The 61,063-nt window shown below is 53.9% G+C and overlaps 1 protein-coding gene across 1 annotated transcript; it reads right to left on the bottom strand.

The window, feature by feature from the left end:
• Positions 1 to 10,594: 10,594 nt before the first annotated feature.
• WNT3A (Wnt family member 3A) lies at positions 10,595 to 57,615 on the bottom strand. The gene is made up of 4 exons (XM_036848042.1): positions 57,406 to 57,615; positions 38,715 to 38,956; positions 17,020 to 17,285; positions 10,595 to 11,116 (listed from the first exon to the last, which is right to left on the bottom strand). Exons 1-4 carry the CDS (start codon positions 57,474 to 57,476, stop codon positions 10,637 to 10,639), a joined length of 1,059 nt encoding a protein of 352 aa, XP_036703937.1. The 5' UTR covers positions 57,477 to 57,615; the 3' UTR covers positions 10,595 to 10,636.
• Between the last annotated feature and the right edge of the window lie 3,448 nt (positions 57,616 to 61,063).

The following is a 61,063-nucleotide window of genomic DNA, read 5'->3' as shown; positions in this document are numbered from 1 at the left end:
CAAAGGCGGTCAGGTGGGGGCGCTCCTGCCTAGGCAACTGCTACCCTGGCTGGGAACCTTCTGTGCTTTAATTAAAACTCATCTCTCTGCCTGACCCCACTCTGCCATCACATTCTCCATTTAATTGGGGCCCTTCAGAGTGGCCAAGGTTAATTAAAAAGCCCAGCCAAAGGCATCACGGTGTCCCAGCATCTGCTGCCAGGGTCTGCCCGCATGCACCCTGCCTCATACCCCAGAGGGCTGGCCTCGCACCTGCCGCCCCACCTTGGGGTGCAGCTCCATGCTCCCCACTCTGGTCTCTCCAAGAGTGTGAAAATCCCTCAGGGATCCTGAGGCTCTGAAGTGGCTTGCTGTCCCCACCAAGTGAGGGCAGGCTGGCTCTGGGGACACCAGCCTGTTTGTGCCAGGTCCTGACTCCAGGCTGGGGGGGCAGGGTGCTGCTTCTGGCTCCCAGGTCATGGTGGGCCGGCCCTGCCCTTTTCAGCACCCCATCCCTACCTGCAAGCCCAGCTGGGCACCTGCCCTGGGGAGCCCCCTTCTTGGGAGGGTGTCTCAAGCCTTTTCCTGCACAGGCTGCCACCCCTCCTACCTCCTACCACCCCTTGTTAGGACTGTCTGTGAAGGACAGGCCAGAGTCGCCCTGGAAGGCACCTGGCTCCCCAGGTGTGCTCAAGGGGGTGGGTGCCCTGTGAGGGAGGCCAGTGGGCAGGCAGAGGCCTGCCAGATGAGAAGCCAGGGACATCAGGATCTGGGATCTGATCCTTCAAAGGCCTGGCTCTAGAGAGGGAGACACGGATAGGCCGAGGAAGGCAAGTCCCTGACAAAAGCAGGCCTTGTTCTGCCATAGACGGGAATAAAGAAGACCTGAGTGTCTCACCACTGCCCAGAGCCTGAACATCAGGGCAACAGGCAGAGTCCAGGCCCAGAGGCCCAGCAGAGCTAGGCTGAGGGCTGGCGGAGCCTGAGCAGGTGGGCCAGGTGGTGTGAGGAGGCCCAGCATTGCTTCTGGGCCTGGAGAGAAATTATTCCTCATAACTGAACAAGGAAAATATAAAATGAACACCTGACACTGGGACAGACCCAGAGCTGGAGACTGCTGGCCATGCTGGGGTATCAGCTGGGCCGGTGCTGCTGCCTGCCAGCGTGTCAGGCCAGGCTGGGTTCGAGCTGCAGCTGGAGAGCTGCAGGGGGAGCCCTGGAGAGGCCTCTGGTCCTATTCCAGGGCCCAGGTGTGTCCTCATGTCCCTCAACCCAAGGGCCTGCTCAGGGACCCCAGGCCCTGTGGTAGGGGAAATAGGAAGTGGTCGCACCTGCTCCTGAACCTGCTGGCTGAGGAAGCATATCAGAGTGGATGGTGGCCTGTCCCACTTGTCATGTCAGCCTTGGGCTGGGTTGCAGGAGCTGGGCCCTGTGGGTCAGCCCCGACTGGCTCACAGTCGAGGATCAGCCCAGGGGAGGGGCTAAACCTGGGGTCAGGAACAAAGCTCCTCTCTTTTTGTCCACCATAGGGCAGGCCGTGTGACAGGGAGAGGCAGAGAGCGGGTCTGAACCACCTGTGAGTGTGTCCTAGCCTGAGGTATCCCACCTGTGCTGTGTGCAAGTCCACCTGTAGTATGCTCCCTTGTATTGTCCCCACCTGCAGCATCCACACCAGCAGGGTCCCCATTTGTATCCTCCCCACCTGTACTCTCTCCTTCCCACCTGCATCCTCCTCACTTGCAGTGTCCTTCTCACCTGCAGTGTCCGCAGCTGCACTACCCCCACCTGAGTCCCCACCATACCTGTTATCCTCGGCTACTCTGGGGCAAGCTGAGCTGAGCTGTCTGGGGGAGGAGGCCACACTGTCCTCCTATTCTGAGTGCGTGGGTGCTGGGTTGGAGCCCTACCAGCTTCCTCACACCAGCTGTGGGCTGGGGTGTCCATCCTCCCCATCTGAGAGGTTAGAACTCTCCAACCTCCACACCCCCCAGGAGGTGTTGCCAAACAAGCACTGGCAGGGCTGTGGGTCACTGGGAAGTGGCAGGGCAGCTCCCCAGTGGTCCAATGGGTGGGAGGCTTGGAGCTCAGGCGCTTAGGCACGGGTTGGGGACCAGGGAGCTGTTGCTGCACCCGCAGGGGTGTCCAGGAGCCTGGGTGAGGCCACCCATCCCCCATACCGTGGGGGACATCCACGAAAACCAGCCCTCAGGAGACAGGCAAGGGGCAGACCCAGACCCAGCTCTGAGCTGCCAGGCTGACTTCTGACCTCAGACTGACCCTGATCCTGTCCCAAGCAGCACCTGTCCTTCCTGGACACTTGCCCAGCTGGAGCTGCCTGTGCTGGATGCAGCCCCTTCCCGGTGGGCTTCCAGGGCAGGGGTGACCCAGTGTATGGATCCTGCCTGTCCTCAACGTGCCGTTGACTCTGAGAGGCTGGGACAAGGCCTGCCTCTTTCCCAGCCTCAGTTTCCCTGTTTGCAATGTGACCTGAGACCTGGGACACCTTTCCTCACGGCCACCTCCTGGGGACCCTGATATGGGAGCTGGGGTGAGGCTCCATGGTGGGCAGGCACACAAGGACCCCCTGGTATCGCTGCAGAGACAGCTGATACTGACGCCACATGTTGTAAGGGTGGCCCACTGCAGGTGTCCCAACCACTCCCAAATCTCCTCCCAGATAAGGGGCATTCCCCTCAGGCATTCTGATAATCTGGCTTACTCAGACTGGCCTGTGCAAGGGCTGGAGCTGGGGAGGGTGGATCTGTTGGGAGCTGGGTCTAGGGCTGGGGAGATAGCTGAGCCCTAGGAGCTGGTCAGGGCCCCTGCAGAGGCCTGTAGCCCTGGGGCTGGGCCAGCTTGGCATCAGATCCCCCCACCACCAACCCCCACATGCAACACATACACAGCTTCTCCTCTGCCTTGCATGGGCCCCTGAGGTGTGGCTGGCACTGACCTTCCATGTCCCCAGGGGACAGTGATACAGGAACCACAAAGGTTATGGCAGTGAGGTGGTGAGAAGGCTGCAGCAGAGGCCAGGGGAAGCTTGAGACTGGAGGGATGGAGGCAAGGGTGAAGGAAGGTGAGAATGAACTGTAGGTGGGACCAGAAGGTATGATATGAGGTCTCAGTTTTCCTTAAGACTCTATCCTGACTAACGTGCTGAGTGCCCTTGGGCAAGTCATGTCTTGCCCAGGTCAGTTTCTCCATCCATGGATTAGAGGTCCCCCTTTAGCTCAGATTGGAACCAGTTTGTGATGGGTGCAGGCTGAGGCACTCTAACTCCAACTCATGGGCACTGGGGAGCCGTGGAAGTTTCTTGAGAAGAGGAGGGGGCTGGCTTGGGGATGTGCGACCCATGTCCTCTGTTTCTGAGGTTCCTGTTCTCCGGCCCAGACCTGGGAACTAAAAGCACACTCAGGGAAGAAGCACGTGTGATCTATGGGGCTCCTTCCAAAATCCAAACATCAAACAGCCTTCCCCAGGGCTCCCGGCTTTGCCTCTCTGTAGGTTGCAGGCTGACAGGCTGGGCGAGCCAGTTGAGGTGAAATGAACCCCTGTAACCTATAGGCAGCAGAGGGAGCTAAGGAGCCTGGGAGGGCTGTTGAGCCCTGCTGGAGATTCTGCATGGGCCTGCCTGCCTCTCTGCAGTCTGGTTTTTAGGCAAGGGGCAGACAGGTTGGGAAGCCCCCCTTCTCTCCCAAGACCTTCCCATTGCTGTCTTGGAATTCCACCATTCAACCTCTTGCATTAAGGCCTGGGCCTCCCCACATTCCTGTCTTTAGTTCTGCAGATGGCCTCTGGGGTTGGGAGGGGGTGTGTGTGTAGAGGGTCCTGACATCTGCCATAGGGACTTGGAGAAAGTTGAAGGAGATGGAAGCCTGAGAGGCGCTTGGACAGGAGCTGTGATTGGACACAGAGCCCTGGGGAATCTGAGGGCACTGGCGAACCTTTGGAGCTCCCCTTGGAGGGTCCTCTCTTTCACAGAACCCTCCTCCTAGAAGCCCTCCTGGATTAATGGCAATGCCTCAAGTGTTGGCCACCTCCAACCACACAAGTGCTCAGCTGGCAGGATTCTGGCCAGTGCTGGCCCACTGCTGGTGGGTGAACTAGCTGGCTCCTCACTTCAGGCCAGGCTGCAAGCATCAGGGGTTGCTGGAAACAGGCCTGCCTCCTCCTTTAAGAGTGGAGGGAAGGCCCTCCCAGCGCCAGGCCTCCATGGGCAGGAGGGCGTGCCATCCCTACCAGCCCAGCGCCTCCCTCCCAGCCTGCCGTGTTTGGGTGGATGACTCTTGGTCCTTATACCATAAACACCAATTTGCAGGGCCCTGAGAGCCAAATGACTGTTTACTGTGTGCTCCAGAGACTCAAATAAAAAAAGAGAGAGGGAGAGAGAAAGAGAAAGACGTGACTGAGGAGCCAGCCTGGATCTAAACATCAATTAGCACCTTCTGACTAGCTCCTGTCCCAGCTGCCAGGCCAGGCGGTGGCGGCTCCCAGGCTGGGGCCCTCCCCAGGGCTTCCCTAGTGCCCTGGGCACCACACACCCCGCCCCCGGTCCTGGCATCTGTAGGGACGGACTTCTCAGTAGTATAGGATGCCTAAGGGGCCCAGACTGAGGATGTCAGAGCCATAGAAATGGTACCACATGCTCACCTCCTCTTGGGAGCCCTCCCAGATGACCCAGAAGATATCGAAGGGGCCATCACCCAAATCTCTGGGGCCAAGGTGAGGGGGTAAGGGGGGGTGAGGGGTGTGGCAGGTGGGAGTGCCCTCTGTTAGCTACTCCCCGTCCCCCTACTTTATGTGGGAGAGGGAGGGAGAAAATGTGGTAGTTTTGCCTTCATAAACTCATACTGGGGAGAGAGACCTCATCCAGTAGGTCTCAGTTTACCTGTCAGTGCCTATGAACAGAAGGGCTGCCAGCACTCCCACCCCTGCAGGGCCGCTGTCTTGTTCCTCCAAGCCTTGGACATCACCCTGGGAGGTTGTCCCCAGGGACAACTTCAAGCCTCAAGTCCAGCTTCAGTCTGTTCAGTCCAGACTGAAGCTGGACTTGAGGCTGGAGGCTGGAGGGCAGTGTGGGCGGGTAAGGTGTCCTGTTCCTGCTCAGGCCAGGAGGCCAAGGGGCTGCTGGAGAGGAAGCTGCTGACTGCCAGGATGCCTTGTCCTTGGGTGTCCCAACCAGAGGGTTTCACGAAGGGACACAGGTTTCTAACAGGGAAACGAGTCACAGGCAAGAGGGCCAAGCAGCTTGGGGAGGGACAGGGGGCTGGAGTCGGGGTAGGCCCCTGAAGGGGAGAGCTGAGGAATTGGGGCAACCCCAGGCCATCAGGCCAGACCCCAGGATGGGCTGTGTCATGTCCCCCAGACCAGACCCTCAGGACAGGGGCAAAGGCCTGGCCAGCAGGACCTTAAAGCCCATCCAGCCCAGGCTCTGCTGTAGGCAGTGAGGGCCATCACTGTGTGGGACCAGGGAACCTGGCCAGGGGTCCTCAGCCCTCTGTACCAGGCTTGGTGATCCAGAGCTGGCCCTGCACCTGTTGCTCTGGGGGTCCCAGCCCTGGAGGTTCTGGCCCAGCATAGGGGTGGGGGTATGGGGTGGTTCAGAGCATTCTTGAAGTGTGTGGAAACTGAGGTCCTAGGACCCAGAAAGTGGGAGTATGGGGAGGAGGGGGGAGGGGAGGGCCTGTGGGGGCCCCAGGAGGAGGGGGCTGGCCACACACCCTCCAGGACTTCAAAGCTGTGCCCTGGGGGTGTGAGATTTGCAGGGGGCTGGGCCAAGGGGGGCCCTGGTGGGGTGAGGCCCTACTACCTCCGGGCCTTTAATATGGTTATTCCTCTTCTATCTCAACTACCTGTGAACAGGCCCACCAGGCCCATTTCCTCCTTCTTCAGGGCTGGCGGGAGGGGCTGTAAACTCCCTGGAGAGGTGCTTCTGAGGCCCAGGCAGGCTGCCCTGTGTTCTGCCCTCCCTCTGAGTTGAGGGTAAAGGGCAGGGGCTGAGGGGCTGGACCAGGGTTCATGGGGACATGCTGATCTTGGCAGGTGAGGGGGGCCAGCTGGGCTCTAGAGGGGCCTCCGGTTAGAACATTCCACGTCAGCAAAAGGCAGGAGCAGAGAGGCCCTGGGGAGCCCCCTCATCCCACTTCCTCTGGCACTGGAGGGAAACTGAGGCCCCGGGTGGGGCTTGCTCCTGGCCAGCAGAGAGTTGAGAGTTTTGCCTCCTCATTCACACAGGCTCTTGCTAGCTCCCCTCACCCATTTACTGGGGCCTGTCCTGTGGACCTATGGGCCTCTTCTGGTGGGGTTCTGCCTCTCTCTGCCCTGGAGCTGTGGCGATGGGGAGTGGGAGCCTGGTGCCTCACCTGGTAGAGAGCTGAGACCAGGTAGGCAGAACCTACCTCTGCATCAACTCCCAGGGTAGCTCCTTTCTTGTTTCTGGGTATCTGGGCTCTGCTCCCTTAGGAGGCCCGGCTCTGTCCCTGCTTCCTCTCTTGGCATCTCACCCTTGTGACCTTGTGGCTATGCCTCCACCCCCTGCCCAACCTGTCTTCCCTACCCTTTCATCTGAGGAGCCCCTGGCACCTGGTTCCCAGCAGGTACCAATTAGGGCAACTCCTGCCCGTACCCTAACTTAGAGGTGCTGCACCATTTGTACTGTCTGTGCACTGTGGATATGGCCCATAGGCAGCTCGAGTGGGGCACCTGTCACCCCCCACCTCCAGGGCCTAACCCCCGTGTGGAGTGTCTGACCTGGCTCTATTGCCTGGTGGGCTGTGAGGGCTTGGGGGTCCTCCCTGCTGGTGACTCACACCCGTGGGTGAGATTGGCCACCTGCACTCCGGTCTCGGACACTGTCCTGTGCGCTTAATCACTGTCTCCCTCTTTATAGAATGTCTGCCTGCAGTCTGTCTGGACCCAGCCAACCCCTTGGGGCCCCATTTGGGAATTGCTGGTGGTCAGCTACAGTCCCAGAACAGTGGGTAACCTGGCCTGAAATGGGCCTGGTTGGGGGCAGCAGTGAGCCCCGAGCCAACAAGGCCATGGGCTTGGGGCAGGACATTGGTGTGCCAGCCCGGGGAAGCTGATGTGTGATTTGGGGTGTGAAAGCAGGGGATTTGGGGGTCCAGAGCCCTGCGTCTGTCTCTAGTCCCTTAGCCTCACTGGGCCTCTTCTGGCTCTGTCTTCAGTGGCTTGGAGCCTCCAGCAAAGACCACTGTGGCCGGTAAGGTGGTGAGGTTGGTGTTCCCTGGGTCCTGTCTTGAGGGATGAAGCCATGTTTCCTTCTCATCACCATGTTTCCTTCTCTCCTCCCTCCCTCCCTTGATGGGTTCCCACTCCATCCACCAGGAAGCCCCCCATACCCTACCACAGCTCTCTCCCAGCGCAGGGCTCTGTGTGGAGTGGATATTCTTGCCCACGCTGGGTCTGCACAGCCCTGTCCAGGACCCCTGCCCAGCCAGCCATGACTCTCTGTTGGCAGAGGGTGGCCCTTCATTCCCTGCTCTCAAGGACACCATGTGGCCCTGATGTCTAGCCACGGAGTCAGCTGAATTGGGCTTCCCTCCCTCTGCTCTCAGCAGGCACGGGCCTCCCAATTACGAGGCTCCTGTCTGTCCCCAGCCCCCTCCCTTCCAGCATATGGCTCATTCAGGGTGGCTATGCTCGGCCTGACCTTCGAGAGGGTGGGGCTAGGCCTCCCCCCCTCAGCTCCAGCATCATCTCCCCCCAGCCCCCACCTGTCCTAGCCTGTCCCTCCACCCCTGCCTCCTCAGCTTTCTCCCTCCTTGTGGGTCTGGCTGGATATCAGGGCAGGGTTCAGAGGTGGTGGTAGTAGTGGGGAGGGGGGCATGGAAGGACACAGAGAGAAGCAAGGACTCTGCTCCTGGCTTGGAGAGATGAAGGTGTGGCCTTGAGAAAGCCACTCCTTCAGCCTAAGTTTTCAGAGGCCCACCCAGCTCTGCATACCCCAAATACCCTGGATTGAGGATGTATGTAGGCAATAGCCATGGAGGGACAACGTGAGGCTTCTGCCAACAGGATGCCTCGTTTTTCCTCGAGGCTCTCCCTGTCTGCCTTGGAAAGATCCCCATCCCAAGGTTCTGAGCATGATGCCAGGATTTGGCCAACCATACATTGAGAGACTGCTGAGCCCTGCCAAGACTTGCACTCCTGAGCTATGCCCTGTGGTGGAGGGGAGGCCAGGGGTCCTGTGTCAGCTCTGGCCTCTGGCCTGACGATGGACGGAGGCAGGAGGGAGCCCCTGGGAGTTCTTGGCTTCATGCAGCAGCTCTCTGCCACTGAGAGATGTCCCTCATGACCTCCCAACTGGATTCCAGCTGCGTGAGCTGGACTTCTAAAGTGGCCTTTGCAGGAGGTAGAAGGAGGCCAGGCCCAGAGAGAAGCGGCTGCCTGATTTCCAGGCTTCAGGCTGGTGAGCCTCAAATTGAGGGAACATGTCTGGCCTCCCAACCAGACTGGGCTCCTAGAATGCCCCCTGGTGGACTGAGAAGGGGACCCCACACAGGGGCCAAGTCCCCAAGCCCAGGGAGCATGGCCACGTAGCTGGTGCTCAAATGTGAACTGAATGAAGCATGTTGTGGATGTCTGGGGAAGTGGTTTTCAGCTGACTTGGTGGATGTCCTGCTGTACCACTGACTTGTGTGGGGTCTCCCCCCTGGGGCTGCCATGGTCCCCTGCTCACTGCACTGTACATCCCCTGCAACAGGCAGGCCTCCTTTTCCCTTCCTCTGCACTTCCATTGGGGTCTTTTGCCCTGGTCTCTAGTCTACCCCGCCCCAGACTTCAAGACCACTGGCTGTTTCCTCCTTTCTTTGGAGTGGCCATCCTTCTTCCTTCCCCTGGAATTCTGGCTCTAGAGGCCATTGCAGAGGCCCCAGGAGTCTCTGAGCTAAGCATGCCCACCTCACCTCCCATCGTGACCCCTCCCAGAGGGTCACGACCAATCCAGGCCCCATGCCTTGCTGACCCACCACCAAAAATCCAGCACAATCCACAGGTTTGTTTGGTTGTTTCTTCTTTTCGTTTTTGTTTCTTTGTTTTTACTTTCCCCATAGTTTGAAACTCACAAGCTATGACTAAAATAATTTCTTTCATAGAAAGAAAAAGAAAACCACAATAACACATCTGTTTGTCTAGTTCCTATGTATGGTGGATATAGCAGCATCGGAAATAAAATTAAAACCAAAAATGCAAAATTCAAGGCAGAGGAAGGTCGTATCCCTAGCGAGCCATGCAGCTTGTCCTCCCCACCCCCCGCCCCAACTGTCTCTTCCCCCTGCCTGGAGGGTAGGGCCTCGGGGACAGGGGGCTGGGCAACATTTCACAGTGGCAGAGGCTGAGGAGGAGAGGTCTTGGCGTGGCAGCACCTGGCAGGAAGTCCCTGTAGGCATTGGTTGAGAGGTCCATCAGTCTCGCTCATTCCCAGACAGGATGGATGAGTCAGACGTGAGAAGGGCCAAGTCAAGCGGCCAACCAGAGGCTCCAGAACAGTGGCCAGTGGCAGGTAGGTCTGGTGCACCATAGCCACAGCAGCAGGACCTGGGGGTCTGTCCTGGCTACGAGGGGCTGGGAAGGAGACCAGTCCTCTGGGGTCTTTGGGTCCTCTGTCTGTAGCACCAGTGTGGCATCATGCCCCGACTCCAAATCTCCCAAACAACCCAACCCAAAGTGAGCCTCCAAGGCAGGGTATGGAGCTGAGTACGACCTGGACAGCAGTACAGGCCAGTGGCTCCCTTCTTGCCTTCCCCTTACAAGGGGCTGTGAATGAGGGAGGTGGAGAGAGGTGCTGGGCCAAGAGGGAGGCAACAGCAAGACTGGAACAGGAGGTTTTGCTCCTTTTCTGTGGATGCGATGGGGTGCAAGTGGGAATGTGAAGACAGGGAGGAGGGAGAGCCAGGCGTAGGACTTTCTGTCAGCTGCAAAGTAGAAGGCACAGCAGACCAGGCTGAGTGGCACCTTGCTGGGGCCTGGGTGACAGCAGAACGCCACTGGAAAGAGGGCCTGGGTGTCTGATGCCCAGCACCGGGCAGCCAGGACAGAGCCAGGCCTCGTCTTCCAGGCCCTTTCTCAGCCTACTGCCGTCAGGCCCTATCTCCTTCACCCAAGCCCAGGTGGTTCTTGCGGTTCTGCACGGCAAAGGCTCTCCCTGATAGGGTTCCTGGTTGAGAGCGTTGGCAGGTATCAGACTGAGGGAGGAGTGCCGCAGGCCTCCAGGCACCTGAATCATTGTAGGATGGGCCTCAGACCTTAGTGGGAGGGGTAAGGGGACAAGATGCCCCCCACAGGTTCTCCACAGCTCGTTCTGCCAGGAGATACTGCTCTACAGGACGAGGTCAGGTGGAGGGAACCATGTGGTCTTCGGAGGAAGGTAATGGCAGGCTAAATCCCCACCCCTGGAGCCCCGCCCCCAGAGAGGACCCCGCCTCCCTCCAGCAGCCCCATCCCTGGAGTTTCATCCCAGGAAGGGCCCCGCACCTGTCGGGAAGAACTCCATCCCACTCATGAGCCTCACCCCTGCCCTACCACGGAGGACCCCGCCACCCTCCAGGAGCTCCATCCCAGAGCCCCGCCCCATCCATGGAGGAGTCCCCCCGCCGCCGCCGCCAGGAGGACCCCCAGCCCGGTGCAGCGCCCGCTACTTGCAGGTGTGCACGTCATAGACGCGCGCGCACTCCTGGCAGCTCACGTAGCAGCACCAGTGGAAAACGCAGTGGCACTTCTCCCTGCGCCGCTCGGTGCGCGCGTTGTGGCCGCGACCGCAGCACAGCAGGTCGCAGCCGTCTATGCCGTGCGAGCTCACGTTGCAGGTGCGGTCGCGCGTGCCGAAGGATCCCGTCTCGGGGTTGGGCTCACAGAAGTTGGGTGAGGCCTCGTAGTAGACCAGGTCGCGCTCTGTGGGAACCTTGAAGTAGGTGTAGCGTGGCCGCAGGGTCTCCACCCAGCCGCGCGACTCGCGGTGCTTCTCCACCACCATCTCCGAGGCGCTGTCATACTTGTCCTTGAGGAAGTCACCAATGGCACGGAAGTCGGGCTGCGACCACCAGCAGGTCTTCACCTCACAGCTGCCCGAGAGCCCATGGCACTTGCACTTGAGGTGCATGTGGCTGGCGATGGCCTGCAGGAGCGCGTGAGCGGGGGCGTCAGGGCAGGCCCTCAGTCTCCCCACCTCCCCGGAGGATGGCTGTACTCCTTGCCTGTAGTCCCCCTCCGCTCACCTGGCAAACCCAGTCCCCCCACTTGCTCCATAAAGCTCCGGGACTCCCAGGTGGAGCAGGTGCCCTCTCCCAGCACCACCCTTCTGTGTGGTGCTGCAGGTTCTTGTGCCATGTGGCCCCCCTGGTAGACCCAAGATCCCTGGAGGGCAGGGCCTGGGAGGCCCCCTCCTGGGCTGGGTCTACTTCTAGGCCATCTATGTTGAGTGAAGGAAAGAAGGGGCTGTAACATGTGACATGTAAGTGCCGGGGCGCAGGAGGGAAGTCGTTCATTCTGACTGGGGAAACCCAAGACCTCCGTCTAGAGGAGATGTACATGGGCTGGGTGGCAAGGCTGGGGGCTGACCTGAGCACGGATAATGGTAGTGGCTTGAACAGGGTACCTTCAGGGCCCAGGAAGCTGGTTTTGTCGGATTGTAGGGGAGTTGCTGAGGATTGTGTGTGTTTCTCCTGTGGGCATCCCAACGTCAGGTTGTCTTCCCTTCTCTCTTTGGGGGAAGAAGTGGGGCTGGGGGTGAAAGGTCCCGTGGCGTAATCAGAACTAAGGCTAAACTGGCCACTATGATGGGCACTGGCCACATGTGAGGTCCTGAGATGCGGCTGGTGGTCCAAACTGAGAAGTGCTGTTAAGTGCAAACCACATGCTGGGTCACACTAAGTCCCCAGACTTCGTAAAAGAAGAGGATGTAAAATACCTCATTCAAAATTTTAATATTGATTGCATTATTGCAATAACATGTTGGCTATATTGGGTTAAATAAAATTCATTATTAAAACAAATTTCACCTGTTTCCTTTTAAAATGTGGCTACTAGAAATTGATAAATCTAAGGCTTCATGTGGGCTCTGTGTCCAGATGCTGCCTCTGCACTGTCCCCCTCTACCTGCTCTTTCTTCAACCCTTCCCTCTCATACTGGCACATTTTTAGGGGCATCTGTAAATTACATTCCCCCACCGCAGTCCAGTTCTGTCTAATCTCCATTCTCTTCTCTTTTGTGACCAAGCTTTTCCAGAGAGGAGCTGCCACTACCTCTCTCTGCCTCCTCAGTCTCTTGTTTTAGTTTTACTTTTGATCAAAGTTATATATGCACATACTTTGAAGAGTCCAAGAGTTCCTAAGACCTGTTAAGAAAAACAGGAGTTCTGCCCCCACACTCTCATTCACAGCACTTTCCTGACCACTTGAGGCAGCACCTTGTACCTCTACACCTCTAGTAAGATGCTTGTCTTGCTACTTCTCGATTTTTCAGTGTTTGGCATTGTCTATGGACCTCTCACCTTGGAGGTCCCATGGGACCTCACCCCACAACTCTGATGCACACTTTTCCCAACCCCCTTCCTACTCTAAAAACTATAGCATAATTCCAGTTAGATCAAAATTTAGTGCTGACAGTATTAGGGCTGTGGTAAATGTCATATTTAGTTGAGCCACATGCCATGATAGCTTTTCCTTTTCTACAAAACGTTTTGTTGTTGCTGTTTTTAATGTACTTATCACAGGTTCAGTCTCACTAACTCCTTTCGTTGTCTAAATATTCTCTTCAAGACTTTCAAACACACCAGCTGATCTATGGATTTCATCTTCTTGGAGACATCTTTTTCAAAGGCCTTCTGGTAAATTTTGTGAAATGTGCATGTCTGAAAACAAATCTTTTCTACTTAAAGTTGAAAAGATGATTTAGCTGGGTATAAAAGCCTTGGCTTAAAATATTTCCCCCTCTCAGGATTCTGAAAGCATTACACTATTTTATTCTAGCTTTCACTGTTGTTCTTAGAAACTCTGATGACATTTTGATTCCTGATCCTTTGCATGAAACCAAAGCGTGTTCTGGGAAGCTTGGAAGGCTTTTCTGTGTCATAGGCTGTGAATTTCACAGCGAGTTTTGATGTGGGTCTTCCCCTTTCTTGTGCTAATCACTTATGCGGCCTGTTTTGTCTGAACTTCTGCTCTTCAGCCCTGGGAACCTTCTTGTCTTATTTCTTTACCAAATTCCTCATCTTCATGTTCATCACTGTCTTTCTTGGACAGATCCTCCATATTTTCTATCCTTTCCTATTTTCCATCTCCTTGTCTTTTTTTTCTCTACTTTGTGGGAAGGGTGTCTCAACTATCTTCCAACCTTTCTGCTGAGAGTTTTGTTTTTGCTGTCCTATTTTTAATCTCTAAGAGCCTCTTCTCCCCCCTGAATGTTCTTTTAAATTAACATCCTGTTCCAATTTTATGGATTCAGTGTTTTATCTCTCTGGGAATAGTGATGGTTTTTCGAAGTTTTCATCTCTCTTTACAATGTCTCTTTCCCATAAGTTTGGGGTTTTTTTTTTTTTTTTTAAATTTATTTATTTATTTATTTATTTATTTATGGCTGTGTTGGGTCTTCGCTTCTGTGCGAGGGCTTTCTCTAGTTGCGGCGACCAGGGGCCACTCTTCATCGCGGTGCGCGGGCCTCTCACCGTCGCGGCCTCTCTTGTTGCGGAGCACAGGCTCCAGACGCGCAGGCTCAGTAGTTGTGGCTCACGGGCCTAGTTGCTCCGCGGCATGTGGGATCTTCCCAGACTAGGGCTCGAACCCGTGTCCCCTGCATTGGCAGGCAGATTCTCAACCACTGCGCCACCAGGGAAGCCCCAAGTTTGGGGTTTTTTTTTTCTTTATTTTGGTCTTTACCTTTGTGGTTGCTGGAGGCCTTCCTCAGATGTTCAGTGATCCTTGGCTGCCTGCTCATATTTGATAGCGGGGAGCCAAAAATCTTGTTGAAACCTCCTGTACATGGGAGGGATTCATCTATTTGGGCCCTCACTGTTGAGTGATCTGGCCACGTTGCTTTTGGGGGAACCCCCATCTCAATATCTTCAAGTCTCTTCTCTTGGGTTGGTCTGATTCTCAGGGGAGAATCTTCCATTTTCCTGCCTAGAGCGTAATCAAGCTTCACTGTGGCACTAGGAGATTAGGAAGACAAATGTGTATGTAGACAGACTACTTTTACTTGGGCAGCCTCACCCTCAGCAGTCCAGACACCTTCTGCTTTACCCTTTTTAGGGAATAAGCCTCCAGACTTCTGCCATGGTGATGGAGGGGTGCTGTCTGGATGCAAGAGGTTGGATAGAAGAGCTGGTACGTTAAAAAGTGCTTTTAAAATAGACTTTAAAATGAAAGCACAGCTCAGCATACACACTTTTTCCCCAGACCAGCAAATGACCAGTCTTTCTGTTTTCAGCCCCATATCTATCTCTACTTCTCAAGATATCTGATACTAGAAACTCCTTGGTTGAGTCTCAGAGTTCTCTACTGGCTTAAGATTCAGCTTTCTTGAGTGTACTAAGATATTGAGTATTCATCTATCTGCTTTTTGCTTTCAAAATTTTGTTGCCATTGTCACCTTTTCTGTTTTCCATGTTCTCAATAGTTTATTTATGTATCTTAAAATTAATTCATCGTCATTTTAGTGGAGTTCTAGGAGAATGCAGAGGAAAATATTTGTATTTTGTTTGTCATCTTTAACTGGAAACTCCCATTCATTCTTCAGGTCTACAATTTCTATGTGATTCTTTCCCAAATCTTACATTTTAGCTTTGTGAACATAAGTAGGCATATTTTTTCTCATAATCTGTGTCTAATAATTCCAGTATTCGAGCCTTGTTTCTGTTTCTTTTGTTGTTGTTGTTGTTTTGTTTTGTTTTGTTTTGCTGATTATCACTCAGTTAACAGGTTATCTTTGATTATGTGTTGAACATTGTGTTTGAAAAGTTGTTTGTAGAAAAACATTTCAGCCTAGCATAAGGTTATCATCCTCCAAAGAGGATTTATCTGCTTTCTCCAGGTACATGGGGATACCAGCAATTTGGGACCACCTTAATCCATTCAGTCTAGAGATTTTACTAGCCTGTACATGTGCATAAGGGCTTGTCTACTTCTGATTTTCCTTTACTCCTCAGGATCCCAGCCTAAACCGAGGAGTTTTTTCCTAGACATAGCACCTTTGGTGGGCCCCTTTCAGCTCTGTGAGGCTGCTGGAAATGCAGCTCAGCATACGCACTTTTTTCCCAGACCAGCAAATGACCCCTGGACAAAAGCTGCCCCAGACACCAGGTTCAGAATCTTGTCTTCTCCTGGACTTTGGACTGCTAATTCCTCACTATATGGTTAGTTATTTGACACTTAACAATTATTTTATGGAAGTGTAATATACATGCAGAAGTTTATATGTCATAAGCGTGGAATATGACAAAATTTCACAAATTACCAGCCTCAGAACCCCAGCTCCTCAGAAACTCCCACCATGCTCTGTTCCATCTGTTATACTCTCCCCTCTCCAGGGCATATATTCTAAGAGCATCTCCTTGACGACTAATGATATTGATCACCTTTTCACATATTTATTGGACATTTCTAGATTTTCTTCTGTGAAGTGGCTTTCCATTTTTCAGCCAACTTTTCTATTGGGTTATCAGTCTTTTTGTTCTTTTTATACTATAACTTTCATATACTTGTTGGGTGTATATATTGTGAACATCTCCTCCTGTGTGGATTGCCTTTTCAGTTTCATGGTGGTGCCTTTTTATAAATTTTAATATAGTCCACATTATTACATTTTTCTTTCATTGTGAGTGCTTTTTTGGCCTGTTTAAGAAATCTTTGCCTACTCCAAGGTCACAGAGATGTTCTCCTATGTTTTCTTCTAAACATTCTTTGTTTATTCTTTCCCATTTGGAAATGGGAAATTGATTTTTTATATGATGTGAGGTAGGGGTCAAGATTAATTTTTTTCCACATTGTTATCCAATTGACTGAGCACCATTTATTGAAAAGACCATTTCCCCCTCTGTACTGCACTATCTTCCTTGTGATAAATCAGGTAACTTATACAGGTGAGTATTCTATACTTTTAAAGGGTACTTTTTACATTTCATCCTACATTGGTACCTGTCTTTAGCCGGAAGATTAATTTGAGTCACCTAGTTCCCTGTTGCTGGAAGTTAAATGTTCACTCTTCAGCTCTCTGCAGTGCCCTGGTTCCACTGGCCAAGACCGGGGCCAACTCTGCTGAACACTTTTCAGTCCCTACACATATCACTTCCTATCAGTAGTTCCCCACTGAACCTCTGATTAAGTTCACTAAGCCCCCTTTTCAGAAGGGCTCACAAAGCCCTGTACAGCTTGGTCTCTGCCAGCCTTTCCATCCCCCAAATCTTTTTCTTCCTCTGTTCTCCATATTCTACCTGGACTAACTCACGTGCATTCTTTCAACTCTGAGCTACCCAGAGGCTCTCCTGGCTTCCCTTCACCTGGATAACTGCCAATTATTCTGCTTGTCTCCACTCACCACCTCTGCGAGAAGTCTTTTTTGAAACTCCAGCCTGGGTCTGACCTCTCCGCTATGTCCAGATCACCTTGTGTGTGTGCATTTCTTCATCGTAGAACTTACCACACTGTGGTGTAGCAGCCTGGCGTCTCCCTCCCTGGATGTGCAGGAGCTCCTGCAGAGCAGGCCTTTCTCCCACCCCTCCTTCCTTGTGACCCCAGCTGCACAGGTGGACCTGCCATCCTGTGGGAATGCCCTAGACCTCGTGGAGCAACTGGACAGCCCCATGTTTCAGACACCGCTGGGCAGGAGGTGAGCAGACCCCCAGCCTGGCCACCATATACATCCCTCCCACAGCCCACCACCCTGCCTACACCATGCCACACTCCTCAAGGGACCGGGGTACATACCCTGCTCAGAAAGCTTCTATTTCCCAGGGACCCGCAAGGGTGTGGTCTCAGGGCTCTCGGATTCACAGCCCAGGATGGGGGCGGGGGCCGCGGACGTACCTGGCGCCCAGCCTCATTGTTGTGGCGGTTCATGGCGGAGCGAGCGTCTGGTCGGTTCTCCCGCGCGTCTGCGAACTCCCGAGACACCATCCCGCCGAACTCGATGTCCTCACTGCAGCCGCCCCACTTCCAGCCCTCACCGGGCGAGCCGTGGTGGCGGCTGCTGCAGCCGCAGATGGCAGCGGAGCCCTCGGCGCACGAGCGTGTCACAGCGAAGGCTACGCCGGCGGAGGCGATGGCGTGCACAAAGGCGGACTCCCGGGTGGCTGCGGAAAGAGGCGACGTGGTTGGCAGGACCCGGCAGGTCTGAGGTGGTGGGACTGGCGTGGGGGCGTGGCTGCCTCTTCCCGGGCTGGGTCCTGGGCACCCACAGTGGGCTAGACTCGCAGCGCGGTAACCGCGGTACAGTAATCGGAGTCGGGGAGGCAGGACTGCGGTGGGACAGGAGCGCGCGTCTCCAAGGGAGGACCCAAGGAGGAGGGAGAGCTGCCCCAAAGAAAGTATACGGAGGGCTAAGGAGCCCAAGGCAAGATGCTGGACATAACTTGTCATGGAGAACAGCAGGGACGGCTGAAATCAGAAAGTTAGATCATAACCAGTGCTGGTGAGGATGTGGAGAAATCAGAACGCTGTACACTGCTGGCTGGAAGGAAACTGGTGCTGCCCCTTGGAAATGGGTTTGGCAGCTTCTTGAAAACATACACCTACCCTATGACCTGGTCATTCACCTCTGAGGTATTTACCCTGGAGGAAACCTGTGTCCCTGCAAAGACCAGGAAGCAAATGTCACTGCAGCTTTATTTGTAATAGTCCCAAACTGGCAGCTCCAAAATGTCCAACAACGGGTGAATGGATGAAAAATTGTGGCATGAAATAAATAAGTCGTGGGTATGTGATGTACAGATGGTGACTAGAGTTAATAATATTGTATATTGGAAAGATAAGAGCGTAGATCTTAAAAGTTCTCATCATAAGAAAATATCTTGTAACTGTGTGGGGTAATAGATGTTAACTAAACTTATTGTGGTGATCGTTTCACAATATATACAAACATTGAATCATTATGCTGTACACCTAAACTAATATAACGTTATATGTCAATTATATTTCAATTAAAACTTGTGGCATATCCATGAAATGGAATTCTATTTAGCATACCAGAAAAGAGAGCATGGATGAATCTCAAAACAATCATGCGGATTGATTAAAAGGCATACAAAAAAGGCTCCTTCTAGTGTACCAGCAACCCACGGTGAAGCCCTCGTGCCCAGATGTCCTGGTTGGAAACTTCCCACAGCCCTGCCCAGGGCATGGCTCCTGGCCCACATGCTGCCCACTTGTGCCTCTTTTTCTGCCTGCACACCCTTCCCCTCTTCTACCCCGGACACCAGGTACTGAGAGGCCCAGCTGAAGGGCTGCCTCTTCTGGAACCTTCCGAAGGTCAGTGCCTCCATTTGCACCTCGCCTCCTGCTGGCCCCACATGCTTGGGTCTGGAACTGAATGCCTGCCAGGAACCGCGTCCAGGCTGCCTCTGACCTGGTATTGGAGCTGCCGCCTGCATGCAGCCTTCTCTTTCTACACATGGAGAAAATGAGTCAGGGGATGTGGCACTGATTTTCAGAATGCCAGTGGGGGATGGCTGGAGTTTGGGAAGGAAAAGCCGGTGGGGCCGAACTGGGTGAGACAGGCACGTGAGGGAGTCAAGGGAGGCCTGCCTTGGCGAGGCCAGCTGCAGGGGGTCGCTGGGTGTGGGAGGCCTAGCCTGACCCTGGTAGACAGAAGACTAAAGGAGCTGGTCTCAAGGGACAGGCAGGAAATCGACAGAGGAAAAACAGGGGGCAGGGGTATTCTGCATGCGGAGGCCCACAAGGGCAGGGCCTCAGGTGGGGAGGGGTTGGGCTGGCAGGACCAGAGGGAAGTACAGGGCATGTGGGGGACAGCCTGGACTTTGCAGAGGCTGGACTCCCAGCCAGGCTTCCCCAGATGGGATGAATGAATGAATGCATCATGCCTCCTGAGTGTGTGCAAACATTTCTTCAAGGGCACCAAGCCACGATCCACTCCAGGTGGAGGACAAGGGCCTGGGGGTGCCCTGGGTCCCACGTGAGCTGATAGGACTCACTCCTCGACTCGCCATTCCACACGTGTGTGTGGGAGTAGCTGCTGTTTGCCAAGCCCTGCTGGAGAAACATCAAGGAGCAAGATGACCTCGTGGAGCTTACCTGCTGATTAGCAGGAATTTTAAAATCCTAGGTTAAAAAAAAATGCTATGGGCTGTGGAGTGAGCAGGAGAGATGTAGGAACAGAACCAACCAGGACCTTCTGTGCCAGGCAAGGGGGGTGTGCCCTGCTGTGTCCCTGAGCTCCTCGTGGGCAGAGGCCCCACTGTAGGACTGGACACTGCTAGGGCTCCAAATGGCTACAGGAGAGTTATCAAAGGGGGCTGCTGTCTCCTCACCCCACATCAGTGCCCTGGAGGCTTTTTTCCTGGGAGGGGGAGGGACAGGTGGGCTTCCCCCTGGGGAGTGAGTAGAAGTTTTGGGTTGCTCCCCACACTTCCTCCAGCTGCACGGTCTCACCTGCTCCCAGGTTTGCATCTGAGCATGTGTGTCCCAAAGCTCAGGTGGCAGAGGCAGGAAAATGGTAAGATAGAGTTCCAGCCAGCAATGTGCACACACTCAGACTCATCCACATAGCTTCGTACACATCCACACACACCTGCCACTGAAAAAAGCACATTCACTCCTATACCAAGAACACACAGTGTGAGATGTGTCTGAGGAAGTGCCCTCTGCACGAGCCTCCCGATAGCTGTCAGGCCCCACCCTGCTTTTGGTGACTCTTTCTGTGGATTTGCCAACAGTTCTGGATGGTCCTCTGCAGGCCCCGGCCAACCTGTGTACTCCCCATGTTTTGCCCAGAGCAGGCCTGGACTCTCGCTGCTTTCTGGAAACTCCCAGGTGGTAAGCACCCAGCCACAAACCCAGAAAGGGACTCCTCATTTCTCCCCTGTCAGCCTCCCACTGACAGCTTGGCTGGGGACTGCCCAAGTCTGAAGGCTGCTCTGGCCTCCCGACATGGCCCTGGCCCATCCTGCCTCTCCTGGCTCTTCACCAGCCCACAGTATCTCCCAGTTGCACCAGAAGAGGTTCCTAGTTGGGACAGGCACCTCCAGCTTCCAGCTTCCCCCACCCATCCACACACATGTAACACAGACACACACACACACTCACTCTTTCACCCATATATGCATGTACACTCATCCACAGACACACAGACACACACATACTCTCACTCTCTCTCACCAATATATGTATGCACACACATCCACAGACACACACGTAGGCACACGCTCTTACACAGGTATGCACACACATGCCCACACACACGCTCACACATACTGTAGGAGGAGCGATTTGTCCAGCGCCCATCTGGCCCTGCCCAGCCCTTCTCTGGTTCTTGCCACTGTGTCCTTGCTTGACTCACACACAGGCTGACTCTGCGCCGCCTCCTGCCCTCTCAGCCCTGTCCACCACTCCCTGGCCTCCAGCCACACTCAGCCCTCGTCCTTCCCTGGGGTTCTTTCCAACTGCTTCTCTGCTCATGTGCATCTGCCATGTCCCCATCCCCGTTCTTTGAGGCACAGGCCAGGATCCTGACCCTGCAGTCTGGGTTCGGTCCACACCTGGCCCTGGAGCCCTCGGGCTCCCCAGGTACTTCAGGAGCACCCTCTTACATCCATTCTGCCTGAAACCTCCCTGAGCTGGGGGCTGTGTCCTGTTCACCTTTTGTTTCCTACCTGGAGTCCCAGCCCATCCCACAGATGGTGGTTGGGGAGTGACAGCCTGGTCAGGGGAGAGGTCACGGGCCCTGGGCTGGGGCAGGGAGTCCAGGAGGGTCTGAGCCCACCTGGGCAGGCCTCCCCCATGGGACCTGGCTCTCTGCCCCTCCCTACTCAGCTTGTCCTTGAATGAATTCAAGACAGCTCCCCTCACTGTTTCCGTTCCCAAATGTCAGCCAGGCAGCTGCCTCCTCAAGACACTTGAAGACCCTGCCCCGTTTTCCTTTTATAATACAACTGATTAGCTACAGGCCAGCCTGGAGCCACCTTCTGCTGACTCAAAGCACCATGAATAAACAACTGCATGGACACAGACCCCTTTCCTTCTTGCCCCTTCACTCAGAAGGGCCCCGGCCCTTATTTTGTCTTCTCAAGGACTCAGGTTGTCCCCCGCCTCCAACTCCTCAGAGGGTGGGCTCAGATCCTGATTCTCACCCTTCCAGGGCCCTTGTCTGGTATCTTCCCTCCTGCCCATGCAATGACCCTGGGTTAGGGGCTGTGAGCTGGTGGCCTGGGGGTTCCTTATCACCTCTCCCAGGACAGGGTAGAGCCAGTATGTCCTGGGCATTCCTGGAACCCACTGCACACAACCTGGCGCCTCCCCCACTGCACCCTCTCTGGTGGCCCTTCTCAAGGCTCAGATTCTCCAAGCCTTGAATATGCTCCCCCAACTCCCTCTGAGTCTGCCCCCTGAGGGCCCAGGGCTAGCTCCTACAGGAGGATCCTGCCTCTGTCTCTGCCTCTGCTCTGCCCCCTCCTCTAGCCCCTCCTCACCTCCCCTTCTCCAGCTTCTGAGATAAGGGGAGAGAAAGCAGGCCTGGGCCTTTGCTCTGCCCTGAACAGGGCTTGGAGATCTCTGCTTATCGAGCTCAGGCAAACAGTCCAGGGCTGCCAGACACACTTGAGGGGAAGGGTATGTGGGGGTTGGGAGGGGTGTTCCCCCTTGAACTTGGAGGAAAAAGAAGTCATTCCTGCCCTGCTCTGTCACCAACTAGCTGTGTGACCCTGCACACTTCTCTTTCCTTTGGGGGCCTCAATTTCCTCTTCTGCTAAATGAAGAGAGGGCCTCCTCACAAATAAAGTCCCGAGGGCCAAGGACACCTTGGAGCCGGCCTTTAAATTGCTCATGAGGAAAAGAAGCCTTTATGAAGAGCACGAGCCAGAAAAACATGAGGTGGTTCATTCTGGCAAAGAAAGTTCCTTTTAAAATTGAAGACACAGGTCTTCTAAGTAGTTCCCCGAGATACTGATCAATCACAAAGGGAAAAACTGAAACTCTGCATTGGAGAAATCTGACAGACCCCGCCTTACCAGAGAAATTGGGGTTGCGGTCACCAGCAACGGGACAGAAGATGGATGGATGCCACGTGCCTCCTAAGACGAGGCCCCCACCAGGACATTCCACCTCCTTTGAGACATTCTAACCAAAGAATCGTAACTTGCATCTAATTATCAGGAAACATCAGACAAACCAAACCCAAAGGCCTAACCAAGCTCCTCCCAGTGTCAAGGGCATGAAGGGCAGGGCTGGGCTGAGGAGCCTAAGGACCTGGGATGGGATCCTAGACAGATAAGGGACATTGGTGGAAAATTGCGTGAAATCTGGGTAAAGTCTGGAGTTTAGTTAGTAGTGATGGATCTTAGTTTTGATGGATCTATCTGGGTTTGTGTGATGTCAGCACTGGGAAGACCTAGGAAGAGATCTGGACTCCTGCAGTATTTCTATAAGTATACAATTATTTCCAAAGAAAAAGTTAAAACACATCCTGAGACTGTGCAGAAGGAAGACCCCCTGAATGCCCAGATGACATCCCACAGTGGTGGGGCTTTTAACCCAGGAATCCATGGGCAGGCTTTAGGGGGTTCATAACCCTGCCAAAATCATGAGCTGGAATTCCAGGGCATGTCTGAAAACTCATGTGTTTTTCTGGATAGATTGCTTTTATCAGATTTCCACAGGGGTTTGAACCAAGAAGGTCATGACTGACTGGCTGGAGTAGCCTCAGTTTACAGAGGAAGGGGGACAGGGCTCCCCTAAGGTCATGGGTGGGGCAGGCACAACCAGAACTCAGACCAGGGTCTGAAGCCCAGCAGCTGCCCCAGTTACAGCAAAGGTTTTAGCCACAGACAGCAGCCTTGTCAGAGATTATACAACAGAGGCAGCTAGGGAGGGGGAGAGAGAACCATCCTGCCTGTGGGAAGAGAATTACATCTTGGAGATGAGACTGCAAATACCTCTGTCACCAGCAAAATGTCTTCTTTTGAATAGGCTATGGCAGGTCAAGAGAGGAGGAGGGGACATGGGCTATGAGACGGGGGTGCTTAAGGACCAATGTTGCCAATTTACCAAGTTGCTGCGGTAGAGCCTGCATGAGCTTTTTGAGCTATCTCAGTCCTGCTCTGTTCCAGCCCAGGACTCTTATCCCACAGTGCAATTAGGGCTTGGGAAAAGGAAGAAGAAAGGGAATCTTGTAACAAAGTCTTTCTATAAGACAAGCATCTTCCATCGAGAAAACCATCTTCCCCAGAAACTTGATGTTGTCTCATGAGCAATTATTTACTGAGTTCATGCAAAGTATCAATGATATACCCTTCCTTTCATTCTTCTACCATCTAGCCATCCATCCATCTACAATCCACCCATCCATCCATTTATTCTTCTACCATCCATCCATCCATCCACCCATCCAGGACCTGAGAGTCTATAATGAGCCATACACTAGGAATATAAAATAAGTAAGATGCAAGGTGCCCATTCTCAAGAACCAAGGTAAGAAGTCTGCAAGAAAGTGGATTGCTGCTCTCTCTGATGAAATGTCTAACAACCCAGGCTTTCTGAAAGGTTGAAGGAGCTACCTGTTCTTGCGGTAATCAAGCATAAACTGGATGACCCACTGTTAGGTGGAGGGAATCCCTGCACTGGGAAAGAGGAGGGTGAACCAGAGGAATCCTCGCATTCCTTTAGTGGGAGGCCCTGCTATTGCAAGTCAGGTTCTTTGCTTTGGGCTGTGCTGAGTCACCTGCCTTTGGGAGCTTACAGTTTATGATGAAGAGAGTAAGGGGAACAAGGACACACAGTAGGCTTGGCAATGTGAGCTCTGGGGCAGGCCTGGGATGGATGGGTGGCTGAATGGATGGATGGTGGATGAGTGAATGGATGAATGAATGGGTGGGTGGTGGAGAGTGGGTGGATGGGTGAGTGGATGGATGGATGGGTGGTGGTGGACAGAAGATAGTGGGTGGATGTTGGCTGGATGATGGATTGATGGAAGGGTGGATGAATTGTGGATGGATGGGAGGGTAGAGGTAGAGTCTGGGGCAGGTGAAGGAGTACTATGTGGCAAGAGCTGGGAGTCTGGGGGAGGGCAGGGGGAGTCGCCTGGCAAGGCTGCATCATCACTGAGGCCAGCCCAGCCCTGGGTATGGGGGTTGAGTGTCACATGTGAGATGGGCTTTGGCAGTTACTTCACTTCCCTGGGTCTCAGAACTTTAGAACTAGAGGGATTTTAACAAATCTTGTCTACAGATTTGGATTTCATAGGCTTGGCAAGTACTAGAAATTACTTGGGGACTGAAATAGGACTGCAAAATGTTGTTACTTTTTTGAGAGAATAAGACACATAAGAAATGACTATCATAATTTCAGAAAAGGACCTTTTAACATTAAAAATGGATACAGTTCCAAAGTCCTATATGCTGAAGAAAGTTCAAAAAAATTATTCCAAGGGGCTCGCCTTTCACATTTCACCATGAAGCTGGTGGTTGGCAACTATTTATTGAGCACTGACTGTGTTCTAAGTGGACAAGAAGGCTGCAGCCTCTGTCCCAGAGCTGATTTTCCCTCTGGGAGATTACCCAGAAGGCCCTTTTATCAGGGATTGTTAGGAGAGCACCGCCCAGAGGCCTCCCTGCCCTGGGCCCTGCGCATCTTTTTATAACTGCTGAGAGGACTGGTCCGGACAGAAAGAGAGGGCTCCTCTCTGCTGAGCCACCACCATGGGCCCTGCAGGCCCTCTCAGTCCCAATGATGTGTGAAGGCTCAAAGTGGGTCAGCCCCCTTCCCAGGCTGCCCAACAGTGAGTACTGAGCCCAGACAGGGGTCGCAGGAGAGGCTCTTGCACCCCCCAGCAGTGGGTCCTATGACCACCAGGCTGTTTCTGTAGTTGCAGCTTTCAGGAGGTGAAGGGCCCACCTGCCCTGCTGGGCCCCATCCTTCACAGCCACAGGGAGTGAGGAGAGGCCCACCTGTCCTCTCCTGGAAGGGGAAGGCTATGGGGGCCTGATACCAGATGAGAAGGAGGGGATGGCCGAGGGCTCCTGGGATAAGCCCGTTGGCCTGAGGGGCGCTGGAGCGCTTTTCGGAGGATCGAGTGTGACCCCTGGCAGTGGAAGTTCCTGGAAGGGGATTGTGGTTCAAATTCGACCACTGACCAATGAGATCAAGCTCCTGGGTGTTCTGTCTGTGGAGTCCACCCAGTGGACCCTTTGAGAAGCTCTGCAGGTAACCAGGTGCCCCAGCAGTGGTCACTGCAGACCTACCAGTGGACCCAGGCGCACTGTTCTGGGTGGCGGGGCATCTATATCTGTAAGGAGTCCTCTGGTGATTCTGATGCATCCCTGAGCTGAACTCAGGCTCCATTATGGTCTCAGATTCCTAAGCCCCCTCCTCTGGAAGCTGGCCAGACCCAGGAGGTGTTTGGGAGGGAGGTCCCAGGACAGGTTTCTGCAGGGAGAGAGGAGGAGTTTACCGTGGCAAGGGTGTCTCTGACACACTCCCCCCCATTAGAGGGACGTGGAGGTGGCTAACACGAAGGGTCTCAAATACTCCCCCTGCTCCGGGCTCCTGCAGTGGGCTGTGCATCTCTGGCCTGGCTCCTATGTGAAGCGAGGCCCTGGGTCACTGGGGCCTGGCTGCTATCATCTGGTGGCTGGGTGGGGATTCAGCCTGGGGCAGGGTGGGGTGTGACCTCCTCCTTGGGAACTGTAGGATCTGCCTGTCAAAGCCTCCTCCTGGCTGAGTTCTGGCCTGAGGGACAGCCCTCTCTCTCCTGGGCGTGCCTGCCCCACGGCCCCTGGAGACCTGGGGCTCCACTACTCCCCTGGGCAGTGTTGACTTTTGGGTCAGACTCCCTGCCTTGGTGCTGTGGTTGGTCAGCAGAGGGTGCAGCCATGAGGCAGGCTCCCTTGTCTCCATGGAGACCTCCTCCCCCCCCCCCCCCCCCCGTCAGGACCATGGCTGCAACCACAATCACCTGCCCAGGGTGGGGAGTCCTGGACCCCAGCCCCACCACTCTACTGCCCTGCAGGGAAGCTTCTCTCTCGCCAGGTATGTGAGGAGAATCCCCCATCCTACAGGCTTGTCCCCACTCAGCTGGGGGCCCTCTGTGCGTCTTCCCTGGCCTTCTAGGTTAGGAGTTCTTCGTGGCAGCTGCTGGTGCTCACAGCTGGACAGGACTACAGAGAGGCCAGGTCAGGGCAAATGGCTCCTGTGGGCACTGGGCCTCCGTGGGAGCCTCTGTGGGGGCCTCTCTCTGCTCCTACCTGCCCACAGAGCATCGTTGGCAGGACACAGAGAGAACTCGGTGCCCTCACTCATGCCGCATCCGTAGCACACACTCAAGGGCAGCGACTGCGGCTCCCCCTCAGGCACCACTCAGCCTCCTCGGGCCAGGCCTGGGCCTCTGCACACCTGGCAGGTGAGAGGCTGTAGGAGGGGGAGGATGCAGAGAGGCAGGTCCAGGGATGGCCACCCCACAAAAGACAAGCAAGTCCTGCAGTGCCTGTGCACGTGCAGAGAGGTCAGCAAATGCTCTGTGTCTGTCTCCCTGGCCCATGAAGGCCTCAAGGGCACTTTTACAGCATTCAGAGGTTGGCACCTCTTCCCCTACCAATGCCCCAACATGAGGGAAGGAGAGATGGGAGACTGGCCTGAGCCCCTAGCCGGCAGTTTGCTCCCTTCCCACACAGCCCACCTTCCTTGGTCTCAGAGCTAGCGGGGCGGCCAGGAGGGGGTGTCGCAATGGGCAATGGCATTTGGTAATCCCGTTGGCCCGTCCTGCACAAAGGATGGAGCCACCTGAGAGCGGAATGCAGCTTGCGCCCCACTATAGCTGCGGCCCCTGACACCGCCCGGCCGCCAGCACGGCCGGCGTCCTGATTACCTGCTGGGGCTAATGAATCTGGCTTTGTGAGCCACTGTCACGCCGCGTTAGGCCCACAATGGCTCTCGATATTTTATATGAATTTCCTCCCTCGTCGGCGATTAGGCCATAGCAAGCCAGTCATAGCAACCGGGAGGTATGCGCAGCCCAGGGGCCTGGGGCGTGAGGGGAGCTCGCTATTCACACGCTTTAACACAGCACTCCCGAGGGCGTGTGAATCGCCAGCAGCATTTTCACTTTTCTCTTGTGCTTAATCTTGTCGTCGTCGTGGGGATATTGTTTTCTGAGCCGGGCGCGGCAGGGTGTCGCCGGGGTCTCTCCTGGCCCCTTTACACACACCCCCAACTGGGGAGAGTTAATGATATACGGGGGAGGCCGCAGAGACAGTCGGAGCTCCCCAACCACCGTGAACCGAAACACTTTCCGATGAGGGTCAGGGGTTGCAACCTGGATTCAGGGATGCCGGTTCCCTCAAGGGCCCCTTCTTCTCTCTGACCCCTCCTGAGCCCTGTGGCTTGTGCCGTCCTGGCTGTCCTGCCCTGGCCCCGTGCCTGCACGCCGGCCCTCCGCAGATCAAGCCGGGACACACAGGGAGGTGGACAGACCACCCCCTGGAGCCTGGCCAAGGGAAGGGGCTCTGCTGGGGAGGGGACAGGCCATGCTGTCCCCTCTCCTGCTCCTCCCCAGCCCAACCCCCAAGGAGAATGGGGAAGAAGGCAGGCAGACATGGGTGCTTGTCCCAGGGCTGTCCAAGGGCACGGGCGGAGGGTTGCGAGGGGATGAGCACTGTCTGGGGAGCCAGAGAAGGCAGCAGGCACCCGGAACACACTTGCAGAGACCTTGATTGACACCCACAGACCCTGCCCCTAGGTAACCAACAAGGACTCTGACATGATGTGCTTTGAGGGGGTCAGCCAGGGCCCCCAACTCAGCTGCCCAATGGGTGAGGGAGGTCCAAGTGCAGACCCCACAGTGAGAGTCGGACCACTTCTACCAGCAGCAAGGCTCCCTCTGCCAATGGGGATGCCCCACTTGGAATGCAGATGTGCAGGCCCTGTGTCCTCCGGGTCCTGAGACCCCGAAGGGAGCTTTGGAGGCACATATGCTGGAATCAGAGGCAGGGTTGAGTGGCTCCCCCAGTCTCTTCTTTAAGGAAGCCATTGTAGCCCAGGCTTGGGGGTGCCTGGGAAAGCCACTGCCAAGGGCACTATACTGAGGGCACTAAACTAGTGGATGGACACAGGCTGAGGCCCGGTTTCTAGAGGCCATTGATGATGAAGCTGGGGGCCACGCCCCACCTGTTCACGCTGACGTGCTGGGACACCAGTGGGAGAGGCATCAAGGGTCCTGCTGCCCACTGTGGATGACTCACCTCTTTATGGCCCCTTCCATTTCTCTAAGTTGCAAATGCCCCACCCAGCTGAGACCCAGGCCCCCCCCAAAGTCATGTGCCACCCACAAACCCACTGGCCTGGACCTTGGACCGGCTGCACCCACTGTGCTTCCCTAGGGGCATGGCCCTGGCTGGGCTTCCTCCAGGAGTGTCTGCTAAGGCACTGAGGTCTGGGACCTGCCTTCCCTGCCTTTTGGCCTCCCCACCCCTTCACCTCACTGGGGGTCAAGAGTGGGTGTCGGCCAGCTCTCAGGGAAAGCAGGCGCTCCAGGTGTCCAGGGGCCTGCCTGGAGGGACAGATAAGCCGCAATCGTGTGCCAGCCTTCATGCACTCAAAATTCTTCAAATACTTTCTGCCTAATGCAGGTTACGTGGTTCTGCTGCTGTGGAAAGTGAGGGTGGAGGGTACTTCTTCCGAGCCCGGGTTCACCTCTGTCACTCAACCCTACGTTCCTTGGTGGCAGCTTCTCAGGGGTCCACCTGGCCCACCCAGCCCCCAGCCCCAGGCCAGGCAGATGGTGGTTTGTGTGTGTGTGTGAGTGTGTGTGTGTGTGAGCTGGAAGCAGGAGGTATGAGCACACGCTCTTTCCCTCTTATCCTCACCCCACACGCACACCCTCGCACACCTCCACACGGAGCTGGGGCCCTCTGCTCAGCTGACAGTGTTAAGCTTTGTTCAACTAGGCCGCCTCAGCAGGGGTGGTCAGGCACCCCACAGACCTTGCCACAAAGCCTGAGTGACCTCTGACACGATTAGGGTCGCCCTGACCCTAATCCAATCAGATTGATTACTGTGAGTGTGGCCCGGTGGCCAGGCGGGGGCCTCCACAATGGCCTCCCAGAGCTGGCCTCTCTCTGGGGCACCTGGAAGGCTCCTTCCTCCTGGGCCATTCAGCTCTGCGCCACAATGAATCCGGCCATTTCTCAGCCCCGTGGCAAGCGATGGGGGAGAGAGGGCTTCCTCTTTCCCATTAGACCAAGTGGTGAGGGTGTATGGGAGCTGAGATGACTTTCATCCAGCTGAAAATGGAGGAGGGAGGGAGGGACAAAGATCAGGTCAGGGGAGGGGGGACCAGAGGGAGCAAAGGGCAGAGGAAGGAGCATGGACATGCGGGAGTGGACACGAAGGGGAGAACATACACGGGGGAGAGAGGACAAGAGGGGAGAGTGGACATGGAAAGGGTGGATATGGGCGGAGAGGGACTGGGACACCAAGGCCACACGAGGGTCCCAGAGGCCTGCTGGGGTCTTGGTTCCCCCTGAGAGGCTTTCAAGGAAGCGAGGGAGTGCAGAGGAAGAGGGGGAACTCCCTGGGCCCCCAGCCCAGAAGCTAGTGACTTGTCTGTTCTGTGGGGCAGGCCCTGGGCACCTGCAGGGCCTGTTCTCACCTGGAGAGCCCCTACAGACACCCCTGCCCCCACCACAGGCTGGCACATTCTTAGGAGTCCTGGCCCAGCCCCTTCTTTGTGCCTCAGTTTCTTTAACTTGTAACCATAGTGCTGCTCATGAGATGGGTGCTAGGATTCAGTTTACTGCTGTGTGTAAAACACTTAACACACGGCTCCGAAAGCACTGTATACATGTTTTAAAGAAAGAGAGAAAACCCTTTAAGATCCAGCTCAGACGACCCCCTCCCCAGGGAAACCTGCCCATGTGGGCACCCTCAGGCATATGTGCTCATCCTTCAGTCACTCACTCAGCGCATCCGTATAAAGCACCCATTCTGTGCCAGAGCACACCTTGGTACTGCCCTATGTGCCTGCTGTGTGAACCTGCTGCGCATGGCAGGGGGCCCCACACCAGACCTGAGATCACCCTGCAGGGCTCAGCTTTTGTCCCGGGAGAGTGATGTTGAGGTTGGAGGCAGGAAACTAGGAGCTGCTCTGGAGGCCAGGAGCTGTCCCCCAGGTAGTTCCTGTGGGCTGAGAGCTAAAGATAAGAAGGATCTGGAGAGGATGAGGATTGCAAAAATGGCGGTCACAAAGACTGACCCCATTTCAGACTGTGGGGTCCAGTGAGGGGCAGGTGCAGGCAGCTCTGGACTGGCAGGGAAGGTCCATCTACAATGGCGATGTTGGAAAAGTCGCCTGGGAGAGAGCATGGCTGCTGTGGCACCCCGATGTGGGTAACACAGAAGGGAGTGTGGGCAGGGGTCAAGGGGCAGGCCTCAGGGCCTCCACAGCTGTCCTGACTAAGGTGCTTGTGTGTTTGACCATAGCTGGAAGATTGCGGGTTTGGAGCTGAGCATGACAGGATCCTATGTCTGAACGTGCAGAAAAGGGACGAAGCCTGTGGGCCTGTGAGGGTGATGCTGTGCCCCAGGGGTCTCCAAGGCAGGTTCACATATCCCTAGGGGTGTGCAGAAACAGGCCAGGGCCTGTAGGTCGGCATGGGTGATTCCAAGGCAACCTCACTGGCATTGCTACTTCTTCTCCCGCCTCCCCTTCTAGGACCACCCATCTCCAACTTGACCCATGAAGAGGCTCCCAGTTTTCCTGGCACATGTCCAGCCCTGGTGCCATCTATAAAGACGGGGACAGCAAGCTCTGTGTAAATCAGGTGTCTCCAATTTCTTGTTTCAGAATGAAAGAGGACCCAATTGAATCATGAGCTGACAAATTTTAAAAACTTGTTGATAATATATCACTGTGAGATTTTTGGCACAGGTAACTCAGAAAAAATTCAAAGAATCAAGAGACATTATATCAAAACTCTCCCCTTTTATCTGTTTATTTTTCTGAAGGATGATCCTCATGCCTAGATCTTTAAATTTTAAGAACAGAATGGGCCCTGAAAGCTGTTCCTCTAAGATCAGGAGGAAATCAGGGGCACCTGTTCTGCTCACTGCTATTCACCATTTCCTGGAGGCTCCAGCCAGGGCAACTGAGCAAGAAAAAAATAAATAAATAAAGAGTGCCCAGATGGGAGAAAACTGTCTCTATTAGCAAATGACATGAAAATTCTAAGGAATGCATGAAACATCTATTAGAATTGATAAACCTTCAGCAGGGTTATAGAGTATGAGATCAATATTTGAAAATCAACCATGTTGCTATACACCAGCAATGAACAATGCAAAAATGAGATTAAGAAAACAATTCCACTTATAATAGCATCAAAAAGAAAAAAATGCTTAGGAGTAAGTCTAACAAAAGAAATAGAAGATTTGTATGCTGAAAACTGCAAAATGTCATTGAAAGACATTAAAGATCTAAATAAATGGAAAGACATTCCATGTTTATGAATCAGAAGACTTAAAATTGTTAAGATGGCAATGTTCCTCTAAGTGATCTGCAGATTCAGTGCAATCTCTAAAAAACCAAGTTTTGGTTTTTTTTTGCAGAAATTGATGAGCTGATCCTAAAATCCCTATAAGGAGCCCCGAAAAGCTGAAACAAGCTTGGAAAAGCAGAACATAGTTGGAGGACTCACACTTCCCTGTTTTCAAACTTACTGCAGGACCACAGAAATCAAGACAGTGTGGCCTGGGCATAGGACAGACATGTGAACCAATGGGGTAGAAGAGAGTCCAGGAATAAATCCATATTTCCTTCTCTGGTTTCCAGGTGGGGCCTGACCCCACCTGACACAGCCTTCCTCCACCACCAGGATGACAGCCTTTCCAGGTGTACAGGCTTCTGCCTTCTTCCCGAAATCCCTGACATTTCTTCTTACTTAAGAGAGTGGGAACACTAGACACCCCCATCAGGCTCTGGAGCCAGGAACCCAGATGGCACCATGATCCTGTCTGGGCCCTCCCGGGCATGGTGAAACTGATGAGCATACCTCCCTGACCATGGCACAGCCTGGGACCCTGCACCACACACACACTACACACCACACACACACGTACATAAATGCACATGCGTACTACACACAAATATGCACATGCACATACGTGAACACATACGTGTTCAAACACACAGGTACACACTCATACACACATGCACACACGTGCACACACAACCCACACATGACCCCACACACACAATCATGCACATGTACATGCATGCACACACACACTTGCACACACTCACACACATGCCCCCACACTCAATGTGTCACATCACCCTGTGGCCCTAACTTCTCCCACACATGTCAGTGGCCATCCCCGCAGGAACTGATGTGTAATTACCCCAGCCAGTAGCTCTGTGAAGTTGGCTGAGTGGCAATTATTCTCCCATTTTATAGATGGGGATGCTAATGCTCCAGGAAGTGAGCTGACTTGCTGGTCAAGGTCACACGGCATGACTCTCCCCTGCCCCTTCCTGCCCCTAGAGAATACAGGCCAACCTTGAGGGGCATGACCATGACTGCCTGATGTCAGAGAGCCCCGACCCCTTGAACAAACACCACCAGGCCCCACCTTCCCTTAATGCAATGCTCAGTTGCATTCTCAGGACCTCTGCCCACAGTACGCCAGCAGTCTCGGGGCCTGGTGTGTCTTCCTCCCAGACATCTTTTGTTCTTCCTTTCTCTGCATTCTGGCTGCCAAGTCTGAGCAAGGCCATTTGTTCCTCTCATATGTACAGGCCACGTGCTGGCAAGACAGACAGGGCAGCTGGGGTGGGCCTCACAGTACTCATGGGGTGGTTGATGGATGTGATGGTAAAGGACTGAGGACAACGGGGAGCAAGATGTGATGCCGGGTGACGGGGATAGAGAGGGCCAGCATGGGGGATGCTACATGACACAGGAGACAAGGTGGCGTTTAGAAGGAGACTGAGGGAAATGGGCAGGGAATCACACACAAGGCAGAGAAAAGAGCAATGGCAGAGGGATCTGCAAAAACAAAGGTGGAGATAGAACTGTACTCAGTGTTTGAGAGGCAGCCAAGAGGCCAGGGGGGCTGGAGAGGGGCACAGGGAGGATGAAGAAGAGGAGGGAAAAGAGGCAGCAGGGCCAGAGGATTCGAGAGAGCTGGGAGCCCTGGAAGGCCCAAGTGAAGGAGGGGTGTGGTTGACACAGCTCTTTTGGCCTCAGGGACATTGGGAATGGGACCGAGCAGTTGTATAGGAGCCACTTTGAGCATGCAGGGTGTCAGGGTGGCTGGGCTTGGTGGTAAATGGTTGGATTCAGGAATGACTCTGAAGGTACTGCTGATGGGACTTGCAATGGAGAGGACTAATGGGTGACCCCAAGTAACAGAAGGATGGGGCTGTCCTTTACAAGATGGGAAAGCAGGTGTGTGGAAGAGGTGGTACATGGCCTTGGCCATCCTGTCACCAATGCCCCTTGGGACTACAGGGCCCCCAGCAGATCTTTGCTGATGTGACCCACCCTACCTCTGTCCTAGTAGCCTTCCTTTGGCATTCTCTCTTCTTATGTCTTCTGTGGCCTACTCTTGCTACTGACAGCATGTTCAGCTGTGGCCCCTGGGGACCCACCTCAGGCATCGAATCTCTGTTGGCCCATCCTAGATTGGATGGCAGTTCCATAGGTGGCCACACCAATGAATGTCCCATCCTTAATGCTCATTTCCCAAGGTGACCTTGACATGCTATCAAGGGTGGGGTCTGTGTCCCCTACACTAAAATCTGGGCGGGCCTTTGTAACTGCCTTGACCAACAGAATGTGGCACTGCTCAGCCTTTGAGGCTAGGTCTCAAAAGATGATACAAAGTGGCATCAGCAAAATGGCAGAGTGGGGGCCTTTTTCTTGTTGTTGTTGTTATCCCAGGATATTAAGGAAATCTCTGCCAAACCACTAGCTGACTCTAAGCTAAAGAAACAGACTTCAGAGAACCACACATGACATAGAATACAGTAATTAAAAATAGTTTAGAAAAGGCACTAAACAAACAAGCAACAACAACCCATAGTAACAACAACAACAGACCCTGAAGAGGAAGAAGAATCTAATTTCCTGAGTTACCATATTATAATATTCAAAAACTACACATTTCAACAAAAAATTACTAGGCATGCAAAGAAACAAGAACGTATGGCCCATCCATAGGAAAAAGAAAATTAAATTAACAGAAACTATCCCTGAGGAAGCACAAATACTGAACATACTAGACAATGACTCTAAATCAACTGTCCTAAATGTTCTCAAAGAGATAAAGGAAACCAGGAGAAAAATGTCTCAACAAAGAGAGACTATCAATAAAGAGACAGAAATTATAAACAGCATCCAAATAAAATTTGTGGAGCTGAAAAGTACAATAACTGAAATGAAATGTTCACTTGAAGTTTTCAACAGAGTTGAGCAGGCAGAAGAAAGAATCAGTGAACTTGAAGATAGTTTAACTGAAATTATACAGTCTGAGGATAAGGAAGAAAAAAGAATGAAGAAAAATGAACAGACCTGTGGGACACCATCAAATGTAGCAACAAGCACATTGTGGGAGTCCCAGAAGAAGACAATAGAGAGAAAGGAGCAGAAAGAATATATTTAAAGAAATAATGGCCAAAAGTTCCAAATTTGATTTTAAAAAACCTCAAAGACTCAAGATACTCCCAAGAAGCTCAACAAACTTCAAGTTGGATAAACATAGAGAACTTCACACTGAGACATTTTAATCAAACTATCAAATGGTAGAGACAAAGAGAGAATCTTGAAAGCAACAAGAAAGAAGTTATTCATCATGTAAAAAGGATCCTCAATAAGACTAACAGTCAATTTCTCATCAGAGACCAATGAGGCCAGAAGGCAGTGGGATGATATATTTAAAGTGATGAAAGAAAAACACTGTCAACCAAGAATTCTACATCTGGCAAAACTATCTTTCAAAAATGAAGGACTAACCTAGATGAAATGGAGAAATTCCTAGAAACACACAAACTACCAAAACTGACTCAAGAAGAAATAGAAAATCTGAACAGACCTATAACAAGTAAAGAGATTGAATTAGAATTAGAAACCTCCCAGCAAAGAAGAATTTCACTGGTGAATTGTACCAAACATTTAAAGAGGAGTGAACGCCAATCATTCTCAAACTCTTACAAAAAAAGGGAAAAGGAGGGGACACTTCCTACCTCATTCTATGAGGTCAGCATTATCCTGATACCAAAACCAGACAAACGCACTACAAGAAAGGAAACTATGGGCTAATATTCCTTATGAATATTGATGCAGAAGTCCTCAAAAAAAATACTTGCAAACTAAATCCTCCAGCATGTTAGAAGGATTATATACCATGATCAAGAGGGGTTTATCCCAAGAATGCAAGGGTAGTTCAATGTATGAAAATCAACCAATAATAATATGCCACATTAATAGAATGAAGGTGAAACAACGTGATCATCTTAATTGATTCAGAAAAAGCATTTGATGTAATCTAACACCCTTTTCATGATACAAACACTCAACAGATTAGGAATAGAAGGGAATGTCCTCAACCTGATAAAGGGCAGTTATGAAAATCCCACAGCTAACATCATATACTCAATGGTGAGAGACTGAAAGCTTTCCCCCTAAGATCAGGAAGAAGACAAGGGTGCCCACTCTCACCACTCCTATTCAACATAGTACTGAAAGTGCTAGCCAGAGCAATTAGGCAAGAAAAAGAAATAAAAGGATTCCAAATTGGAAAGGAAGAAGCAAAAATGTTTCTATTCACAGATGACATGATCTCATATATAGAAAATCCTAAAGAACCCACACAAAACTCTTAGAGCTAATGAAAAAATTAAGCAAATTTGCAGAATACAGGATCAAAACACAAAAATCAATTGTACTTCTATACATAATCAGTGAACAATCTGAAAAGGAAATTAATAAAACAATATTTCGTTTATAATAGCATCAAAAAGAATAAAAATGCTTAGGAATGCATTAACCAAAGATGTACAAGACTTGTTCACTAAAAACTACAAAATACTGCTGAAAAATTAAGGAAGACCTAAATAAGTGGAAGGCATCCCGTGTTCATGGATTAGAGGACTTAATACTGTTAAGATGGCAATACTTCTCAAAGATTCAATGCAATCTCCATAAAAAAGTGGAGAGTGGCATGGACATATATACACTACCAAATGTAAAACCGATAGCTAGTGGGAAGCAGCCGCATAGCACAGGGAGATCAGCTCAGTGCTTTGTGACCAGCTAGAGGGGTGGGATAGGGAGGGTGGGAGGGAGGGAGATGCAAGAGGGAAGAGATATGGGGATATATGTATATATATAGCTGATTCACTTTGTTATAAAGCAGAAACTAACACACCATTGTAAAGCAATTATACTCCAATAAAGATGTTAAAAAACAAATTCCAACAGCCTTTTTTTCAGAAATGGAAAAACCATCCTAAAATTCATATGGAATTACAAGGGATCCCAAAAAAGCCAAAACAATCTTGTAAAACAAAACTTAAGTTGGAGGACTTATACTTCCCAACTCTAAAACATACTACAAAACTACAGAAAACATAATAGTGTGATATTGGCAGAATGACAGGCATATAGACAAATGGAATGGAATTGAAAGTCCAGAAATAAACCCAGACATCTATCAACAACTGATTTTTGACAAGAGTGCCAGGACCATTCAATGGGGGAAAGACTAGTCTTTGGAACAGATGGTGCTGAAATAACTGGTTTCCCACTTGCAAAAGAATGAAGCTGGACCCGTACCTCTCACCATATACAAAAAATAACTAAAAACAGATCAAAGACCTAAATGTAAGAAGTAAAACTGTAAAACTCTTAGAAGAAAACACAGGTGTAAATCTTAGTAACCTTAAATTAGGTAATGCTTACTTTGATATGACATCTAAATAGGTAAATTGAATCTCACCAAAATTTATAACTTCTGTGCATCAAAGGACACTGTCACAAAAGTGAAAAGACAATCTATACAAGGGAGAAAATATTTGCAAATTGTATTTCTGATAAGTGTCTAGTGTCTAGAATATATAAAGAACTCTGACAACTAGACAACAAAAAGACAAACAACCCAATTAAAATTAAAAACTGGGCAAAGGACTTGCATAGACATTTCTCCAAAGAAGACATTCAGATGTCCAACAAGCCCATGAAAAGATGCTCAACATCATTAGCCATCAGGGATGTGCAAATAAAAATTACAATGAGACATCACTTTGTTTCCACTGGAAGGGCTAAAGGGGAAAAAAAGACAGAGAATAACAAACATTGGCAAAGATGTGGAGAAACTGGAACCCTCATGTGCTGCTGGTGGGGATACAAAATGGCGCAGCTGCTGTGGAAAACAGTTTGGTAATTCCTCAAAACACAGAATTACTATGGAGCAATTCCACTTCTAGGAGTATACCCAGAAGAATTGAAAACAGGTATTCAAACAGATACTTGTAAAAAATGCTCATATCAGCATTATTCACAATAGCCAAAAAAGGTTGAAAACAACTCAAATGTCCACCAACAGATGAATGGATAAACAGAAGGTGATCCATCCATACAATAGAATATAATTCAGCCATAAAAAGGAATAAAGTGCTGAAACATGCTACAGGTGGACGAATCTTGAAAACATTTTGCTCAGTGAAAGAAGCCCTTCTCCCTCTTTCTCTCTCTTTTTCTCTCTCCCTCCCTCTCTCCCCACTTGCTGGAGGGCCCGTCCACTATATTTAAGGGAACCCAGGTCACGTGAAGAGGCTACCTGTGGGTGTTCCTGCTGACCGCAGCATTGGCCACCAGATATGTAAGAGAAACGAGGACCCGCTGAGGTGCAGAGACCAGCCCTGCCTACTGCATCTGCCTACATCTGCAGATGCTGGGACATATAACACATGATTATTATTGTTTAAACTACTAAGTTTTGTGAAAGTTTGCTCTTCACCATAAGTTAACCAACACCCAGCGCTCTTGATCTTCCTCTCCTTCCCAAAATAACCCTCTGGCTCCATGACCCTGGATAACTTCTGCTGTGTGCCTCTGTGATCTCCAACCCTCTCCCTTTCTGTGTTTTTTGTTTCTTTTTATATCTTCTCTCTAAGACCTGCCTGAAGTCCTGGCTCCTGCAGGAAACCTGCAATGGTTAATCTTGTCCCCGTGGAACTACATAATTGCTTTTGGGAAAGGGGAAGCAGGAGGAATCTCTGCGTGATCTTACATTCTTCCCAGTGTCAGGAGCACGCTCCAGAGTGGGTGAGCATTGGAAAGGACCCGCATGGGAGATGCTTACGGTAATGAGGTCTGTGCAACACTGCCCCCCTGCTGGAAGTGCTGTTCCCACACTTGAGCATAGGTGAGACACGAAGGCAGAGAGGAATGTAGTGGCTTGTGCCCACCCTCACTGAGGGGGAAGCTGGCTTGGACCCTGCTGCACGCACATCCCTGGGCTGCCACCTCTGCCTGAAAAGACATGACGGGTGCCACACGTACCTTTGTCCAGCACAGGGCCAAAGATGGCCAGGCTGTTGTTGACAGTGGTGCAATTCCACCGGCGGCCACGGAACTGGTGTTGGCACTCCTGGATGCTGAGCTTGATACCCTCTGCCACACTGGGCATGATCTCCACGTAGTTCCGGCAGAAACGCAGCTGCTTGGGTACCAGGCCTGGGATGCTGGCGCAGAGGATGGGCTGTGTCCCCAGGGACGAGTACTGGGGCCCGACAGCCAGGGACCTGGGGGAGGAGGACAAGGGGGCCTGGTTAGTAGGGGGGGTGAACTGCTGGCCCATGAAAGAGGAGCAAGAGCCAGGCCCGCCTTAGTGCGAACCTTCTTTGGAGGATGCACACAGGCCCTTTCCTTCCAAACACTTGTGCATTCCAGGGCAAGATGTGCTTCTACCATGCAGGAAGCCTGTCCCTATCCTGTACCTGAGACTTTTAGCACAAAACATCATGATGTGCGCATGGATTGACAGAAAGTAAATCAAGGAAGTGGTGGAGGCCTGACACAACTGCAGGTGTCCCCCGCTCTGTTGGGGTGGAGACAGTAGCACCCTGAAACTGTTCAGGAACGCAGAGGACAGAACTCGAGGATACAGCGTGATGCTGGGTCAGCACAGGGGCTGCCCAGAGGAGGAGCTGCTGGGTCTGTGGTAGGAGGGAGGAGGACCACTTCTGGAGCAGCGGTGAGATGGGGTACAGCAGTGGCTAAATCATACGGGTGAAAATCACCGCTGAACTCATACCGACCATGCCAGCTGGCTTTTGGCTATTTACCCAACAGATATAAAAGCATATGTCCACAATAAGATGTGCTCAAGAATATTCACAGGGCTGTGATCATCAGAGAAAAACTTGGAAACCACCCAAGTATGCATCCATAGAAGCGTGGATGAACAGACAGTGTTTACTCTTGCAGTGGAATTCTCCTTGGAAACAGAGAGGAGTGGACTACTGATGCAGAGGGCAGGGATCACCCTGGCAGGGTGCTGAAGAGAGGCCTGACACAGTGTGGGTGACCACGATTCCTCTGATGGAGACCAAGGCCAGGCAACACTGCGGATGTGGACAGAAATCTGGGTAGTTTCCTCATTCATAGGGAGGACTGGCCTGACCTGAAGGCAGCATGAGAGAATGTTCCTCAGGCTGTGCTTTGCAAAATTGTTCCCACTCACCACACGTGCCTATGTAATTTAAATTAAGCAAAATGACAATAAATGAGAGAAAAATTTGGTTTCTCGGTCACACCAGCTACACATGGCCTGTGGCTACCACATTGGATGGTTAGATATTTCAGTCACTGTGGAAAGTTCTACTGGACCATACTGGTCTAGGGTGAAGGAAGCGCTCTGTGTTTGATGGAGGTGTTGGTTACACATGTGTTTATGTGTCAAAACGGATTGAAATGTGGTCATTTTACTATATGTGATTACACCTTGATTTAAGAGGAAGAACCACCAGGTCCTTTTTGGGGCAGAGGGGAAAGAGCTTCTCCAATCCCATGGTGACATGTTGTTATATTTGCCCATCCCGACGGATGACCCACAGTCCTGTCACCTGTGGATGCACCTGTCTTTGTAGTGGGGTGATGGGCTCTTGCTGGCAGAGCTCTGCTTGATTCCTCTGCGTCTCAGTGCTTCCTTCACCCCTGGGTGGATACTCCATGTGAATGACTGTGCGGCCAGTGCTACTCTTCAGGGCCGGCTGTGGGAGCCTGCCCCCCATCAACCGCTGATATCACAAAGGCTCTTCAGCTCTCGGAAGGGGCTGTGAAGACCCTTAGGGTGGTAGGAAAAGACCAAAGCATGGGAGGCCCCACGGATCTAGGAGGACGACTGGGAGTGGGGTGGTTCCAGGGAAACAGCCTTCTGTGCCTTCTTACCTAGTCCCCAGAGATCTGTGGACTCTCTTGGCACAGAGAGGTGCAGATGCTCTCCATGCTCACCCAGGCCTTTGGCCTCTGCGCTCTCTCCTCCTCCTCAGGGAGCCGTGTCTCCTCCTCCCTCTGGGTTGTCTGGGGTGGTGTGTCCCAGGCCCCGAGTGGCCCCTCTGCCTGGCAGGATGGTCCCTGCTTATCTGGTAGCTTTCTCTGGTGGGATCCAGGTGGAAATGTCTGTTTCCCCTTCCTTTGTTTGGTGGGGAAACCAAGGCAATGGCAGCTTTATAACCATTTCAGCTGGTCCCCCCAGAGGTTCCTCTGTTTGGCACCTCCTCTCCCCTGGGAGGGCTAAGCACCCCTGAGAAGGTTGGGACAAAGGTTTCTGTGTCCCTCAGCAAGCCACACACCTGCATTATGATGCTGACTTTCAGTAAGTCCTGCTAGAGTCTAACCCAGTTCCATTCAGCTGTGGTGAGAATGATAGGACACAGGATCACTGTCTCTCAGAGAAACAAACCTACCCTCTGGAAATACACATCATATCCTAACATCTTTCCCTCTTCGTCTTCAAAACCTTCAGAGGCTGCCTTGCCTTAAGGCACAAAACCCACGCCCTTCAGGACCTGGAGATGCCCCATTGGATGACCCAGAGAGAACATTTCCTCACTGCGCAGTCCTGTTAGAATCTGGATCTGTTCCGCTCGCTCCTCTCACACCCTGTGAGCTCCCTGCTCCCGTCACACCAGCCTCCCCGCACACTTCCTGTCTCCACCCACCTCTCAGCTGATGTGGGGCTTCGTCCCATGCATCTCCACGGCCACACGGAGTCCCTGGTATCCCCCACGGTCCCCCTGCCCTTCTGTGTGAGGGCCACCCTCTACGCCTCGCCCCGGCAGCATTTATGTAGTTCTGTATTCAGTTAGCTGGTTGGGGAGAGGGCAACTTCTCCTTGAAGTCCTGAACACAGGATTTCCATGTATGGTGTCCTCTCATCCCGTGCCCTCCTGCCCACCATTTCTGGGCAACCATGCAGCCCTCGTCCTCTGCTTGCTCTCCCTTCCTGATCAAGTGCATCTCTCAAGAATTAAAACCTGTCTTTCCCCAGGGACTGTCCATGACACCTTGCAGTCAGGTGTTCAAGTGGAGCTGAGCCTTCTTTTAATGGGTGGCCAGCCCTAGAGCCCCCGTTCCTGGGGAAGGCCCGAAGCCTCCAGACCGGACTCCTGGCCTCCTGGTCCCTCCCACATCCATGCTCCAATATCTGACCCCCGTCCCTGGGCACACTCCCCATCCTGTCCATCCTCATGACTTGATGAGCCAAAAACCAGCCATGACCTCGTGCCAGATATCACGGACGTCCCCGTGCCGCTGCCTGAGTCTGTATTCCCGAGTGGCATTCAACTGTGGGGCTGGCTCATTCCCTTGCTTGTTCCTTCACTACCTGCAGAGCCTATTGGGTGCTGGGTGCCCGGCCAGGCCTGACTCTCCCCAGCTCTCTCTCACACCCACCCCACAGTCTGGGACCCCAGGGTTTTCAGAAAGGCCAGCCCTCTGCTTTCACCCAGCTGTGAGGTCTTTCCTCTCTAGCAAGTATTTTGTGATCTGAGCCTTGCTCTCCTGCACCCTGTCCTGCACAGATGGCTCTGAGTGGAGACCACAGGGGCTGCTCTGCAGCTTCTCCGGGACCCCTGGGCTGGCCTAGGTGCTTAGCTTCCTGATGGACCAGCACAGGCTGAATGCACGGATGGGAGGATGGGAGGATGGGAGGGAAGCTGGCCCTTGGACTGAGAGGTGGCATGCAGGTCAAGGTCAGCAGTCTGCTCTTGGAGGCACCCAGTGGGCAGGGTGAGGATTTCAGGGTGGAGAAGATGGGCCACCTCTGCCCACTCCAGGCTGAGGTCAGATGTCCAGGACGGGTTGGCGGTGGGCAGTGGGGGAGGTAGGCCGTGTCTAACCTGCGTGCCCACTGCCACTCTCAGCCCACGCTTTCGTGGAGAACCTCCCACCTGTAAATCAGAGGGCAGAACTCCCTGGGTCCCAGTCCCCCTTCAGAATATCATCACCTCCACTTCCTACCCAACTTACTCCAGCCAGTTTCTACACCCCTCCACCCACTGAGACATCCCATCCCGGCCCCAGTGACCACTCTGCCTATATCGGCACATGTGGCTGACCTCCGACTGCCCTTGGCTGAGGTCGGCTATCTGTTTCCACCATGTGGTACCCCTCACAGTGACCCTGAAGGTCCCCGCCTCCCACCTTTGCCCAGCATTATTCCCCCACTCCACTCGGCATTAACAGGATGTAACCTGGAAGTGGCAGCACAAGAGTTTGGGATGACATCTTCTGTAAAGAGTGGAGGGGCTCACGGGGAAGGGTCATGGGAACTGAGTAGCCCTGTGAAGACAGCAGGTAGAACACAGGGCAGGAGCTGGATTGGGGGAGAATCAGGACTCTGGCTCAGGATCCTCCAGCAGCTTCTATGGCACCTCCCATAGCTCAGAGCCCATCTCTGGCTAGCCTGGTTGGTCATTCACCAGGCTCCTTCTGCCTCAGGCCAAGAAAGGGCTGCTGTGGCCAGTCCTGGAGGCCTCAATGGAGTGCCAGGCCAGAGACGTGACTGTGGGGGCCAGGCTAGTGGTTTTCAATCTATGTTCCCTGGAGCACACAGGAGCCCCAGCAGAGGTGCCTCAGAGGCTGGCAGGTGAGGTGGGGCTGGGACCAACTGTCCCAGTTTGCCTGGGACTAGGGGTTTCCATTTGTAAGCAGGGATAAGCTGTCATTCCAGGCGAGGCTGCCCTGACAGGCTGTGGCTCTTCCACTCCGTGAGCCAGGGTACTTCACATCTATCTGTGCCACATTTTGATGCTCCACATGGGATGTGATTTGTAAACGAATGTTGAACTCTAGTTAACGATGAACCAGCCAAAGTGTTCAGGGGAAGAGTGGATTGAGGGCACGTAAAACATGAGATGAATAGGTGGGTGGATAGAGGGATGGTTAGGTATGGAATACACTGGGTCAAGTAAAATGTGAGTTGTGGGTACATAGATGTTCTCTGTCGACGTCCTGCATCTTTTCTGGATGTTTGAACATTTCCTGATGGAACATTAGGGTAAGGTTTGACCTTCAGGGCTCTGGTTATTGAGCCTTTCTGAAGGGGCTGACTCCTGAGGTTCATGGGGTTCTCTTCTTCTTCCCTTCTGTTGCCGGCAGCCTGGCTCGAACTGGAGAAGGGACGAAGAGGGTCCGTCAGAAGGCAAATCCACTCAGCTGATTTCTTTTTACTGGCTGAATGTACTCAGAGGCTCAGAACAAGTGGAAAAAGAAGGGGTCACTTAATTCAGACAGAAAGAGAAAGAAGACTCAGTCTCTCTCGGTCCTCACCAGTCCCAAGGTGCCGGTCCCCCTGCCAGATGCCAGAGGCCAGGACCCATTCTGAGTGGGGGTTGAGTTGCCCATCCCCAGAACCCCACCACCTCCCACAGAAAGCATAGAGCCTGCCCCCACCTCGGCCCCTCCCCACCTCCCTTCACGCCGCCACGCCGCAGCTCCAGGGAAAGCAGAGTGGGACTCCCAAGTTCACAGCTTCTCCCCAGGCTCATTCCAAGGTTGGGGTGCTGAGTCAGCTCCCCTACCCCTGTCTCCTCTCGGACCTCCTCCCAGTCAGGCCCCATATGACCACCTCCGTGAGCAAGGCCAGAGTACAGGCAGCCGGCTCCCAGCCCAGAGGCCACTCCAGCTGTTCTGGCCTCCACCAAGCCTGACTAGATCCCTCTCCCACTCCCTCTGGACCTGATGGCCCCTTTAGTTCCTTGAATTATTTCCAGAAAGTTTCCTCTGTTCCAGAGCTGGGCAACCAAGAGGATCTGGGTGATGCAGACCCTGCCCAAGGAGGGCAGAAAGTTGGGGGATCCTGTCAGACACAGGAGGGCCCAGTGTGTGAGAGAAAGTGGGCAGGGAAGGGTCAAGGGGGCCCAACTCAGGTCACTGAATCTTGCTGGGCCTTGAAGGATAAATTGGTTCATAAAAAGTTCATATTAAAGATCCAAATTGTGTTCACTAACCTTATTGTGGTGATCATTTTGCAATATATACATCACTATTACATGTAAATACATCAAATAATTACGTTGTACACCTTAACCTTACGCAATGTTATATGTCAATTATATCTCCATAAAGCTGGAAAAAATTCCAAACTGGACATATGTTATCTCCTTACCACCCCCAGGATTCAAATTTCTAATCTGAGAAGAAGGTAGTTGCCCCCAGTCAATTAATACTTGGAAAACCAAGATTTGTAACTCCTTCCTCCCATGCGCTTCCAGGAGGAAGTGGAGGGTACACTGGCCTGGGGCTGGGGGCTGGACAGGATGGTGGAGAGCAGCATCCACTAGGACTCTGGGCCCCAGACCCCAGGGGTAACCACGTACTGTGCTGTCTAAGGGTCTCGCCAGGGACCAGAGACAGCTTAGTGGGAGAGGAATGCTGTAAACTGAAAAGTGCTGCAAATACAGGGCACCACCATCCTGGTGCTCTATGCCTCCCCAGGTTCTCAGAGCACATAAAATGCAATGACACCAAATGCGACCTGAGCTCCCGAGTCAGATCCTGGAACAGAGAAAGGGCATCCATGGAGAGACTGGTGAAGTCAGCCTGTGTCCGGCTGTGCACTAGCATGGTCTCCATCCTGATAATTATGTGAGATGTGACCACTAGGGGAAGTGGGTTTGGCCGGCACAAACTCTCTGCGCTATAGTCAAGTCATCATCCCAGACCAAGTGGAGAAGAAAGAAACAGTTACAAGAAAACAAGCAGACTGACATAGGGTTACAACAGGGAACAAGCTCGTGATTCAGGGCTGTGTGTTTCTTTACTGAGCCTACATGATGGGCTGAGAGCTCAATGGCATTTTGTAATCTCTGAGTAAACTGTCATCTGAGACGAAAAGTATCTGCTTTCTCCTGGTGATAGCATCTCAGAAGCCACAAATGCTGCTGCAGTTTGTCACCTCCATTCATAATTGAAGGTGAGTTCAACTGCTGTTAGTGGTGGGTACAAATAAAGATGTCATTTTCTTGTCCCAGGGGCCTGGCATCCAGAGGGGGACATCTAAGGAGCATTTGGGAGGGGACATGTGGTTTTGGGGGATGGGACAGCTATGCACCCCTGGAAGGAGGTGGCTTCTCTCCTGCTCTCCCACCCACCAAGCCCAGATTCTGATGTGGCATCAAGAGTGCCCACCTTCCTGTCCAGAACTCTTAATAGAGACAGATCACACTTGCTATGTCTGCAGGATCTGCAGTGGACAGCAGGCATAAATCAGGGCCACCAAGCTGAGTTAACCTATCCACATGCATGCTTTCAAAGCAGAGCCTCCAGCTGGTAGCAGAAGTTGGAGACATCAGCAGCGTCTGAAGCTGGTGCTGGCTCTGAGATGAAGGGGCTGCGTTCTGAGAACAGAAAGTGGCCTCGGGGAGCTGAGAACCACCCTTGGCAGACAGCCGCAAGTACATGGGGACCGCAAGGGCCAGAATTTGACAGCTGGGTGAGGTTGGGAGCACATTCTTCCCCAGACTGGTCAACGCTTTGATTTTGGTCTCTAGAGACCCTGAACAGGGAACCCAGACAAGCTGCCCAGACTTCCGACCTGCAGAGCTGTGAACTCTGTGAATGCACAGGTAATGTTTGAAGCCATAACTCTGGTCATTTGTCATGCAGCGAAGACTGAATATTCCCCCATCTCCCTCCTCTGCTCATGCTGGCTCTTTTCTCTCACCCTCCAAGCTGCTCAGGCCAGAAGGAACTGAACCTCGCAAGGAGGGGGCCCCTCCATGTGTAGCCCAAGGGTCTGTCACCTTCAAGGGCTGGTTACCGCAGCCTTTAGACAGCTCTTCCCTCCCTCCCCCTCCTCTGCTTGTGTCCCCAGCACCACCCCTCCTCAGGGACCAGTGCCTCTCTCTTGGAAGCTGGTTACTTCCTCCTTCCAAGCCCCTGGTATCACTTCTGCCACCACCTGCCATTAGCCACTGCCTAGCTACTTATCTGGCCCACCTGCTCCATTACCATCACCTGTGTGGTCCTGGCTCTGGCCCTGCCCACTATATGACTCTCTCCAACCTACACAACCTGGTAGGTGGAACCCCGGGGAATCTCTTGGACCAAGAAGCTGGGGCTAGAGGAAGACACCTGACCAACGTCAACGAGTTAACACGACAGGATGGGGTTTTGGCAGGTTGGCTTCCCAAGGCTCCCCCTTTCTAATATGCTATTACGCTCTTAAAATGTATTAAATGCCAGTACATACAAGGTAACATTTATGAACAATTATCTTGGTCAGCGTGGGCCACCACAGCAAAGAGTACAGATAGGATGGTTGAAACAACACACATTCATTTCTCACAGCCCTGGAGGCTGGAAGTCTGAGATGAGGGTGCAGGCATGGTGGGGTTCTGGCGAAGGGTTCCTGGTTCACAGGTGGCCCCCTTCTCGCTGTGTCCTCACATGGCAGAGAACTCTAATGTCTTCTCCTCTTCTTTTAAGGACACTATTTCCATCATGGGGGCTCCACCTTCATGACCTCATCTAAACCCTAATCCCCTCCCAAAGGCCCCACCTCCTAACACCATCACGTTGCGGGGGTCAGGGGTTCAACATATAAATCTTGGGGAACATGAACATGCAATCCATGACAGAGAGTAAGATAAACATCATATTAATAAACAAATCCCACACAGACACCACTAAACCCAAAGACACAGAACACTATTGGTCTCCTGGATTCAATATGACCCTGTTTCCAACACAGAACTATCATTGAAGGGCGATGTGTGTGGTGGCCCCAATCTGTCCCCTGGCTGGTCAACTTTGCCTGTTGCTTTGGACCCTTTGCACCTTGGTTTCCCCAGCTATCATGCCAGGTAGCTGGGTGAGACGTGGGTCCTCTTAAGGTGGCCCCTGGGCGGGCAACAAGTGCACCACAGAACCTGTCAGAAATGCAAGTTCCAAGGTGGTGCCCCCCTAGACCTGCTGAATCAGAAACTCGGGGCTAGTGACCTGTTTTGACAGGCCCTTCAGGGGGTTCTGATGCTTGCTGGTGTTTGAAAACCCCCAATTCTGGGATCACTGAAGGTAAGCCCAGCTTTGAGTCCTGGGACTTTGAGTCCAGGGAGCCTCCCAAGGCTTCAAATCCAAACCCTTTGGTCTGGCAGTCAAGGTCTTCCTTTGGTTTCTGCTTCTGAATCCCAAGGCTTCCAGAAACTTCCAGTGCTGCTCTTTGAGAACACGAGGTCCGTTATAGAGGCAGGGGAGAGCGTGCTCAGCCAGGCTCAGGAGTGGGGCCAGGACGTGAGCCCCCGCCCTCCACAGCCCCATCTGTCTCCATGAGGCTGGCCACTTGCTTCCCTCCAGCCCAGTGTCCCAGAGCCAGCAATAAGCAGGGGCCGGACCCCACATCTCTCTTCCGGAGGTGGTGAAGATCCTAAAAAGAGCAAGGTGGTGACAGACGAAGGAAGCAGCAATAGTGAACATTCCAGAAGTGTTGTGGTGGGAAGGGGGATGTTGAGGCAGGGCATAGACCGCCCGTTTCCAAACCCTGAGGAGGCAAACTCATGGTCTTCTGTCCAGTGTTGCTGAGAGGGGTTCTCTGGAGGGGTAACAAGAGTGGACCAGGCCTCATTAACCTCCCAGGAACCCACTCTGAGCTCTTATCTGGGTGTCTGGGGCTTCAGGTTAATTTTCCAATCTCTCCCTCAGCCTCTCATATGCTTGACAGTTGTGCAAACTGGGGACCAGATGGAGATGGAAGGGGCCTGACTTAGGGCCACTCACAGGAGGGATGGTGGTGTTCAGGTGAGCGCTGGGGGTGGGAACCCCACAATCAGTCACCCCTCCTTTACCCTCAGGCCCATGTACTGGGTCACCGTGAGGTCCTGACCTCGCCTCGGGATCACCATGCATCTCCTCCTCCTCACGGCCACCGCCAATGCAGGATGTTCTAGCCAACAGTGACCTCAGGGGTCGCTGGCCCTGCCCTAATGGGCAAAAGCTGTGTCCTGTGGCCTCAGGGAAAGCCAGGCAGGAGGTGGGGGGGTGTGCTGCCATTCCCTTGGGACGGTGGTCCTGGGGGCCTGGGAACCACAGGGGCATGAAGGCCCTGCCCAGCCTGCCCTCACTGCACCCATTTCCTTCACCCTGCACTTGGCCACCACAATTCACCCTGCGAGGAATTTGTTCCATTTCCCTTGTTGCTGCCAACCCTGAAGTGCAGGGTGGCAACCCAGGAAACACCCACACCCCCACCTTCAGCCGCCCCCTGGCTGGGAGCTAGAATTTTAAATGCTCAACTGGATGTCACATCCGGTGTCCCGAAGGCCCCTAAAAACCAGATTGTCCCAAACTGAATGCACCCTTCCCTGCCCAGATATGGGAGGACCCCCCTCTGAGCCCTGAGCTTTTACCCCAAATTCCAACTCTGGAGAGAACCTCCTTGCGGGGTCATCCATACAGCAGAAAGGGCCAACGGTCAGGCAAGCAGATGACAGTATGCTCACACCACAGGCCTGAGTAACTGCTAGCACCATCGCTGAGAAGGTCCCACAAATGCAAAATGTTTAATGGGAGATGGTACGCCTTAAAAAACAGACCACGATCTTCTCTGCACACTGTTATTATGATCATGAAAAATGTGTGAATGAAATAAGAACCTAAAATGAGGAAAATGCCTGTATTAAGTTGGTAAGATGACGAACTTTTTTTTTTTCCAGGTTTTTGTGAATGCTATTGTTGGTTAATTTTTTAGTAATAATTTTTTTCTGGGTGGGAGTATCATTTTCAACCCAAAGCAACCACGTGTGCAGTTTGCAAAGTGGCTCCTAGACTCCGATTCCAGCCTGTGGCCGGGGCCACGTGAGCCACGCCTGCCTCCTGAAAGCACTAATGGTTTTTCTCCCTCCTCCCTCGTTTGCTCCTGTTGAGGACTGCGCTGTTGCACTGTTGAAAGGCCAGGCGCCTTGCCAGACAGTCTTACTCAAGATAGAGCAAAGGCGCTGGCTGTGACATGCAGGGGAAGGAGGCCACTCAGGACCCAGCCTGGGCCAGCTTTGCCCCAACCTGAGCTGATGGCCTTCAAGCAGATTTTACCGTAAATATGCCGCGAAACCAGAGGGCAGAAGCCTCTTCTCGTGGACAGAGGCTGGGGGCAAAGGCAGGACCTGGAGCAGGCCCCCTCTCTGCCCGCCCCTGCCTGGCTCCTCTGGGGTTGGATCCTCAATTGGAGAGGCTAAGTGCCTGTGCACCGTTACCGGGCAGATCTTAACGGAGTCATAGGCTCTTAGGTTTCTGGAGTCCTGGTTTGATTTCTTTTTGCAAGACCAGCAAACACAGGGTACCTGTGCACTGTGGGCACAGCTCTGCCCTTGCCTATGGCTGTGCGCATTTTGGAGGGAGAGCTGGGACTTCACAGCAATTCTCAAAGAGAGAGGGGTTCTGGGGAGAGGACAGCTTGGCTGGGCCTGGAGGGCAGGATGTGGTCACCAGCTGTATTATTCACTGAATTAACTGTTTTTGCCCTTCCTTCCTGGGCCTCAGTTTCTTCATCTGTCCAAGGAGGTGGTGGACCACATTCTATCAGAGGCTCCTGGAGGGGAAGTGAGCAATGGGCATGGCAGTTTCATTCACACCTTGGTGGGGCTGGGGCACATTCTGTCCACATGTCATCCGGGGCCACCTCTCCAGGAAGTGCTCTGTGCTCCCAGCCCTGCTAGCCGCCCTCTCTGGACCCTGCTGAAGCTTGCCACTCCTCATGCACAACCTCCCATGTCTGGGCCATGAGGGGCCACTCCCAGAGAGCAAGGTCACATCTTCTCTTGTCCTTCGAAGGCACAGATCTCTGCCCAGTCCTCATCTGGGGGCCCCTGTTCTGCACTCTGCCTGCAGGGCCTCTGCTGAGGAAGACCCTGGTTGGTCTCATGGGTCTTCCCCTTGGTGACACATGAGCATTCCAGAGTGCCTGTCCTGTCCCAAATTGCTGTTTTCTAAGGTCAGGGCCTCCCCACAGCTGGACCAGGTTCCTGTCCTGAGACCAGAGGCCTTGAGTTGGGGCTGGTTGCCCTGTGGGTTGATGGCTACCCAGCTTGATGGGTAGGCTCTGTCTTTTCTGGATGGAGCTGTCCAGGAGGTTCACAGGACCCAGACTCCCCCAAGGGTGCTCACCTGCCCCAAAGCCCTCCAGGTTCTGCCTTCTCTTTCTACCCACTATGGCGTCTCCAACAAAAGCCCACATGCCTCTATGCTCTCTCTCTCTCCTGCCTGGAAGACCCCTCCCCAGGAGCTGGAGCACCTGTGGCGATGGGAGGGCCCATGGGGAGGGGTCCCAAGACCTGGGTCCCTGGTGTTGGGGGCCACCTCTTCCCAGCCCCTGGGCTGCATGGCCCTGCCTGCAGCCCTCCCAGCACCCCCTCCTGCCCCAGCGGGCCGAGCCGGGATTACTGACACATACTTTGCGCAAGTCCCAGCAGGCGGGCAGAGGCTCCCGTGCCCGCGGCCATGCATTTGCCCGCTTCCCTGGGCGGCAGCGGCACGTTTTGTCGGGGATGGAATGTGGAAGCACCAAAGTGTGAGACACCTCCAGGGTGTCACCTGGAGAGGCTGGGAGGGAGACCGAGGCAGAGCTGCTCTGGTGCCTGGTGGGGACCCAGCCCCAGAGCCGGGGCTCAGTCAGGGGGGTTGTAAAAACAGTCAGCTGAGTCCTCATGTCCCCAGGCACAGGTCACCTGATAGTTTCTGTTTTTCACAGGAAAGATTCCATCCATTCATTCCTTCATTCATTTGTTCAACCAAATCTTATCTAGGAGCTACAAGGGGTGAAGGGTCAGGAGGGGAGGAAGGAGAACAAATACCCCACGGGATTTCACAGCCTGGTGATATAGGTGCCGTCCTTGTGACAATTCTACAAAGGGAAGGACAGGTTCCCCTGGGATCAGGCAGCCTGGCCGGAGTCAGAGCCTTTTTCTCCATCTCTTCATGTCACCCCACAGCATCCAGCCCAGCCAGGTGAGGAGTGAGGAGGCGGGTATAGTCAGATCCAGGACCAGCTGAGCGAGGCCAGGGGGAAGTGTGATGTGATGCAGGTGCACTAGGTGGGGAGGGCATGCTGCTGGGGGGTGGCGGGTAAAGGCATGCCAGGATGGGGTTATCGATTGCTGTGTAACTGTGAACCAAACTACCCCAACTGTGCCTGGTGGAGTCTAGGGGACTTACCAGGAAGACTATTAGCTGCAGTGCTGACCACGGTGGGGGTGGGGGGAGGATGTGGGCCTTGTAAACCTCGGATTCTCAGCCGCTGACGTGTCCATGGGAACCCTCCACCCAAAGCAGTCTGCTCCTTCCTCAGCCTCTGTTTCTACCCCTCCAGGGATGGGCAGCTCACCACCATCACTCTCAGACGAAGGAAGCCTTTCCTATACTGAGCCAAAATCTGCCTCTTGGTCACCTGTAGCCTCTGCTCCCAGCCTTTGCTGGAGCCACACAGAAGTCCAGTCCTCCTTCCCCAAGAGCCTCTCACACACTGAACAGCAGTGGGGTCTTCCCCTGACACTTCTCAACAATGGGTGGCTCCAGTCCTTCAACTGCACTTAAAAGGGGCAAATACAAACTCTGGCATTTGGTTCCAAAACGCAAATGGCAAGTGCTGGGTGGCGAAGCCTTGAGGGGATGTGGTCCACATGGATGATCCTGGACCTCAGCATAGCAGGGGTTGCCTACTGTGGGGGGCTTTGGCTTCTCAAACTAGCTAGAGAACTTGGTTTTGGGGTTTTTTAAATTTCTAACCCATTCTTATAGATTATATTAAAATGCTGCACAAAATAATACATAATACATTTAAAAAACCGCCATGACTGTTCCCAAACACCTATTTTCAACTTCCGTTCTTATTTCTTCATGGACAACCATTCATGTATGGGCTCTGGTCTGTGGACTACACTTTGAGTATAACTGATACTTTCATGGACAGGTGGTACATCCAAGCCCTGCTTTCCCCTGTCCTGGGCCACACCTGCAGGACGGTGGCAGAGCCCCTCTGGAACAAGGCAATTCCTATTCCTGCAGGCTGGAGATTTGTAATTGGGACCCACCGTGGAAAGTGTGGTTTTACAACCCCTTCAGACTGTATTCCTCCTCAACTGTATTTATTCACCCTCTTCCCTGTCACAAAGAATTCCAGCAGGCTTGTGCAAATAAAACAAAATCATTTTTTAAAAAAATGACAAGAAGCCCAGTAAAATGCAGGGTTAGCCAGCTTGGGAGAAGCTGCCGCACCCGAGCCCCAGACAGAGTCCCAAGTGTTTAGGTGGCCAAGTCAGAGAGAGCTGGATGTGAGAGGTGAGTGACGCTTTTGTGCTCTGGAAGGAGAGTGTGCCGTGCTGGGCTTTCAAGGAATCAAGATGATGGGTATTCAACTTGGTGGTACAAAACAAGGTTTCTGACCACATATATTTTACCTATGGTTGTTTCTAACATTGCTCCTCAGGAAAAGGATGTGTTCTGTGGAGGAACATCGTTCCCAGCACCCTGAGATCCTACAACACTGGGGGTGTCGAACTGGTGTCTGGATTTCTCTAGTTTCATAGGCTAGCCACTACCATCACCAGCCTCAGAGCTGCAGAGAGAGGCAGAGAGAGATAGAGACAGAGACACAGAGAGACAGAGACAGAGGTAGAGAGGGATAAATACAGACAGAGAGACAGAGACAGACAGGGACAGACAGACACACAGAGAGACAGAGAGATAGACAGAGACAGAGAGGTAGAGAGACACACAGAGAGAGAGACATAGAGAGAGAGGGACAGACAAACAGGGCAGAGTGAGAAGGAAGGACTGGAGGGAGGGACAGGGCTGCCTGGGGAGGGACTCGCAGTGGTGCAGGCTCACAGAGGCAGGGCAGCTCAGGAAGTCTTGCTTGCTTGGGCCCTGCCTGCCTGAGAAGCCTCAGAGCCTTGCTCAGCCCTCCCAGGTCCCGTGTCATCTGACACAGGCAACCTCTCACCTCGTGTGGCTGCTCATCCCTCTCTTCCTCCTCCTCCTCCTCAGCCCCCACCTCACCCACCCTTCGAGGCTGTGGGACCTGGGCATTGCCTCCAGAGCCCTTGTTCACTCTCCCTGAACTCCACGTGCACCTTCAAATAGTGGGTCCCACTGAGGGAAGCCTATGTCCCACCCGGGACTGAGAAGACCCCTGGGCCTGAAGAACCGGTGGGGCTGGCGCCAGGGAAGGCTGTGCAGAGAGGAGGTTCTAGAAGGTGGGGGGCAGGTGACAGCTGAGCTGGCCTTCCTTGGGGTCTGGACACATTCTCAGAGCAGGGTGTCTGCGTGCACGTGAGTGTGGGGTGCCGGGGGCTAGGGAGGAGGGTGAAGAGGCAGTGAAAGCGGGGAGAACCAGAGAATGCTGCACTGGGAGCATGTCTCAGGCTACTGAGCTGGCCCAGGGGTGGGAGAAGACGGGGCGTGAACATGGGAACTTCCTGGGCCAGCTGGGGTGATGTCCACTCCAGGTGCCACTCAGTGCTGGGGAGCCCTAGGTCCAGCAGAGACTGGTGAGGAGCTGGGTGGCAGGAAGGGGCTCCTGATAGGGAAAGGGGGGCCGGGCTCTCTGGGCAGGTAAAAGCACTGCTGCTGGAGCTCTGGGGGCAGTGAGGGTACGGGGTTAGAGTGGAGGGTGGGAGGGCAGTGAGAACAGAGGCAGAAGACGGTGGGAATGGGGCATTGCAACCTGGTGGGGGAAATGAAGGGGCCTGGCCCCATGGTGAGGGGGCAGGGGAGAAAAGAGGCTGACCTCCAGGGCCCTGGCTAGGCCACGGGGGGATCACAAGATGCCATCAGCCCAGACATGGGAAGTAGGAGGCAGGTGCCCAAAGCACATCATGGAGCACAGGTGCACACTGGGTATTGTTCTTCAAGGGTTCCATGTGTTCCCCTTGACCATGATGCCTGTTCAGTGCTCACATGGATCCTTGTGATCAATTCTAATTAAATAAGAATTCAGTCTGGACAAGGGGAGTGAGGGGGAGGGGGCTAGGGCCTCCCTGTAGGTTTGCAGTACATGGCCCTGTGGGGAGCTGGCGTCTGGCCATGCTGTGCCTCTGGGGTCAGGTGCCCAGGCCTCTGTCCTGTCACCTCCCAGGTCTCTTCTCTGGATCCCACCCCCCACCCCGTTGTCTGTCACACAAGGAGCACAGACCTCTTGGATGTCTCTGTAGCTTTCAACATTCTGGTCTTAGGGCTGTCTCTCTGTGCCTCTGCTGGGACCTGCCTTTGGACCTTGAGCATCTAGGGTGAAGGACACTTCCGAGACGGTCCTGGGGAGGCAGTTGGCTCTTTAAATTCCCACAGGATGCAGCACCACCTCCTCCTCTCCTTCCACCCTCCCACCAAGACCACACCAACTTCAAAGCCTAATTACTCCCAATTTGGGCTGTTTCCTTGTTTCTCCAGGTGAGGAAGTCCCTGTCACTTTCACTTTCATATGCGAGGAGCTGGGGGTGGGGTGGAGAGAAGTGATGAGAACAGTGGCTTTATTTTGGGGAGGGAAGGTGAAACAGAATACCAATTAGGGAGGCTGAGTGTGAAGGTGAGAAGTTATAAAGAGAGGGTCTCCCTCCAAGGCCTCACTTGGGGAAGGGAGGGAAGCGGGAGAGGGGGTTGGCAAGAGAAAGAAGGAGCCACCTGTGGGAAACTCCATCAGGTAGGGTATGAAGATAGAAAGCCTTACGCCTTCTATTAAACTCCATTTCTTTCTCTGTGAGCCCTCCTTTTCATTATGCTCATGTTCACTGTGGAGACACCACGTCCTTCCTGTGTCCAGCTGGCCTGGGGGCAGAGGGGAGGAGGAGAGGAAACTGCTGGTCCCCAGTAAGCCCTGAGATTGTGGCCACCGAAGATGCTTCTTCCCAGGAAACAAGAGAATCACTGAATGTGAGAATCCTATGGAGAGCAAAGTGGGGGGTTCCATGGCGCCGTCTTCCCTCTGGGGCCAAAAGGTTGCTCTAGACTCTTGATTGGGTGGGTCACTGAACGGGAGGCAGTGGGGAGAAGACGCCCCTCCCCACTGATCTGGAGAATGCCGGATGCACCAAGCATGTCCCAGGATCCTTTCAAATGGAACACATACGGCCCAGGTGGAAAGGGTGACATACGTGTGTTGAGGGGAGCAAGGCCAGGGACACTCAGGGCCAAAAGGACAAAGATTCCACCGCGTAGGGTGGCCAGAGGCTGGTGACAGGGCCCTTGTTTATAGAAGAAGCGCGGGGGCGAAGGCGCTTCCACTAGCGCCCAGGAATGCGGCGGCGGGTTCTAATTAGAAGCCTGCGCGGGAGCGGGCGGCCGCGGGGCTCTCTCAGACGCGCTCCCTTGGTTCCCCCGGCGTCAGTGTCCCCGCGTCGGGAGGCACGCCCGCTGCATCCTGTGCTCCAGAAGACAACCGGGCGCTGCAGGTGCCGCGCGGGTGCGGGACCCGCGGGGGTCCCCGAAGCAAGTCCCCGCCGCCCCGCCACCTCTCCCAGGCCCTCGTACCCGCCGGTGCCTCCTTCTTGCCCCGCCCCGTCCCGCCAGGCTGCGCCTGGACCCGAGCCCCACACCTAGGGCGCCCCCGCTCCTGAACAATCTCGAAGAGAAAAATTATTATCGGATTAGATGTACTTCGGCTCACTCAGTCTCCCCCCGCCCCAACTTCCCCTCGGCGTAATTATTATAATTCCAGGCAAGCCGTCGGAGAGAGTTCCTGGCTGTGTGTGTGTGTGTGTGTGTGTGTGTGTGTGTGCGCGCGCGCATGTGTGTGTGAAGGCTTGTCTCCGATCTGGGTCTCCTCCAGCGGCGCGCCCAGGCCGCTCGGCTCCCGCATTCCCCCCAGTTGTGTTCGTCAAATGTTGGGCATCTCAAAGCGCCCCTCCCCTCTCCACTGGGGAGCTGGGGTGGCCCTTGCCTGTGGGGGCTCTACCAAATTCGCTTCCCTCCTCCCCTCATGATATGAGCTGTAGACCCTCAGGACCCTTCCCTTGGTTTATCTGCACTTCCATCGCCAGATTTAGGAGGGTCTCACGGGAATGTGTCTTGTCTGGGGTGGAAGACGGAACGCCCCAGCCCTCTCAGATGTGGGTTCGCGGAGCCTCTCACTAAGGAGCCTTCAAACGCAATGCTTTCTCCCTCTTTACCTCTCCAGAAGCCCCTCCTTACCATCGCGGTCGGGACAGCGGCAGGAAGGCGCAGGAGGGCCGGGTGCTGGCCCCAATGCGCCCGCCACTCCCGGCCGGGTCCCCGCAGTCTTTACGTAACTACGCTGCTCCGAGCTGTTCGGTCTTGTCTCACTGACTTTGTTTTAAGATGTGTGTGTGTGTGTGTGTGGGTGGGTGTGGGTGTGTGTGTGTGTGTAAGACATGTCCTTAAGGAAAGTCTCAGGCGGATCTCCCTCTCCCAGCTCGCCCTCCTGGCTTCTCTTGGCCTCTGGCTGCCCGAGCTTTCATGCCATCTGTGCTGTCCCACTTCCTGCCTCTCCCCAGCTCACTGCTCGCCCCGTCCGACGCCGGGAGCCCCTCTATGCCCGACGGATCAATGTCTGCGGAAACTCCGCCACCCGCGTCCCAGTCCCGGCCCGAACAGGTCGAAAGTGGCCGCCAAGGAAAACAAACCACCCTCGGAACAGGAGGGCTGGGCAGAGCGCGGGCTCTGGGCCACCGCGGGGCCCTGCCCGAGGGGACGGCGGCTGGGGGACGCACAGAGGCCGGGGAGAACGTGAGGAAGGCTCACTCACCACCAGATCGGGTAGTTGCCCAGCGCTTGCTTCAGGCCGTAGAGGAATATGAAATATCCGAGCGGGGCCATCGCCGGGCGGGAGATCTCGGAGGGCCAGGAGTCCGCCCCGAGAGCGCGGGCGCCGGAGCGGGCCGGGCCCTGGGAGCTCGCGGGCGGCGGCGCTGGGCCCTCCTGCGGCCGCGGGGTGCGCGGGGTGCGCGGGTGTGCGCGGGTGTGCGCGGGTGCGCGGGCTCCGAGGGCGGCGCTGCGCCAGGTGGGCCGGCGGCCGGGCGGCGGGCCGGGGCCCGGGGCGGCGCGGGACGGCGGGGGCGGGGCAGCGCCGCGGGGGGCGCCCGCCGGGGCCTGGGCCGGGGCGGGGCAGGCAGGGGGCGGGCGGGGCCCTGGGAGCTAGCTCGGTGACGGCTGCAGCGCGGGCCCCTCCCGTGGCCGCGGGGTGCGCGGGGGTGCGCGGGTGCGCCGGCTCCAAGCTTTGCGCTGTGCCAGATGGGCAGCTTGGCCTGGCGGCCGGCCGGCACCCGGGACTGCATGGTCCGCAGGTATCCCCTCCGAGCTCCCGGGCCGCGCCCCCTCGGGGCTTATGGGCGGCTCCTTAGGTGTGGAGCCCCGCGCGCCCTGCGCTCACCGTGCGACGCGCTGTCCAGCTCTCGCTCCTGCCCCTGCTCTGTCGCACGCTCTGTCCCTTGCCCTCTAGGTGGTCGGGCTGCGCCTCCCTTTCGTCCATCTCCTTGCTCGGGGTCCGTCCGTCCGAGGCTTGTCTCCTCGAACGGCCCCTTGCTGGTCCGCTGGGAGCTGGGCCGATGGCGAGCGGCCAGAATGGGGACGGCCTGTCTGGGGACAGCTGCTGGGTGGGCATCTAGGGTGCAGCCACATTTCTGAAAGTCACTATTGGGAAACAGTCCAGCTCTGTTTAGGGCCCAGGTGTTGACGGCTCCTCTTTCTCCCCCACACCCCACCAGGGAAGGGAACGGCAGTCCTGATGCTTCCGGTGCCCAAGGACAGTGTAGCCGGTTAGCGCCCTGGCTCTGGGACCACTGACCGCGGAGTCTGCCCAGGGCTGCTGGCCTCTTCAGCCAGAAGGGATTTCTGACAACTTAGGTAAGGCTTATGATTTTTGCTGATGGGGAAAGAGAAGACCAGAGAGGGAAAGTGACTTATCCAAGGTCACACAGAGTGGCTAGCCAGTTCTCCAGCTCCCAGTCCAACGCAAAGCTCTGTTTGCATATTCACCTGCAGCCCAGGGAGAAAGGAGCCAGGGTTATTTGGGGAGAGGAGGATCCAAGTCCAGATGTCTTCCCAACTTCCCTTCCCTCCCCCACCTTGTGCATTAGCAGGAGACCCAGTCAGTCTCAGTGATTGTGAAGAAAGGGTAGCAGGAATCCATGTCACCGTTTCGCAACTGAGGGGAGGAGAACCGTGAATAAAAATCCCAACTCCAAGCTCTTCTACGATGTCTCTTTTCAAGTGGACCATCTGCTCCTCCACAGCCCCTGAGCCTTGCCTTACCATGTGACCTGCAGAATGTGGGGGCCCGATGGAGAGGCCACTGGCCGGCATGTGGCTGCTTCTTGGGGCAGGGGGTGACTCAGCAACCCTCCAGGTTTAGCACTGGCTGGAGAACAAGAGGCAGGCCGTACCCCACGGCATGCTGCCCCCATCCATCTTGGTTTTCCCATCTGTAAAGGGAGCCTGTGGGGTCCTGTGGACTCTGGACCAGGGGTCACCTCGGTGACTGCATCAGGGGCTCCTTCCCAGATGTGGAGCGAAAGCCATTCTCTTTCAAGGAATGTTCCCTTTTCTCTGCACTGCCAATGGGATCCAGTTGAGTCTACGCATGCCTGGTCCTTCTACCTCTCCTCTGAGTCACTGTGCCCCCTCACCCGAAGAGGGAAGGAGGGAAGAATTCTGGAATGAGGCAGGGTGGGTAGTTAGCTCTCTTCCTCTGGACTTCCCCTCTCTCTCAGTGAAAATCCCACCCAATTATCGCGTTACTGGGGACCTGGGCTGTGGGAGTGGGGTGGGGGCCAATCCCAGTGCAGCGTGCAGCAGGCTCACACCCCCGCCCTCCCAACTGTGGGGCCCTGGGATTAGAGCTGTTATGAGGAGCCCCCAAGAGGCTGCTGGCTCCTCACACACAAACGGGGGTGGCCGTGCCCTACCGAAGGACCGAAGGACCGGCTGTCCCGCTGTGATGGGCTCTGCAGAGAATGGAGCAGGTGGGCGCTGCCTCCTCAGTCCTCCCTCCTGCCACCTCACTTGCCAGGCCCCTCCTTTCTTCCTTTTGCTGCTTGCTTCTTCCTCATTTGGTCCCTGCCCTCTGCCTATACTAGGTGGTAGGGAGGGAGAATAAGCTGGGCACCCTGAGCTTGGGGGGAGCCTCCCATGGTGCAGGGAGAGAGAGGGAGAGCTGAGAACTGCCCCGCTCCCGCTCCCACGTGAAGACTCCCAGTTCTTTAGAGTTCCTTGAAAAATGTGCATCACAGCGTTCCTTTGGGAGAGCTGCAACCAGGGCAAGCTGCATGATGGCACTGGTCTGGAAGCTTCCAGAGCTGGCCCCCCCTTTCCACCTGGTGATCTTGCAGGGCGCTCTTCCTTTGCCCCCATCCTGCGGTCTTTTTGAAAGCTTTGACCTCAAACAACCCATGTGAGTGCACAGAAGAGGGGGAGCAGGGATCTCCAGATGGGTGGCAGAACCTCGGAGGGAAGGCTGGAGAGTGGTGCCACCTGAGTCTGGATGGCAGGGGCCACCTGCCCTCCACAGACCCTGTGAGACTTACATAGAGGTTATGGCACGGGGGAACGGGCGTCCCACGCCATTTTCTGGGCATGATAGAAGCTCCCTAAGTCTGTTTCCCAGACGCCCAGGAGCATGGGGATGGGGACCATCCCCAGGTTGGGGTAGAGAGAATGCAGGTGCAGAAGGAGGATGTTTCTATCATAACTGAGTGAGTGGGATTCTTTCCTGCTCCCTGATGTTCAGCTGGAAATTCTGCAACCTGACTTAAGGATAGAGGCAACCTTGTGGTGTGGCATGCCTTTGCTCCACACAGCTGCTCACCCTGGCCGTGGAGTCTGGGCTCCCTCCCTGAAGGTGAAGGGGAGGATGCCTTCCTGGCAGCGCCCTCTGCTGTCACACAGAGGGAGCTTCCATGACTGACCCATGGTCACAGGTCTAATTCAACATTCTGAAGAATTTATGGATGCCCCTGGAGAAAAGATCTTTTTTTGCCTCACCGTAGGTCTTCCAGAAGCCCCCTGGGGCTGTGTTCCTTCCAGAATAGTCCCGGAGGGGAAGGAAGGTATGGTCCCAGGAGCTTTGGAGGCCCCTGCTGGGAGGTGGAGGAGGGAGGGCAAGGACCTGGTGTGGAGGAAAGAGGCCAGATGAGAGGGCACTTCGCTTTCTGAGGTAGTGAACCGTCATCTGTGGTAGCATTTGAATCCCTGCCTGGTAAGTATCAGGTAGTGGTCCTTCCTGTACTGGGGAGAAGGCAGCCAGACTTTCAGACACTAACTGCCTAATCATTCATTCACTTCCTTCTTTTCTAAAAAGTTGAGGGGAGGCAGGAAAGGCTCTGGGTAGCCAGTGGCTGGAAGCCGAGGAGCCCTGCAGCTGTCACCTCAGAGGGGCCACAGGCAGACAGGATGAAGGTCTAGGGTCA

Source organism: Balaenoptera musculus, chromosome 3 (genome assembly GCF_009873245.2).
Source record: "Balaenoptera musculus isolate JJ_BM4_2016_0621 chromosome 3, mBalMus1.pri.v3, whole genome shotgun sequence".
In the NCBI taxonomy this organism is placed as follows: Eukaryota; Metazoa; Chordata; class Mammalia; order Artiodactyla; family Balaenopteridae; genus Balaenoptera; species Balaenoptera musculus.
The sequence above is the reverse complement of the archived record's forward strand: the minus strand, read 5'-3'. Positions and strand labels throughout refer to the sequence as shown.

What these genes read in the sequence shown, in the direction of transcription:
- WNT3A (XM_036848042.1), bottom strand. Translation starts at nt 57,476, where the DNA reads ATGGCCCCGCTCGGATATTTCATATTCCTCTACGGCCTGAAGCAAGCG. An exon ending in GGCAACTACCCGATCTGGTG is followed by an intron (nt 38,957 to 57,405) that starts GTGAGTGAGCCT and finishes CTCCTCCCCCAG; the next exon opens with GTCCCTGGCTGTCGGGCCCC. An exon ending in TGGCCCTGTGCTGGACAAAG is followed by an intron (nt 17,286 to 38,714) that starts GTACGTGTGGCA and finishes CTCTTTCCGCAG; the next exon opens with CCACCCGGGAGTCCGCCTTT.